At 35.1% G+C, this 72,089-nt stretch overlaps 1 protein-coding gene across 5 annotated transcripts; it reads left to right on the forward strand.

Annotated features, from left to right (window-relative positions):
* The first annotated feature begins 4,059 nt into the window (after positions 1-4,059).
* Positions 4,060-55,703, forward strand: LOC141401285 (protein SCAI). Of its 5 annotated transcripts, XM_073981385.1 has the most exons (11): positions 4,065-4,573; positions 4,715-5,233; positions 32,316-32,457; positions 39,794-39,976; positions 40,054-40,284; positions 40,353-40,475; positions 49,221-49,349; positions 49,435-49,748; positions 49,811-50,065; positions 50,132-50,329; positions 54,701-55,703. In XM_073981385.1, exons 3-11 carry the CDS (start codon positions 32,360-32,362, stop codon positions 54,943-54,945), a joined length of 1,776 nt encoding a protein of 591 aa, XP_073837486.1. In that variant the 5' UTR covers positions 4,065-4,573; positions 4,715-5,233; positions 32,316-32,359; the 3' UTR covers positions 54,946-55,703. The 5 variants fall into 5 exon arrangements, with proteins under 5 accessions (XP_073837485.1, XP_073837486.1, XP_073837483.1 ...); XM_073981384.1 differs by having other exon boundaries at positions 4,060-5,233; XM_073981382.1 differs by having other exon boundaries at positions 4,065-5,233; positions 49,206-49,349.
* Positions 55,704-72,089: the final 16,386 nt, after the last annotated feature.

Below are 72,089 nucleotides of genomic sequence, written 5' to 3' on the forward strand. Positions count from 1 at the left end.
ATTTCTTCTTCTATAACACAAAAATGGTAAAATCTACGAAAATATCATAAAGTACAATCTTGTAGAGAATTTTCACAGCTGCAAAATTTTCTCCAATCTTGTTTCTATAGGACATGCGGTTTCCAAGCAAAATCGTGAAAACCTGAAAAAAAACCCTAAAAATGTGAACTTTGATCGCGATTAATTAAAAAAGTCCTCCGGCGATTTTTTTGGTTTTTCGATTTTTCTCGTCTATGAACATTGTAATTTTAGAATCTGCAAAAACTTTCCAGGTGTACGCACATTCCATTTAAAGTTGGTTCGAGAGCACCGTGATAGTTCTAAAGAAAATGTTGTAGCTGTGAAAATTCTATAGAGGATTGGCCGTTATAATTAGTTCGTAGGTTTTACCATTTTTAAGATATAAAAGTTCGGGTCACATTTGTAGGTTTTTTTCTAGGCTTTCACGAGTTGCTTAAAAACGGTAAGTCTTATCGAAATGGGACTAGAGAAAATCTTATATTTATTCCTTTAAACTCGTATAAGGAGCATAGGGCCAGAACAAAATTATGAAATCTATTTCTATCTAATGCTAATAATTTTATATCATAAAGTACAATCTTGTAGAGAATTTTCACAGCTACAAAATTTTCTCCAATCTTGTTTCTATAGGACATGCGGTTTCCAAGCAAAATCGTGAAAACCTGAAAAAAACCCTAAAAATGTAAACTTTGATCGCGATTAATTAAAAAAGTCCTCCGGCGATTTTTTTGGTTTTTCGATTTTTCTCGTCTATGAACATTGTAATTTTAGAATCCGCAAAAACTTTCCAGGTGTACGCACATTCCATTTAAAGTTGGTTCGAGAGCACCGTGATAGTTCTAATTTTGTTTTAGGGATATATATTACCAAGCAAAAGTCGACTTTTCGATATTTTGATTTTTACTTAGAACTCAAAAATCGATCTTTCGATCTTCCGATTCTTACTTAGAACTCAAAAATTGATCTTTTGATGTTTACTTAGAAAAGAATCGTTCGATCGAGATAACTCCCAACGTTGAAATGTGCACAATGCATCGCGTTTAACACTGCTATATGGAGTAGGTTGCTTTCCTATTTTGTTTGATATATTCCGGAAAATAAATATTATTTCCAATTTTCTTTTGAAATTCGATTTTTGTAGATATTTGAGTGCAATTTAGGGCCTATTTCACTATGTCGAAAGAAAATAATTGCGAACGAAAAACGCCTAAACTTTGGTTTTCATGGCTATATTGACTTCGTGTTTGCTTTAAAACAACTACAAAATTTAAAAATCATACACGAGTTTAATTGTTTTTCTTTCGCTTTCATTTTTGTTCGACATAGTGAAACAGGCTGTTAATTATGTTTTTCTTATTCGCAGAAATTAGTTAAAATTATTCAATAAAGGTGAAAAACAATAAACCTTTGCTTGGCTTACTTTGATTAACTTTGTTCATAACTACAACAAAAAATAGCTGTGTTCCTTTACTTACCTGTGGTTACCATTTTTAACATTTGTTACCATTTTTAACCTGCAACTTAACCCCAAAAAGTGGTAAAACTGGCAGGAATTTTTAAGAGAGTGAGATAGCACATATGCCTTTCTCTTCTACCACAGGCTACCAGAAAAATTTCTACAGGTAAAAAATGGTAGAACTGATTTTTCGACATTTGTTTGACGATTATTTCACAATGAAGAAAAAATTAACGAAAAACAGAAGAAAAAGGCGAACTGTGAAATAAAAGAAGAAAATTGAATTTGTATGTTTCTTTTTGACATTGCTACCAGATATACCATTCTTTCGTCCCTTTACTTTTCTTGTAAAATTGGTCATGAGAGAGCAATTCTGACAGTTTTCTCTTTTAGCACTTTTACCATTAAAAAAAGTAAAGGAACAAAGCTAATATAATATTGTTGTCTTGCTCTTACCAATGTAATGTGTATAGCTGAGTACACATTGCCAGTTTTGAATGACAGCTTTGTTGGCGCTTGCTAGTGTGGCCGTTCATTTTTGTCATTCATCATGCAACCACAAAATGTTTTGTGGTTGTTGGACGGTTGGACAGTTATCGATAAGTGCGAAATATCGACATTCAAAACTGACAATGTGTACTGCTCTTATATTTCATTTTCGTAGTACATCAAAAAGTCAAAACAGAATTGATCTTTCGATTTCCACTACAAAAATCTAAAAATCGTAATAGAAAATCGATCTTTCGATTTTCTATGAAGTCAAAAGTCGACTACGATTTTTAGATTCTTCAAATCAAAAAATCGAGAAATCGATTAATCCCTGTCCACACTATTTCATTAAAAAATTTCATGAAATTAGGTGTTCTTAAATCGAATTCCCCACTACAGCAATTTTATGATTTTACTCTACCATGGAGGTCGATCTAGAGCATAGCCGACCAAGAAGAGCGAGCGCTTAAATTGTTTATGTGTGGGTAAAATTACACTGACAGAACAGAACAGGGTGATGATTTTCATATTGAACGGGTTTGCTCTAGATCACTGTTGGGCAGAAATGCTCGACCTCATACACAAAAGTGTAAAAAATACATGAGTCTCTCGCAATTTGCCCACCATTGCTCTAGATCAAACCCGTTCGTGGGTATTGATTTGGTTACGAAGTTTTTCGGCAAATCACACACACGCGACCCGAACGCAAAGTAAGAGAGCAAATGTTTTGATTTTTTTACTTCAGTTTTGTACTGAATGTCATGCAAGCAGGTTGATGCCGCTTTATTTGTTTTTTTTTTTTTGGGTACACTGAAAAGATTTTGCAGTTGTACAGCAAATATGTGGAGGGAAGAATTTGAAAATGATTTTTTGTTTTGTATTAATATTTTTAATGACGCAGAATGCCTCGTCTGCAATGCAACAATAAAAAATGTACATATATCCATCTTACCTTAGGCGTCATTATAATACGCATACAAAATATCATTTAATGACGGGAAATGTGCGAAAAAAATAATATGAGTTGATAATTTTCACTGTGCGGTTGAAATCGATGTTGTTTAACAATTTTTATTTTTTATCTAAATTTACCCGAATTTCGTTAATTTTATTTTATTATATTTAAGTTAAGACCCTAATGTACAAATATAAAAAGAACGAAATCGCAATCATTAATCAACTTTTAGCAAGTTTTAATAAAAGAAACTGAAGTGGATACTTTTGACTCTGATTCACTTCATATTATTTTTAATTTTAGTCATACAAAGCGAACGCGCCAACAATATATATTTTCTATTTGAAAATTTTGCCCTTTTAGGCGAAGATCATTTTTAGTATTAATTTTTTTAATTTATTAATCGAGCTTTTTTATTTTCTATAATGCAAATGAAAAAGGAAAGCCAACGATTCGAACCCACACACCCACCACTATGTTTGGCTCTGAACGCTAACACGCCGTGACAACTTTTTTCCTGTGTTTTTCATTACATACTCAATATGAAAATCATCACCCTGTTCTGTTCTGTCAGTGTAATTTTACCCACACATAAACAATTTAAGCGCTCGCTCTTCTTGGTCGGCTATGATCTAGAGACGCATAATTTCATGCATTTTTTTCAATGAAATCACTCTAGTGTGGACCGGGACTTACTCGAAAATCGACTTGCCTATCCCTAGTTTGTTTCTCTGCGAAATTTAATTTTCACCCAACCGAATCACCCTGTTATGTTTTGTTTGATATGTACAAGATGTTGGCAACGCAGTTCGGAATTCATACACAAGGGCAATAAAATGTATGGTAAATTTCTACTTGAGAATATGTTTAACATAATCTTGTTATATGTACTTTAACAAAATGTATGTGTATTCAGATTTATTTTTTTTTAATTTTTACTCAACAAGAACGTATTTCACAATAAATTGTATTCGAACTAACCTAATTGTTAGACAAACTACACAAAGAGTTACCACATCGTAACACTTTAGAGCGACACCTACACCCCATTATAACAACTAACAAAAGTGAGTAAAAAGGAAATCGATAAACCACCCCTAAGTGAAGCGAAATAAGTTAAGGGGGAGAAAAAAGACCTGAGCCAGAGAAACTCAATACATTTGACTGCACGTAGACGTAAGAACGTAACTTCAAAAAAACGAAATCACGAAAAAAATTAAAATATCACTTAGAAAAACTAGTTTAGATTATCATAAAATCCCATCAATGTGTCATTAAAGTGCCGATCTACGAAAGCTAAATAAAATTTTGGCAAAATAAGTTCGTGTTGTGTTCAGAAAACGGAAAAATATCAACCGGCAAATTAGAATAGAAATCCAATAAAAAAGCATATGCCAGGTTAAATGTAATCGCTGTCGTAGTCAAAGTTGTCGTCGTCGTCGTTGTCGATGTCGTGCAGAAGAAGAAGAAACACGGCGGAACGGTGAAACAAAAAAACCCAGTACATATATCCACGACGACTCCAGTCTGCCTGACTGCCAGTCAGCTAACCATCCAGAGTCCGAGCCTTTAACGTACGGGGGGAAGTTGGCGAAAAGTGAACAAGAAGAAGAAGAAGCAGCAGTGAAAACGTCAAAGTGAAACATAATGAAGTAATTCAATGAAAATTTTCCCCGTTAACAAAATTTTCAACCACGAAAATAAATCAAACACCGAAATACAACAAAACACAACAAAAATATCATTGGTTTCGTTATTTTGAAAGTGAAGAAGAAAAAAATTCATATTTCTAGTGCAAGAAATAGTTTAAAAAATTATCTCAAATAAGAAGTATCAAAAAAAGAGTATAACAACAAAACACAAGTAGAAAAAATATGGTTATTTTTTTAGTGTAAAGTTACAAACCAGCGGAAGTAATATTAAACGGAAAAGCCCAGCCTGATTTTTGTTTTGTTTTAACCCACAAAGAAATCTCTGTCCACAGGCACCAACGAGAAAAAAAGTCTCCAACAAATTCACGCACATCGGAAAAGAAACACAGAATCCGTACCAACAAAAAATAAATTTACAACCAAGCCTACCTTCTTACCAAGGATCAATTGGAAATTGATTTTCAAAGACAGGCATACTTCCGTTTCCGCAATGATATCAATTTACAAAATTAGCTACTACAACTAGACGAAGAAGAACAGCCCATCTTTTTTATAAAATCCGCATCCACAAAGATAAACGCAGAAACCCCAAACCCACAAAAGGAGTTTCATTGATAGAAACTACGCCAAATACACCATGGTCTACTGTGGTCTAAACAGGTAAGCAAGCGTTTTGGCCCACCCGCCCCCTGATTCGTTTGTGAAAAATTTGACAAGGCAAAGGAAATTTTGAAATATCAAACTGCAACGAATTGTCTTATCAGACGGCATAGAGGAAATGTGTTTTTTTCGGATTTTTTTGGCAATGCATTTGTGGTTCCATCTATGTCATACATAAACAGACACACAGACACACAATCACTTACATTGTTACATTTTTATAATAGTCACAATCGTTCCTTTTGACTCCTTTTGTTGTGATTTTTTTCTGCGTCACAGTGCGCATTACCGGCTGTCGAAATCAATGTTGTGTAGAGTGAGTTATTCAGCTGCTTGTGATGATGGTGGTGGTGGTGTTACTGGTTACAACTCCAACCAATCAACCATTCATCCACCACCACCACTAACACAAACAACAACTAGCGAGCACATGTCCTTTCTTCCCCTTACCCAAGGACCCGGACGTTTTTTTTGCTTCGTTCATTCCTTTTTTGTTCTTCCTTAGCCCACAAATCTTTGTTGGCGTATTTGTTTTTGTACGGCTGTGTATAGATGAATGACTGTGACTATGTCACAGCAGAGAAAGAAAGGAAGTTCAACATCTTCTGCTGTTAGCCTGGTCGATTATGATTCGGACCTATTTTAAATTTTTTTTGGCTTGGAAACAAACAAGAAGAACTAATATTTCGGGAAAGGGGAGGGGATTGAAATCAATTTTGCCAAAAGGTTAAGGAGGAATTGAAAATATATTAGGATTAAATACAGGTAATGAATGCCGGATATTTTAATAACAAATCATAATCTTTAACGAAGTATTGGGACTATGATGGCAACTACGGTGCACAGTTTGGCCATAAATGCCAAACAATTACATATTTAGTAAAGGTAATGGTAATGCCGGTTATTTTAATAACAAATCATAATCTTTTACGAAATATTGAACACTACGGTGCACAGTTTGGCCACAAATGCCAAACAAATATGATGCCCAATAAATATGAATGACAAATGAAAACAAGTAAGAACGGCGTTAAGTTGGGCCGGGCCGAACTTGTTATACCCTCCACCACAAGTTGTATTGAAGTAAAATGGAATAATTAGTTTCCTTTCGTGTATGAAGAAGACTTAATACTAAATTTCAGCAATTTCGGTAAAACAATGTGAGACACCATTCTATGGGGGCTATTTCAAAAACGTCGATCTATACCGACAAATTTCTGACGGAAAGCTTTTTGGACTCAAAGAAGACTAAATACCAAATTTCCTATATTTCGTTAAGAGAATGTGGCTAAAACTTAAAAAATACCGAAAATCAAGAAGTATGCTTCTATGGGGATATAGGAAGACGTGGACCAATACTGATAATACTCTTCTGGAATATTTTATAACTCTTGGAAGACAAAATAACGAATTTCAGCCATTTCGGTTGGATATTGACGTCACAATCTTCAGTATTACGAAAATCCGGAGGTACCGTTCTATGGGGGCTATATCGAAACGTGGACCTATACCGATGAATTTTAGTCAGAAATGGGGCAATATGAAAGCATGGACCTGTACAGACATATTTCTGGCGAACAGTTTTATATCACATTGAAGACTAAATACCAAATTTCAGCCATTTTGGTGGAATATTGAGGCCACAACGTCCAAAATACCGAAAATCGGGAGGTACCGTTCTATGAAGCATGGACCGATACCAACAATGTTCTGGGGGAAAGTTTTATACCACCAACGTAGACTAAGTAGCAAATTTCAGCCATTTCGGTGTGATAATAAAGCTAAAACTTTCAAAATACCGAAAATCGGGAGGTACCGTTCTATGGGGGCTATATGAAGGTGTAGACCGATACCGACAAAATTCTGGGGGAAAGTTTTATACCCCTAAAGAAGACAACGTACTAAATTTCAGCCTTTTGGTATGATAATGAAGCTAAACCCTTAAAAATACCGAAAATCGGGAGGTACCGTTCTATGGGGGCTATATCGAAACGTGGACCGATATATCCCATTTTCAATACCAACCATCCTGCAAGTAATAAAACCTTCTGTACCAAATTTTGACTCTCTATCTTTAAAATTGCGAGCTGTATCTTGATTTCAACAGACAGACGGACGGATGGACGGACAGACAGACGACATAGAATTTTATGCTGATCAATAATATATATACTTTATAGGGTCTCTGGCGAATATTTCGATGTGTTACAAACGGAATGACAAATTTAATTATACCCTCCATATGGTGGAGGGTTTAAAAATTATTGGCTATGCCCCACGGTGCTCCTGAACCAACTTTAAATGAAAGGTGCTTATACCTGCGAAGTTTTTGCGGATTCTGAAACTACAAAAGAAGAGAAAAATCCAAAAACAAACTAGCACCACACCTAAATATGCCTGATGCGCTAAATTAAACCACCAGCGAAACGATCGTAGCAAATTTTAGGATGTGTGTGGACTTCGCTAGATATTTCTTTTTCAATACAAAACTCCTTAGGTCATGTTAGCTCTATTAAGTCAATTAAATAAAACTCTCACAAAAACAAATTTCAGGAGGGCTTTCTAAATAAATCGCGGTCAAAATTCACATTTTAGGGGTATTTAGGTTTTCACTTTTTTTTTGAAAGCGCAAGTTCTGTCAAAATGGAACTCAAGAAAATATTTTAGCAGTGAAAATTCTCCACAAGATTGTCCTTAGTGATATTTTCGTAGGTTTTACCATTCTTGAGATATAGAAGTTCAAATTGGGACAATGAACTGACTGTATTGTCTCCTTACAAAACAATGCCATGACTGCAGTTTCCCATGTTAAACTTATATATCTCAAAAATGGTACAACCTAGGAAAAATTACAAAAGGCAATGAATCTTGTAGAGAATTTTCACAGCTATTAGATTTTTCTCTAGTCCCATTTCGATAAGACTAACCGTTTTCAAGCAAAATCGTCAAAACCTAACAAAACAAGTAAGAAAGTATCAGTCAGCTATGCTGACGGAGATATACCCTCAGTCAGTGACCAAAAAAAAAAACAACAACAACAAAACCAAACGGAAAAATTATGCCGTATATAAAATATATTGATTTTTTATCACGAGTTTGCTTTAAAATCTCTTCTTATTTTTGAAAAGTTGTAGAGTCATCTGGCACAATAGCCATTTTAGTATGTGCCTGAAGGGTTTTGGAGCTTTTGGGCCATTATTTGAGGAAGTATTGACTTACTGCGGAAAAAATGTAATAATAATAATAATTGTTCCACAAACATCCCATACGGGACCAAGGAGACTTCTCTCATATCAATGAGTGCACCCCGATTCATATTAGCTCAATGATATGGGACCTACAGTTTATCGCCGAGTCCGAACGGCGTGTCATAAGACACCACTTGTAGAGAAGTTTTACATGGCTGAAATTCTCAGGAAATATCGCCAATATTACTGAGGGGTAATTTGCTACCGTTGAAATTTTTGATGTTGCCTGGCCGGGGAATCGAACCCACGACCTTCAGCGTGCAAGTCGGGAGTGCATACCATTGCACCACGTTGGAACCCAGAAAAAAATTACCGTTGTAAATAAGACCGCTAGAATAACCTACTGAAAAAAGAATCAAAACGATGCGAGAGGAGCTCTTAAACTTCACTCTTTTTGAATTTTGTGTGGGAGGTACCCGAAGGAGTGGGTCGATATAGTCCATATTCCAACCTGATACATGACTGGATGAAATAATATGATGTGCAAAGTCTGCACCAATCAGAAACTCCCTGCGAGAATTATCTTGTGGGTTTGCCATTTTGGTTGGTGCCGTCAGGATTTCTTAGAGCTTTTAGGCCAATATCTCAGAAAGTATGGACTTGCGCAAGAAAGAAATTTAAAAGTCGTAAAGGTAGCCGCAACCTACTGAAAAAAATTCAAAACGATCCGAGAGGAGCTCTTAAACTTCAGTTTATCCGAATTTTGTGTGGGAGGTACCCGAAGGAGTGGACCATTATAGTCCATATACGAACCAGATCTATAACTGAAAGGAGTAACACGATGTGCAAACTTTTTACCAAATCGATTGCTCGTTTCAAGAGTTATCGCGCACACCATTTTACGGAAAATTTTTTAACTTTTGTGGGGAGGTACCCGTAGGAGTGGACCGATATGGCCCATCTTCGAACTTAAACTAATTTTGGACAAAATATTACGATACCCAAAATTTGGTTCGAATCGGTTTGGTTCGAAATCAGCTAAATCGACTCCAAATTGTCTGAAACGAATTTCGTCCAAACATACTTGGGGTCTAAAACCGTTATTTCGATGAGGCACATTTTCGGTCGTATCAAAGTGTATATACCCCTTCTAGCCTAAAGGCTGAGGGTATAAAAACCTAAAAACGTGACCTGAACTTCTATATCTCAAAAATGGTAAAACCTAGGAACATGTCATTAAGGTCAATCTTCAAGAGAATTTTCACAGCTACAACATTTCCTTTATCGCTATTTCGATAGGACTTGCGGTTTTCAAGCAAGATCGCTAAAACCGAAAATAAACCGAAAAATGTGAACTTTTACCGCAATGACATTGTTTTATTGTCCCAATTTGAACTTCTACATCTCAAAAATGGTAAAATGTACGAAAATATTATAAAGGTCAATCTAGTAGAGAATTTTCACAACTACAATTTCTTCTCGTATCCCATTTCGACATGACTTACGTGAAAATCTAAAAATGTGAACTTCAATTCCGATTTATTTAAAAAACGCCGGCGATTTTTTTTATTTTTCTCATCTATGAACATTGTAGTTTGAGAATCCGCAAAACCTTCCCACATGTAAGCGCCTTCCATTTAAAGTTGGTTCAGGCGTACTGTGCCCTACATAGGAACTAGCGGAACCAGTAACATCGTTTTCGTACCCAGAATATTTTGGCTTAACAGCCAACAATGTGCCTCAACAAAATGCTGGTGTTAGAATCTACACACATACACACGGTGCGCCTTAAACAACTTTAAATGAAAGGAGCTTACACCTTGGAAGTTTTTGCAGATTCTGAAACCACAATGTACATAGATGAAAAAAATCAAAAAACTAAAAAAAAATTGTCGGAGGGCTTTTCAAATAAATCGCGGTTAAAGTTCACAATTTTAGGGGGTTTTTAGGTTTTCACGATTTTACATGGATACCACAGGTCCTATGCCAATGGGACTAAAGCAAGATAACTCTCGGACGGATCTGCCGATTCGGTCCAACATTTGGAATTCGTAATATTTTGTTGTTTGCTGTTTGCTGTGCCCCGTCCACAAGAAGGGAGATAAGACTGTATGCTCTAACTATAGGGGCATAAGTCTACTCCCTATTGCCTACAAGATCGTGTCAGGGATATTGTGCGAACGACTAAAGCCAATGGTCAACAAGATTATTGGACCATACCAATGCGGCTTTAGACCTGGCAAGTCCACCATTGACCAGATATTTACCCTGCGGCAAATCCTGGAGAAGACCCAAGAGATGCAGATCGACACCTACCACCTTTTTGTCGATTATAAAGCAGCCTTCGACAGTCCGCTGCGCTCAAAGGTATTCCAAGCCATGTCTGAATTTGGTATTCCCGCAAAGCTCATCCGGCTTTCTAAAATGACTTTAACTGACACGAGGTCCTCAGTTAAAATAGGAAAGAACCTCTCCGAAGAGTTTGGTACCAAAAGAGGTTTCAGACAAGGAGACAGCCTTTCGTGTGACCTCTTCAACATCCTGCTAGAAAAGGTTATACGAGAGGCAAACGTCAAAAGAAGTGGCACAATCTACACCAACAGTCACATGTTACTTGCTTATGCTGATGATATAGACATCATGGGTCGATCAGTAAAAGAAGTAACTGATACCTTTATAAAGGTCGAAGGAGAATCTGCTAAAGTGGGTCTGGCGGTAAACGGTGAGAAGACCAAGTTGATGGTGTCGACGCGCAATGCGTCCATTGAGCTCGGACCGACTGTGGAAGTTGGTTCCTATAATATTGAGGTAGTAAAAGACTTCGTCTACCTCGGCACCTCCGTCAACACAACAAACGACATCAGTTGTGAAATAAAAAGAAGAATTGTATTGGCCAACAGATGCTACTTTGGATTAAGTAAGCAGTTTAAAAACAAAGCCACATCTCGTCAAACAAAAATAACGCTCTACAAAACACTGATACTACCCGTGCTGATGTATGGCTCCGAAGCCTGGGTACTTGCGCAAGCAGACATGGCAGTGCTTGGTGTGTTTGAGAGAAAAATTCTTCGAAAGATCTACGGACCAATCTGCGTTGACGGTGAATATCGACGTCGCATGAACCACGAGCTGTATCTGCTATACAACGACATCAATATTGTTAAACGTATCGTGATGCAGCGATTGCGTTGGCTAGGCCATATCATAAGAATGAGCGATGATGAACCCGCTAAAAAGGCGTATAAATACGGACCGCTTGGCGGTGCACGCAGAATTGGCAGGCCAAGGAATAGATAGCGCAAACAAGTGGATGATGAGATGACAAGGCGCGGTATTCCAGTGTGCAAAGCAACAAATAGAGAGGAATGGAGATCTCTTCTTAGTTCGGCCTATAGAACAAATGTTCTGTAATGGGCCAGCTAAGTAAGTAAGTAAGTAATATTTTGTTGTAATTTAGTTTAAGTTCGGTCCACTTCTACAGGTACCTCCCCCGGAAATAGGTCGGAAATTTGGTCTTCGACATATTTTATCCAAACTTAGTTTCAAAAAATGGTCCTCTCCTTAAGGTACTTTCCCTGCAAAAGTTCAACATTTTTGTTTAAGTGCAGTTTAGGGTTTCTTCGAAGACCCTTTGAAAATGTATACCGATGCTATTCGTTGTGGTCCTGTTTACAGCGATATTATGTTTTCCGAGGGCAAGTTCATGCTTCCTGGCATACTGGTCCAAAAGTTGCACGATGGCCCACTGAAATGACTAGTGGGAGCGATATCTATCGAAAAGATATGACTCCCAAAATAAGATCCGCTTTCATAATGGACTATGTCAGTCTATTCGTTCAAGTACCTCCTACGCAACACTTTTGAACTTTAATCCTAATTCACATGTTTGTCTGTAAGTTCAAATAAATAAAATTAAATAAATTCGAAGATAGACTACAACGGTCAATTCCTTTCGGATACCTTCACTAAAAAAATTGAAACATTTTCATATTCCAAATTTACTGTAAGTAGTTCTTACGGTTCTAGTTACAACGAGTTAAAACTTTCTGAGACAATGGCCTAAAATCTATAACTCTCGAAATGTGTAGCCAATTTGGTCCTATCATTTCACATTGTACTATTTCTTCCAACCGTTATCAACATGAAAGACAATCTTAATCGGTACATTCTTCCTCCACAAAGGTCCAATTGTTTACAGCAGATAACCCTTGTAGGTGCCACTGTGGTGCAATAGTAAGCACACGATCCTTGCATACTGAATGCCCGGGCTCGATTCCCAGGCAAGACAATACCACATTTTCAACAGTGGTAAAAATACCCCTCAGTATACTGTTGGCGACATTTCTGTAGTATTTCAGCCACGAACAAATTCTTTACAATTGGACACGCTGTTCAGACTCGACGATAAAATTTACATAGGTCCCACATCGTTGGCTTAATATAAATCGGGGTGCATTCGTTGAGATGAAAGAAGGTTTTCTTTGTCCCTTCTGAGATGCTTGTGGAAACATATTACAAATATCGGTCGAAACCATACATATGTTCCCACAACATCCCCGAAGGGGGTATCTTACGATATTGATAATTCAATTATCGATAATTTTGATGTTCTGGCCTGGGATTGAACCGCAGACCTTCTTAGTGCTCCTACTACTCGAGATAGAATCCCTGAAATGTTCTACACACTCTATAGCTATCAATCGCTTTGCCGTACGACCCAATTTTGGGTTATTTTAAAATATTGGGCACATTTTCGGACCGAATAGGCAGATTCGGCTACATACAGCGTCATTTAAAATTTTGTATTTCAACTATAATATTAGAAGATCCTCTGTCTATAAAAGAACTTCCCAATTTTTTCTGTTCGTAAAGAGCTTTATAAGATCTTCTTTCAATATAAGACCTAGAGGTGGTATTTATACCCTATACCACAATGTGGAATAGGGTATTATAAGTTTATTTGATGATCGTGAAATATTTAGCCGGTGAAATGGACCAAAAACATAATTTTTATCAGATTTTGTAGCTGCTCTGTAGGTCTCAATAATAGTCCGATCAATGCGTAATTTTAAATAAGGTAAGAGTATATCACAAAGGAGAAGCTTGCAATTTGAGATGGCGATCGGATAATATTTAGAGGGTTAAATGGACCAAAACTTTTGTGTGAAAATTGTGAAAATTTTTAATATACAGCTTATATCTTAATTCCTGGAAGTGAAATTCCGGACAAGTGAGATATACTTGAAAGTGGAACGCTTGACCTTTCAATTGATGCCAATTATGTTGGTGTGCATGATCAGATAACAGAGTTACAGCCTAATATATTCCGTTATTTGTAGTGTAATAATAAACTCGCTAGAAGTCGCAATTATGCATCAATAGTCACGAAATTTTGCACCGGGTAAGAGTATAGGTCGATGAAGATGCCTACAATCTTGAATGATGATCTGATATTCTTTAGCGGGTGAAATTGACCATTACTTTTGTATGAAAAATATAAAAATTTTATTTTTGGTCGATATTTTAATTTCTTGAGGACATACATATATATTTCGCAAAGTAGCCTATATATGGAAAAAAAACTACTGACCTTTCCTCTGATGTAAATTGCAATAAAGTGTTTGCTAGATAATGGGCCTACTGCCTCATATATAATGGGTTCTGTGTAGAGAACCACATTTTTATCCCATGCTACATATTGTCTCTCCAAAAGTTTATGTAACACCAGGAAATATTCGTGCTAGACCCCTTATTTGGTATGCCAAAATTGATATCTCGACGAGATAAAGCGATTTAGCGATGTGTGTCCGTCCATTAAAAATTGTAAACAAGCTTAAGGCCGCCATTATGGACCGATTGTAACGAATTTTTTAACGAGGTTGGGTTCGGGCCAGAATAGAAATGATTAGTTTTTGGTGATGATCGTGAAATGTTCAGGGGATGAAATGGACCAAAAACAAAATTTTAACCAATTTTGTAGCGGCACTGTAGGTCAAAATAATAACCCGCAAAATTTTAAACAAAGTTTGAGTTTTTGGTCATAAGTATTATACATTACATCTCTGATATTTGATAATTAAATTTTCACAATCATTGAAAAGAAGTTCCGTGGAGAGCGATTGTCCAGGGATAGTGGTATAGGGTATCCCATGGTCGGCTCCGTACGACTATAGACTTTTCTTACTTGTTCTCTCTGTAGATGACTAGCGGAAGGTCTTCTGTCTATGGAAGACCTTTGGAAGGCTTTCTGTATATAGAAGACCTTCGGAGGGCCTTCTGTCTATAAAAGACCATTGGAAGGTCTTCTCTCTATAGATGACTTGTGAAAGGTCTTCTGTCTATAAAAGACCTTTGGAAGGTTTTCTGTCTAGGGAAGACCTGTGGAAGGTATTGTATCTATAGAAGACCTTTGGAAGGTCTTCTGTCTATAGAAGGCCTTTGGAAGGTCTCCTATATATAGAAGACTTTTGAAAGGCCTTCTGTCCATAAAAGACCTTTGGAAGGTCTCCTCTCTATAGATGACTTGTGGAAGGTCTTGTGTCAATAGAAGAACTTTGGAAGGTTTTCTGTCTAGGGAAGACCTGTGGAAGATGTTCTGTCTATAGAAGACCTTTGGAAGATCTTCTGTCTATAATAGACCCTTGGAAGGTCTTCTGTTTATAGACGTCCTTTGGAAGGTCTTCTATATATAGAAGACCTTTGAAAGGCCTTCTGTCTGTAAAAGACCTTTGGAAGGTCTTCTCTCTATAGATGACTTGTAGAAGGCTTTCTGTATATAGAAGACCTTTGGAAGGTTTCTGTCTATGAAAACCTTTGGAAGATCTTCTGTCTATAATAGACCTTTGGAAGATCTTCTGTCTATAATAGATCTAAAGAACACTCTTGGAAGGTCTTCTGTTTATAGACGTCCTTCTCTCTATAGATGACTTGTGAAAGTTATTCAATATATAGAAGACCTTTGAAAGGCCTTCTGCCTATTAACGACCTTTGGAAGGTCTTGTGGAAGGTCTTCTGTCTATAGAAGACCTTTGGAAAGTTTTATATCTCTTAAATCTTTGTAAAATCTTTTGTCTATAGAAGACCCTTGGAAAGTCTTCTGTTTATAGACGTCCTTTGGGAGGTCTTCTCTCTATAGATGACTTGTGGAAGGTCTTCTATATATAGAAAACCTTTGGAAGGCCTTTTGTCTATAGAATACCCTTGAAATATCTTTTTTCTATAGAAGACCGTTGGTAGGTCTTCTGTCTACAGAAGACCTTTGAAAGACCTGTAGAAGATCTTCTTTCATTAGAAGACCTTTAAAAGGTCGTCTGTGTTTAGGATACCTCTTTAAGGCCTTTTGACAATAGAAGACCTTTAAGAGGTCTATAGAAAGCCTTAAGAAGGTATTCCTTAGACGATGATCATTAAATGGTATTTTGTCTACAAAAACCTTATCGCAGATTAGAGGCATTTTGGAAATTTTAGGCTCATTTTTCTATCCGCAAATTTGTGGCATTTGGAAGCCTATAGGCTAAGAAGGGTATATACACTTTGATACGACCACAAATGTGTGAAGTTTAAGAGCTCCTCTCGGATCGTTTTAAAATTTTTTTCAGCAGGTGGTACTTGCGGCTCCCTTTACGGCGGTGCAATTTCTTTTGGGCGCAATTCTTGAGATAATGACCTAAAAGCTCCAAGAAACCTTGACGACACCAATTAAAATGACAAATCCACAAGATTTCTCTCGCAGGGAGATTCTGATTGGTCCACACTTTGCACATCGTATTATTTCATCTTGTCATGTAACAGGTTGGAATATGGCCTACATTGGTCCCATCCTTCGGGTACCTCCCACACAAAATTTGGGAAAAGTGTACATTAATAGCTCGTCTCTGATCGTTTTGATTTTTTTTGCAAAACGTTTGGATAGTACGTAAGATAATCATCGAAGGGAGAAACCGATATTGTCAAAACGTTGAACATCATATTATTTCCTACAGCCTCGAACAATGTCCGACTATTGACTACTTAGGACCACTCTTTCGGCTTCGTCCCACACAAAGTTTGTAAAGAGTGCAGTTTAAGGAATGGTCGTTCTAGGCAACATACTCTGTATGCTATTGATTCTTTTCTTTAGGTCCCAGGCTGAGAGTACATCTGAGTCTGCACAGCTGACTGATACTTTCTTACTTGTTTTATATTTTGGATTTTAGATTCTGACTAGGAATAGAGGGAGACTCATTGCAAAAATTCAATCGATCTAATATAATGACAGATGAGGGGGTTTCATACAATCAGATACCTTGGGCTGGAGCCTGTGAACAGAGAACCATTTCTAGATAATTCATCTGCTTTCTCATTTCCCTCGATGTCAGAGTGTTCTGGTACCTAGCAGAGCGGGAAAATGTTGCTAGCTCCCCAAGGCCAATACACTTCAAGACAGCCACTGATTTCTTTAGAATACTGTTCGCTGCCTGACATTGATTCTCAAAGCTCTAGTTATAAGAATTAAATCTCAATGCCCATAGACTTATTTTCTGTTGTTGGATTTATAGGCTACACAATCAGTCCTAGAGTTCTTAAATGAATAGAATGCAATAAATCCCTTTCCGTTCGCTCTTCAATCACAATGGACAGTATCAGTAAGACAATGTCGTCATTTCTGGTGAACATTACAAGTCCTGTTTTCATTGGATTTACTCCGGGATCATTGTGGCAGTACCCAGCAAACCAATCGTACCGACATCGTAACGAAATCAGGATGCTACGTCCGATGTTGAATCCAAAATCATAACGATTTCTTAAAGAACATTTTATGAAGTGGTATGCATGTGAATTCTCATTCATTTTTCTCCACAAACCAGGAACGTGTGTCCTTGTTAAAAGGTTTAGAGTTTCAGGATCACAGTCAGTCCACGAGCCATCTAGTCGTTGTTGTTTGGTATCCACTATACTTTTCAATACCCAACCATTTTGGCCATAATTTTAAATTCTTTCAATTTGTTTTCTCTAAATTGGATAGTGGATTCGAAGTAATTTAATTGCGATATAATTTCTTTAAAATAAAACAACTCGACACATTTTATAACGCAGTGCATGCTTCATCGACCCACTTGCCTAACGATGCCCATCATCAAATGGCGGAAGCTGGACCCAAAGAGTCCTGTAATCTTTATCAACACATGTGTGTGTGAGTGTAGCATAAAACATTATATGTGTGTGCTCGTGTGTTTGTACATGGGTGCGTATGTTTACTGTTGTTGTCGTCATCATCGCTTACACATTCATGCTCGAGTAGCGCTCATTTACGACTGCAGTTTGTGTTGTAGACCATCATCACTCACTAACTTATCTCGGCGAGAGTAGCCGATGACGAGGATGTGAATGGCATATGAGTTACAAACATACATTCATCTCCCCATGTGTCTGTGTGAGTGTGTTAGTAGAAACTTTGAATATAAAAATAGTTGTAGGCTGGTTTGTTTGTTGGTTAGTTGGTTGGCTATGTTGTTTGCTTGGTTTGTAAAAATTCTTCATTGCTCCAGGCTCCATTCTACTTGTGCTTCATTGTATATACTATATGTATGTATGTGTTTTTGCCATAATGTGCAGCCCAACATTGTGTGCGTGTGTGTTTGTGCGAATATATTTGGCTTGAAATTATGTTTGTCAAGAGAAAACCAGTGAATGGAAAATAGAAGAGAAAGTTATGAAGGACACAACGAATGAATAAAATGAGAAAATTGCTCTATGCTATTTTTAGTTTGATTTCAATGGAGTTTATTTATAATTCATTAAAACAAAGAAAGTAAAAAATGAGAAAATATAAAACTAATAACAGAATTTCTTTAATGTGATGGATAAAAAATTTTAACTGATGACTAACTCCATTGCAATATTATCAACAAGGAATTTTGCAATTATTGATAGGTGCTGAAAAATATTTTAAAAAAAACCACGTTTATTAGTAGGTGCTCAAAAATATTTTTAAAAAAACCACGTTTATTAGTAGGTGCTCAAAAATATTTTTAAAAAATCCACATTTACAGAGTCGGCGAAAAAAGGGAACTGATGAAGTTGTTTGGTGACAACTGAAACTATAGTATTCCCTACCCTTCGCCCGCAACTAATCAATTTCATATGCACTTTAAAATATTTTGTTGTTATTCAAACAATTGAATTACAACAAAATATGGACTCAAGCTGAAATAAACACAAAGATGTATTTTTAAAAAATTCAAGTTTAGTAGGCGCATAGGTGCTCAAAAATATTTTTAAAAAATCCACGTTTAATAGGCGCATAGGTGCTCAAAAATATATTTAAAAAAATTCAAGTTTAGTAGGCGCATAGGTGCTCAAAAATATTTTTAAAGAATCCACGTTTAATAGGCGCATAGGTGCTCAAAAATATTTTTAAAAAAATCAAGTTTAGTAGGCGCATAGGTGCTCAAAAATATTTTTAAAAAATCCACGTTTAATAGGCGCATAGGTGCTCAAAAATATTTTAAAAAATCCATGATTAATAGGCGCATAGGTGCTCAAATATATTTTTAAAAAATTCAAGTTTAGTAGGCGCATAGGTGCTCAAAAATATTTTTAAAAAATCCAATATGAATAGGCGCATAGGTGCTCAAAAATATTTTTAAAAAATCCACGTTTATTAGTAGGTGCCCAAAAATATTTTTATAAAATCCACGTTTATTAGTAGGTGCCCAAAAATATTTTTAAAAAATCCACGTTTATTAGTAGGTGCCCAAAAATATTTTTAAAAAATCCACGTTTATTAGTAGGTGCTCAAAATTATTTTTAAAAAATCCACGTTTATTAGTAGGTGCTCAAAATTATTTTTAAAAAATCCACGTTTATTAGTAGGTGATCAAAATTATTTTTAAAAAATCCACGTTTATTAGTAGGTGCTCAAAATTATTTTTAAAAAATCCACGTTTATTAGTAGGTGCTCAAAATTATTTTTAAAAAATCCACGTTTATTAGTAGGGGCTCAAAATTATTTATAAAAAATCCACGTTTATTAGTAGGTGCTCAAAAATATTTTTAAAAAATTCACGTTTATTAGTAGGTGCTCAAAAATATTTTTAAAAAATCCACGTTTATTAGTAGGTGCTCAAAAATATTTTTAAAAAATCCACGTTTATTAGTAGGTGCTCAAAAATATTTTTAAAAAATCCACGTTTATTAGTAGGTGCTCAAAAATATTTTTAAAAAATACACGTTTATTAGTAGGTGATCAAAATTATTTTTAAAAAATCCACGTTTATTAGTAGGTGATCAAAATTATTTTTAAAAAATCCACGTTTATTAGTAGGTGCTCAAAATTATTTTTAAAAAATCCACGTTTATTAGTAGGTGCTCAAAATTATTTTTAAAAAATCCACGTTTATTAGTAGGTGCTCAAAATTATTTTTAAAAAATCCACGTTTATTAGTAGGTGCTCAAAATTATTTTTAAAAAATCCACGTTTATTAGTAGGTGATCAAAATTATTTTTAAAAAATCCACGTTTATTAGTAGGTGCTCAAAAATATTTTAAAACAATCCACGTTTATTAGTATGTGCTCAAAAATATTAAAAAAAAAATCCACTTTTATTAGTAGGTGCTCAAAAATATTTTAAACAAATCCAAGTTTATTAGTAGGTGCTCAAACATATTTTTAAAAAATGAAAACAATTACTAGTAGGCGCTCAAAAATATTTTTATTTATTATTCAACTCCTTAACAATATTAAAAAAATCCACGAATATATTTAGATCTTTAACAATATTTATAATTTGGTTCTTAAAAATACTTTTTTTTTAATTCACGATTACGTTTAGGTCGTAAAAACATTATTAAAAAACCACGATAACATATAGGTCCTAAAAACATTTTTAAAATCCACGATTATATTAAGTCCTTAAACATATTTTTAAAAAAGTCTACAATTATATTTAGTTCCTTAAAATATTTTTAAGAGAATCCACGATAATATCTATGTCCTTAAAAATGTTTTTAAAAAATCTACGATTATATTTAGGTCCTTAAAATATATTAAAAAATACAGGATTATTTATTTAAACCAGGGTTTCGGAGTCGGAGTCGGAGTCTACGAGTCGGAGTCGAGCAATTTTGCTGGAGTCGGAGTCGGAGTCGGAGTCGAAAAAAATAACTCGACTCCGACTCCGGGCAAAATTTTTTCCACGTTATAGAAATATAACATTAAATTTGAAACAAGAACTTTTTTAAAAATCATTATTTATTTTAAAAGAAAGGTATAAGAAAGTATATATGTAAATTATATATTGTTCTGAATTAAAGGACAATTCACAGGGTATTTACTATCCTTTGGAAAATTCAGGATCCCATAGCTGAAATTTCTGAGTCATCACATAATGATTTTTTTTTTGACCCCCCATCAATCATTGAGAAAATAGTTTTATATCTCTGTTTGGATATATTGTTTCTTCATTTTTATATGACATGTTTTCAGTTAAATGGAATGTGGAACCTTTCTGTCAAATATGCTGTCCTAGCTCAGATTCTTCCATGTCGTTTTTGTTCTTGAACCCAAAAAGTAACACAAAATTAAATTTTCTACAAAAATGTTCCACCGAAAATTATATGTAGGTTTCCCATATCCAAGAAATCGACATTGTCACGTTTTCATTGTCCTTTATCTGTTTTACCCGTTACTTTCTCAAAAAACAGTATGTTTATGTATTTCGGTAAATTTCGCATAATCTATTGAATTAGGCAACATAAATTTGTTGTTGGTTAACGACAGATTTATCCCACTATAACTCAGAAGTCTGACAAACGGTGAATCTTTCTTCTATGATTCATTATCCACTCAATGAGGGCTTTAGATGTAGACATTCAAATAACCGGATCTGTCCGCCAGGAGCAGATATAGTTCATGTGTATCCGAGTTTTCTACACAATCAATTGCATATACGAAATTCAATGAAATACATAATCATAGAGTTTTCATGAGAAAGGATCGGGTAAAAGTAATAAAGGACAATGAAGGGGTGATCCCTACTTATAAATTTCAGAAAAAAGTAGAAAGTATAAGTAGCATATAATATGTGGTCAAATTTCTAAGTCGATCGAAACAATATTGCCTCAGTATGAGCGTTGGATGGGAACAATTTATTTTATTGTGTATGCAGCATAAAAGCAAACTGGTTTCGTAGACGACCTCAAAACGTTGTAATATTCTTCTCTTTCAGATGAAGAAAAAATCCTGCCAAAAAGTTGCGCAGAAAATCATGAAAAATGGTTTTTATTGTTCTTTACAACTGGGGGTCTCCTTTTGAGAATAAGCACAATAAATTGTTGGCTTACATCCAGTTTGGAACTTGGTCGTTATTTGCTTATAGTTTTTATTGCATATAGTCCTTACCATTTGTATTGCCCCATCATTTTCACATATGTTGAAGGCTTAAAGATTCTCTCACGCGGGAGAATTCCGTCCAGAATATCCTCGTGCAAAAAAGGAAAACCGACAAAAACTTTCTAACTTTGCTATTTGTCAATGTAAAATTCGGCAGAAACAGTACTGATATGTTCGAATGTGAATATGTAAGGAAAAACTAACACATTAGTCTATATAGGCCAAAATATAGGAAAAAATTAAAAATTTGTGTACATTTTATTTATTTTTAGTGGTATAGGAATTCACTCTCGGAGTCGACCCGGAGTCTGAGTCGGAGTCGGAGTCGTGAAAAAAACTCACCTGGAGTCGGAGTCGGAGTCGAGCCGAAAATACCTCGACTCCGAAACCCTGATTTAAACCTTCTCAAAAAATATTTCAAAAAAAAAACTCTGGCAACCCTTAAAAGGAGTTGTGTGTAGATTGACCTACATTATGCGTTCAATGAAAATCAATGTGAAATCATTTAAACACGCATTCTCTACTTAAACACGCTTTCGCACAGACACACACGCACTACAGGCCACTACAACACACATACACCGAAGACAAGAAGAACAAAAAACGGAAATGGTTGACAAAAAGGAAATAAGGGAGAAAATATAAACAATCAACATTTTTTCCTTCGTCCTACACGCAAAGTGAATAGGCGCATTGGCGCCCATCTAACAAAGCTCAGGTAAATATGGCCAAAACAAAGGATACAAAGGACATTCATTATCTCCCCGGTATAATACAACAAAGAAACTAAAACCAACAAATAAACAATCGATGTGAAAATAACAAAAACAACTAACAAAACAAATCAACGATTGACTTTTAAGTGATGCATTTACCAACCAGTGTTGCTGTTGTCCTTATTTGCATTGACATTTGAAGGGTACCCAAATCGCCTTCTTCTGCTCATGACAGATGTATGCAACTTTTAATCGCAGTGTTGTTTTCCAAACTACTACAAGTAGCCGTCGTAATTGTGTTCGTAGTAGCAGTCATTAGCCACTCATCTCACATGAATGTTAGCCCAATGCACTGTCACGAGTGACTATTCATCCATATGTTCACAATACCATGGCAGTTTACAGTCATTTGCACAGTGTTTTCAAGAAGGAGATTTGAATGTGGGGTTTTAAACAATTTTTAGAGGACATAGAAGGTGGATTTAAAAAAAAGAAATTAAACGACATTGAAATTGGATTTTTAAACAATTTTTAGAGGACATTGAACGAGGATTTTTTTAACATTTTTTAGAGGACATTGAATGTGGATTTTTAAGGGACATTGAACGTGGATCTTCTTAACAATTTTTAGAGGACATGGAGAGTAGATATTTTTAAACAAATTTTAAGGTACATCGAACGTGAATTTTTTAAACAATTTTTAAGAAAGCATTGACGTGTACTTTTTTAAATAATTTTAGAGGGCATTGAACGTGGATTTTTAAACAATTTTTAGAGGGCATTGAACGTGGATTTTTAAACAATTTTTAGAGGGCATTGAACGTTGATTTTTAAACAATTTTTAGAGGGCATTGAACGTGGGTTTTTAAACAATTTTTAGAGGGCATTGAAGGTGGATTTTTAAACAATTTTTAGAGGGCATTGAACGTGGATTTTTAAACAATTTTTAGAGGGCATTGAACGTGGATTTTTAAACAAGTTTTAGAGGACATTGAACGTGGATATTTAAACAATTTTTAGAGGGCATTGAACGTGGATATTTAAACAATTTTTAGAGGACATTGAACGTGGATATTTAAACAATTTTTAGAGGGCATTGAACGTGGATTTTTAAACAAGTTTTAGAGGACATTGAACGTGGATTTTAAAACAAATTTTAGAGGACATTGAACGTGGATTTTTAAACAATTTTTAGAGGGCATTGAACGTGGATTTTTAAACAATTTTTAGAGGGCATTGAACGTTGATTTTTAAACAATTTTTAGAGCGCATTGAACGTGGATTTTTAAACTATTTTTAGAGGGCATTGAACGTGGATTTTTAAACAATTTTTAGAGGGCATTGAACGTGGATTTTTTTAAACAATTTTTAGATGGCGTTGAACGTGGATTTTTAATCAATTTTAGAGGGCGTTGAACGTGAATTTTTAAACAATATACAGAGGGCATTGAACGTGGCTTTTTAAAAAAAATTTAGAGGGCGTTGAACGTGGTTTTTTAAAAAATTTTAAAGGGCATTGAACGTGGATATTTAAGCTATTTTTAGAGGGCATTGAACTTGGATTTTTAAACAATTTTTATAGGGCATTGAACGTGGATTTTTAAGCAATTTTTAGAGGGCATTGAACTTGGATTTTTAACAATTTTTAGAGGGCATTGAATATGGATTTTTAAACAATTTTTAGAGGGCATTGAATGTGGATTTTTAAACAATTTTTAGAGGGCATTGAACGTGGATTTTTAAACAATTTTTAGAGGGCATTGAATGTGGATTTTTAAACAATTTTAGAGGGCATTGAACGTGGATTTTTAAACAATTTTTAGAGGCCAATGATCGTGGATTTTTTTTAACAATTTTTAGAGGTCAATGAACGTGGAATTTTTTAACAATCTTTAGAGGCCAATGATCGTGGATTTTTTTTAACAATTTTTAGAGGTTAATGAACGTGGAATTTTTTAACAATCTTTAGAGGTCAATGAACTTGGATTTTTTTAAAAAATTTTTAGAGGTCAATGAACGTGGATTTTTTAAACAATTTTTAAAAATTTTAGACGTCAATCAACGTGGATTTTTTGAGAAAAATTTTAGACGTCAATGAACGTGGATTTTTTAAACAATTTTTAGAGGTCAATGAACGTGGATTTTTTAAACAATTTTTAGAGGTCAATGAACGTGGATTTTTTTAAACAATTTTTAGAGGTCAATGAACGTGGATTTTTTAAACAATTTTTAGAGGTCAATGAACGTGGATTTTTTTAAACAATTTTTAGAGGTCAATGAACGTGGATTTTTTAAACAATTTTTAGAGGTCAATGAACGTGGATTTTTTTAAACAATTTTTAGAGGTCAATGAACGTGGATTTTTTAAACAATTTTTAGAGGTCAATGAACGTGGATTTTTTTAAACAATTTTTAGAGGTCAATGAACTTGGATTTTTTTAAACAATTTTTAGAGGTCATTGAACGTGGATTTTTTAAACAATTTTTAGAGGTCATTGAACGTGGATTTTTTAAACAATTTTTAGAGGTCATTGAACGTGGATTTTTTTAAACAATTTTTAGAGGTCATTGAACGTGGATTTTTTTAAACACTTTTTAGAGAACAATGAATCCGGGTTTTGAAACAATTTTTAGAGGTCAGTGAACGTAGATTTTTTTAAACAATTTTTAGAGGCCAATGAACGTGAATTTTTTTAAACAATTTTTAGAGGTCAATGAACGTGGTTTTTTTAAAAAATTTTTAGAGGTCAATGAACGTGGATTTTTTTTAAACAATTTTTAGAGGTCAATGAACGTGGATTTTTTTAAACAATTTTTAGAGATCAATGAACGTGGATTTTTTAAACAATTTTTATAGGTCAATGAACGTGGATTTTTTTCAATGAACGTGGATTTTTTTAAACAATTTTTAGAGGCCAATGATCGTGGATTTTTTTTAACAATTTTTAGAGGTCAATGAACGTGGAATTTTTTAACAATCTTTAGAGGCCAATGATCGTGGATTTTTTTTTAACAATTTTTAGAGGTTAATGAACGTGGAATTTTTTAACAATCTTTAGAGGTCAATGAACTTGGATTTTTTTAAAAAATTTTTAGAGGTCAATGAACGTGGATTTTTTAAACAATTTTTAAAAATTTTAGACGTCAATCAACGTGGATTTTTTGAGAAAAATTTTAGATGTCAATGAACGTGGATTTTTTAAACAATTTTTAGAGGTCAATGAACGTGGATTTTTTAAACAATTTTTAGAGGTCAATGAACGTGGATTTTTTTAAACAATTTTTAGAGGTCAATGAACGTGGATTTTTTAAACAATTTTTAGAGGTCAATGAACGTGGATTTTTTTAAACAATTTTTAGAGGTCAATGAACGTGGATTTTTTAAACAATTTTTAGAGGTCAATGAACGTGGATTTTTTTAAACAATTTTTAGAGGTCAATGAACTTGGATTTTTTTAAACAATTTTTAGAGGTCATTGAACGTGGATTTTTTAAACAATTTTTAGAGGTCATTGAACGTGGATTTTTTAAACAATTTTTAGAGGTCATTGAACGTGGATTTTTTTAAACAATTTTTAGAGGTCATTGAACGTGGATTTTTTTAAACACTTTTTAGAGAACAATGAATCCGGGTTTTGAAACAATTTTTAGAGGTCAGTGAACGTAGATTTTTTTAAACAATTTTTAGAGGCCAATGAACGTGAATTTTTTTAAACAATTTTTAGAGGTCAATGAACGTGGTTTTTTTAAAAAATTTTTAGAGGTCAATGAACGTGGATTTTTTTAAACAATTTTTAGGGGTCAATGAACGTGGATTTTTTTAAACAATTTTTAGAGGTCAATGAACGTGGATTTTTTTAAACAGTTTTTAGAGGTCAATGAACGTGGATTTTTTTAAACAGTTTTTAGAGGTCAATGGACGTGGATTTTTTTAAACAATTTTTAGAGGTCAATGAACGTGGATTTTTTTAAACAATTTTTAGAGGTAATGAACGTGGATTTTTTTAAACAATTTTTAGAGGTAATGAACGTGGATTTTTTTAAACAATTTTTAGAGGTCAATGAACATGAATTTTTTAAACAATTTTTAGAGGTCAATGAACGTGGATTTTTTTTTAACAATTTTTAGAGGTCAATGAACGTGGATTTTTTTAAACAATTTTTAGAGGTCAATGAACGTGGATTTTTTTAAACAATTTTTAGAGGTCAATGAACGTTGATTTTTTCAAACAATTTTTAGAGGTCAATGAACGTGGATTTTTTTAAACAGTTTTTAGAGAACAATGAATCCTGGTTTTGAACCAATTTTAGAGGACTTTGAACGTGGATTTGTTAAACAATTTTTAGAGGTCAGTGAACGTAGATTTTTTTAAACAATTTTTAGAGGCCAATGAACGTGGATTTTTTTAAACAATTTTTAGAGGCCAATGAACGTGGATTTTTTTAAACAATTTTTAGAGGTCAATGAACGTGGATTTTTTTAAACAATTTTTAGAGGTCAATGAACGTGGATTTTTTTAAACAATTTTTAGAGGTCAATGAACGTGGATTTTTTTAAACAATTTTTAGAGGTCAATGAACGTGGATTTTTTTAAACAATTTTTAGAGGTCAATGAACGTGGATTTTTTTAAACAATTTTTAGAGGTCAATGAACGTGGATTTTTTTAAACAATTTTTAGAGGTCAATGAACGTGGATTTTTTTAAACAATTTTTAGAGGTCAATGAACGTGGATTTTTTTAAACAATTTTTAGAGGTCAATGAACGTGGATTTTTTTAAACAATTTTTAGAGGTCAATGAACGTGGATTTTTTTAAACAATTTTTAGAGGTCTAAGAAGAGCGGCTGAAACGAAGACGGTAAACTTTAAACCCATCAGAAGATAAGGGGAAATCACTGATGTATTTATCCCTTGAAAACCATATAACAATGAATACAGAACAAAACACACGGCCCTCAATCTCCGGTAACTCGAGGGTGCTAAGAATCCCCGGAGGTAAAACCAAAAAGACACTTAATATTGGTACATGGAATATCCGAAGTTTATATGAAGCAGGTAAACTAAACAATACTATAGCTGAAATGGACAGACTCAATGTGGACATACTGGGAGTGAGTGAAACTTGGTGGCCAAACTCTGGAGATTTTGTATCTAAAAATGCGAAAATATACTTTTCAGGTAACTCGGATAGAAATCATCGGAATGGAGTTGGCATTATAGTGAAAGAACATATAGCCAAAAGTGTCATCGGATTCATTCCAAAATCTGACAGAACTATGATAATAAAAATATCAGCAAATCCAATCAACGTTAATATAATTCAAGTCTATGCACCCACAGCAGACAAAAGTAATGACGAGATTGAAACCTTCTACACTGAAGTCGAAGAACTAATTAAAATAACAAAACCGCACGAAATAACCATAATCCAAGGCGATTTCAATGCAAAGGTAGGAAGCGATATAGTTGCAGGAGTAAAAGGAAGATATGGTCTAGGAGACAGAAATGAAAGAGGTGACAGACTCATCGAATTCTGTCAGGAATTTAAAATGAAAATTACCAATACCCTGTTCACCCTACCGCCAAGAAGGTTATATACTTGGAAATCCCCCCAAGATAGAGTCGGCAATGTGGTAAGAAATCAAATAGATTTCATACTTATAAACAGGCGACACTGCTCATCTGTAAGAAAGGTTACAACATACCCTAGCGCAGATGTACCATCTGATCACAATCTTCTGATGGCAAAAATCCACATAAAACTAGCACGTCAATCAAATAAAGCACGAAATCGAAAAATTGACATCGGAAAACTCGGAAATCCTACAATAAGGTCTGACGTTTCTTCTCAAGTCAACACAGAATTAATCAATATCGACAGGAATGACGTTGAAAATATATGGAACAGTGTGAAGACCACAATCAATTCAATTGCACGTAACACGCTTGGAAACTACACAAAACCAATAAGTAAAAGCTGGATGACTGAAGAGATACTTCAACTGATGGATGAGCGTAGAAAATACAAAAATAGTAACTACGAGATGTATTGGGAAATAAACAGGGAAATTCAAAGGGAAGTGCGTATAGCCAAAAACAACCATCTTAACAGTCAATGCCAAGAAATTGAACGACTGATGACACAGCACGACGACTTTCAGTTACATAAGAAAATGAAAGAAGCAGCCGGCATATACAGAAATAATAATTCATCAGTACTTTACAATAACAATAATGAACCAGTTTTTGAAACCGCTGAGAAGAAAAACATCTGGAAAGAATATATTCAAAACTTATTCAAAGATCCTACTAGATCGGATTATGACTACCGGATATCACAGCAAATTACAGGCGAGGTAATCACAAACAACGAAGTTGAAGATGCAATAAAATCCCTCCGAGAACGAAAAGCCACGGGTCCTGATGAAATACCTGCCGAAATACTAAAAATGATAAATGATAACAATCTTGATCTGTTAACGAAACTATTTAACTATATTTATGACACCGGTAAATACCCCGAGGATTGGCTGAAGTCCACATTTATAACCATTCCAAAGAAATCTCACCCTAAAAGATGCAACGACTACCGACTTATAAGCTTGATGAGCCACGCCTTAAAAATTTTTCTGAAAATTATACATAGACGGATATACGAAAAATGCGAAAAAGAAATGGGCGAAACACAATTTGGTTTTAAAGAAGCAAAAGGAACCAGAGAAGCACTATTCTGCGTGCAAGTGTTGGTCCAAAAATGTAGAAGTGTCCATAAAGACGTTTTTATGTGCTTCATCGACTACGAGAAGGCATTTGATACCGTACAACATGACAAGCTCATTGATATTTTGGCGTCAATTGGAATAGGGGAAAAAGAAATTAGATGCATTAAAAGTCTGTATTGGCACCAAACCGCACATGTTAATATCAACGGAGAAATGACGGAAGAAATATCTATATCCAAAGGAGTAAGACAGGGTTGCACTCTGTCCCCACTACTGTTTAATATCTATTCGGAAAAAATATTCAAAGAAGCAATAAATAACGCTAAAGAAGGAATCCTCATAAATAATGCTTATATAAACAATATCAGATACGCTGACGATACTACACTAATAGCAGACAGCCTATCAGGTTTACAAAATCTTGTCACCAGACTAACTGCGTGTAGTGAAAGATATGGATTAAAATTAAACATCAAGAAGACTAAATATATGATAATAAGCAGAAAAAACAATTACGAAAACATGAATATAATAATTCACAACACTCCACTCGAGAGAGTGTCGAGCGTCAAATATCTCGGGTTCTCAATAAATGATCAGTGGGATAACTCCAAAGAAATTAAATGCCGGATAGAAATGGCAAGAGACGCCTTTCACAAATATAGAAAAGTTTTGACAAGTCATGATATTAACATCACAACAAAGACAAGGTTCATAAAAGCCTACATATGGCCAGTACTGTTATACGCAACGGAAGTATGGACTCTAAAAGCAGTAGATGTCAAGCGATTAGAAGCATTCGAAATGTGGATATATCGGAGAATTCTTAAAATCCCATGGATAGCTCACGTGTCAAATGACGAGGTTCTACGCAGATTAAACAGAACAAGAGAACTCTTCAATCATATAAAAAGGAGAAAAATTGCATATCTTGGGCATATAATGCGAAACTCAAAATACCGCATTCTACAATCAATTCTACAAGCCAATATAGAAGGAAAACGTAGCAGAGGAAGGCAAGAGATGTCCTGGCTCCAAAATATTCAACAATGGACAGAATTCCGAAATGCAGAAAATTTAATAAGTGTCGCAAGAAATAGAGAATTATTTTCTTATTTTGTCAATGATATATAAAATATTATACATGAAATGTAATATGGTCGCTAACATTCGAATATCGAATATGCAATAAAGAAGAAGAGGTCAATGAACGTGGATTTTTTTAAACAATTTTTAGAGGTCAATGAACGTGGATTTTTTTAAACAATTTTTAGAGGTCAATGAACGTGGATTTTTTTAAACAATTTTTAGAGGTCAATGAACGTGGATTTTTTTAAACAATTTTTAGAGGTCAATGAACGTGGATTTTTAAACAATTTTAGAGGTCAATGAACGTGGATTTTTAAACAATTTTAGAGGTCAATGAACGTGGATTTTTTAAACAATTTTTAGAGGTTATTGAACATGAATTTTTTTAAACAATTTTTAGAGGTTATTGAACATGAATTTTTTTAAACAATTCCCACTTTTACCGATACATTATGGCTGATACAAACCCTGGCAGCAAGAAGGAAATTATGTTATTCTACATAAGCTCCATCACCACATAAACATTTTGGCTTGTGTCAGATTGAATGCTTCTTATGTCAAGATTTTGAAGTCTAGTACTACTAACTAGCAACTTTTTCCCAATCGTGAATTAAATCATCATCATGCCACTGTCGTATCATACGTCTTTAAAACTAAGCCCAAATACATTCTCTTTCCCTATATTCTCTCTTATTGCTCTTAGAATATACATTTGGACTGTCCATCATGTCACCCAAAAGCTAAAAATACATCACAAAAATTTTTATTTATTTTTTTATTTTATTTTATTTATTTTTATTTATTTTTATTTATTTTTTTTTTTTTTTTTTTTGAGACACTGTGTTTAACAGCATCAAATACACAGTTCATAGAATTCATGGGGCCATCGTAAAAAGCTTAAATCATTGTTAGGGGAAATCTGATATGGGGTTGTCCTATGATGTCATCTTCAACGTAGTCGTCATCATCTTATGCATCATCATTGTCATACAACGCACAAGTTACAAATGGACGGACAGACGTACACAGAGACAGACAAAGAAATTATTGAATTTCATATTGTTGTTGGAAGTGATGATGATGGGACGGGGATGGGATGAAATGTGGGGGTTGGGAGGCTCAGTACCACTACTACTACAAAGCATTCAATCAGACCAGGCGGTGGTGATGTGGTGAATGGTTTTTGAATGAAAATCAGTTTCATTTTATTTTGCAATTTTTGTTATTGTTGTACTTTTTCTGTGTCTGTCATCCACATTCAGTTAAACAATAAAGGCGCGTTTAGTTGTTTGATAGTACTGATGAATATTGTATATCGTTTGGGGGACAGACAATTCAAAAAAGAACAAGAACTGTGAATAGTCATTCAGTCAGTCCATCAGCATCACTACTAGCCATTGTTGCCATTAACAAACAAGTGATACTATACGAAAGAACAAAGAAAACAACAACACCAACAACTTAAAAGAGCCTTCTTTGCCAGTTCATATTGTGTGGAAACTGAGATTGTTTTGGTAACAACACTAAGTGACAAACATACAGATAACCGAACCAAAAAGGACAGACGAACGAACGTACCGACGGACATCAATTGGCCAACATCAATTAACACAAAATCTAGGACTACTCAAATGAGATGAGAAATAACAGCACAACATTGAAATTTACATATCGAGATAGTTATCCTGCCGTTACCATCTCCCCTCCTAACATTGCCATTAAATATTGAACATCCATCCGCTGTGTTCGAGAAACCCACTGACATTGTTGCTCTTTATTTTTCTCATTTCTTTTTTTTAATTATCAATTTTAATTAATCTGTTTTTTTTTTTTCATTGCTCTGAGATGTTTTCAATATATCCTTTGCCTTTGTCCCCTCGATGAACTTCATTGTTGGCTTTCACTATTTTCTCATTCTGAATAGCCATTCATTCATTCAATTTATTTATGACTATTTTTCTCTCTCTGTATTGGTTTTATTTGGTCATTTACAGTTCTTTAACGACAGCAACATAACACAACTGAATCGAAGAACGGTATGGTGAAAATGGAATCCACAGAAGAACAGGATAGAAAGTTGGTATTGGAGTTTATACATTTGCTGGAAAAGTCTAAACAATTGTTCAATGGTTTAAGGTAAGTACGAACTGCTGACTCATATTTTTTGTTTTCATCTTCCATTTCGAATGAAAATGAAAGTGAAAATATTGAATGATTTTGATGACAAGTAGAACGCCATTAAATTCGGCCAGTCCAATTTTTTTATTTCCATCATTATGAAGACAAAAGAGCTTTTAAAATTTCATAAAACGGCGACAAAGATATGTCTTACATATAACACGAAATTTTCGCAAATATCATAGAACTTAAAACATTAAATAGCAGTATGTTCTGGTCAAATTAAAAAAATATAAGTATGTATATTAGGGTGACGCAAAAAAAAACACAAAATTCCATTTTTTTTATTACCTACCCCCACGCCCCACATTTCTTTCATTTGATCCAAAATCCATATATATGAACTTTTATGGCGATCGGTTAATGTTAACCCGTGCCTAAATAGCGATCTTGGTTTTCATAGTAATTTCTATGGCACATTTTCACCAAAATTATCTAAATACCACCACCGATCGATGAAAAAACTTTTACAGTTCATTATTGCGGCTAAAAACGATTTCTATAAAAATTATGAAAACCGAATCGGATTTTGATATAGCTCCAATATGCATATTTGGCCGATTTAGCGTGTTTTGGGCCCTTAATCTTCAAAATACCCAACTTCTAGAGGTACCGTTCTATGGGGGCTATATGAAGGTGTGCACCTTTACAGACAAATTTATAGGAGAAAGTTTTGTACCCCAAATGAAGACTAAATACCAAATTTCAGTCATTTAGGTGGAATATTCAGGCCACAACTTTCAAAATACAGAAAATCGGGAGGTACCGTTCTATGGGGGATATATGAAGGCGTGGACCTATGTACACAAATGTATGGCAGAAAGTTTTGTACCCCAAATGACGACTAAACCCCAAATTTCAGCAATTTCGTAAAAAAATGTATCTAACCTTCAGAATACCGAGATTTGGGGGGTACTGTTCTATGGCAGCTATATGAAGGCTTGGACCTATGCACACAAAATTGTGGGCGAAAGTTGTATACCCCCAACAAAGACTATGTACCAAATTTCAGCCATTTCGGTGGAATATTGAGGCCACAACTTTCAAAATACCGAAAATTGGGAGGTACTGTTCTATGGGGGCTATATGAAGGCGTGGACCTATACAGACTAAATTCTGGGCGAAAGTTATATACACCCAACGAAGAATAAGTACCAAATTTTAACCATGGCAGAAACTTGGTACTTAGTCTTCGTAAGCTGTAAAAAACTTTCGCCCAGAATTTAGTCTGTATAGGTCCTTATATAGTTAGCCGGCCCATTACAGAACATTTGTTCCATAGACCGAACTAAGAAAAAATCTCATATTCTCTCTGTTTCGTGCTTGGCTTTTTGGAATACCGCGCCTTGTCATATCTCTTCATCCACTTGTTTGCGCCATCTATTTATTGCCCTGCCAATTCTGCGTGCACCGCCATGTGGCTCGAATTTATACGCCTTTTTAGCGTTTTAGGTTCATCATCGCTATTTCTTATTATATGGTCTAGCCAACGCAATTGCTGCATCTCGATACGTTTAACTATATTGATGTCGTTGTATAGCAGATACAGCTCGTGGTTCATACGACGTCGATATTCACCGTCAACGCAGATCGGTCCGTAGATCTTTCGAAGAATTTTTCTCTCAAACACGCCAAGCACGGCCTTATCTGCTTGCGCAACCATACATCAGCACGGGTAGTATCAGTGTTTTGTAAAGCGTTATTTTTGTTTGACGAGTTGTGGCTTTGTTTTTAAAGTGTTTACTTAAGCCAAAGTAGCATCTGTTGGCCAATACAATTCTTCTTTTTATACCCTCAGCATTTATGCTAACGAGGGTATATACACTTTCATACGGGCAAAATGTGCCTCATCGAAATAACGGTTTTAGACCCCAAGTATGTTTGGACGAAATGTGTTTCAAACAATTTGGAGTCGATTGAGCAATGTGCGTCCGTCTGTCTGTCTGGCTGGGTGGAGCGCACGATAACTCTCAAACGGATGAACCAATTCGGTTCAAATTTTGGCTTTCGTAATATTTTGCCCAAACTTAGTTTAAGTTCGAAGATGGGCTATATCGGTTCACTCCATCGGGTACCTCCCACACAAAATTTCGAAAAAGTTCAGTTTAGGGTCACCTCTCGAATCGCTTTGATTTTTGTTGTAGCAACTTTTATTCACCTCCCCCATACGACTGTACAAGTTTCATCAGGGGCAAGTCCATACTTCCTATGACACCGTGTGAGGTGGTTGGAGCGTAAGATAACTCTAGAATGGATCTGCCGATTCGGTCCAAAAATTCGACCTTAGTAATAGTTTGTCCAAACATAGTTTAACTTGGAAGATAGGCCATATCGGTCCACTCTTTCAGATACCTCACCTACAAAAGTTCAAAAATGTTCGGAAAATTTGTTTATACGGTAAATCTTGAAGGGAGTGGCCGAATTGGTCCATACTTTACACATCCTAATATATCTACTAGATATAGATCAAGTTCAAATATGGACTATATTTGTCCACTTCATCCGGTACCACCCACACAAAATTTCGGATAAGTTCACTTTTAGACCTGCTATCGAATCACTTTGATTTTTGTTAAAGCAACTTGCATTCGCTGCCTCAATTACGATGGTAAACGTTTTTTCTGGGTTAAGTCCATACTTCTTGAGCAAACATCCCGCAGGGTGTAAAAACCCCCTATAGCACCATATGTAATGGCTGGAGATCCACTTCCATAATGGTCCATTTGGGAACAAATTGTTTCAATATATAGAGGCTGAGGGTATATCTCAGATGTCGTTTGTTGTTTTTACGGCGGTGCCGAGGTATACGAAATCTTTTACTACCTCAAAATTATAGGAACCAACTTAAGCAGTCCGATCTCAATGGACGCATTGCGCGTCGACACGATCAACATGGTCTTCTCGCCGTTTACCGCCAGACCCACTTTAGCAGATTCTCCTTAAACCTTTATAAAAGTATCGGTTAATTCTTTTACTGATCGTCCCATGATGTCTATATCATCAGCATAAGCAAGTAACATGTGGCTATTGGTGTAGATTGTGTCACTTCTTTTGACGTTTGCCTCTCGTATAACCTTTTCTAGCAGGATGTTGAAAAGATCACACGAAAGGCTGTCTCCTTACCTGAACCCTCTTTTGGTACAAAACTCTTCGGAGAGGTTCTTTCCTATTTTTAACTGAGGACCTCGTGTCAGTTAAAGTCATTTTACAAAGCCGAATGAGCTTTGCAGAGATACCAAATTCAGACATTGCTTGGAATACCTTTGAACGTAGCGGGCTGTCGAAGGCTGCTTTAATGGACAAAAAAGTGGTAGGTGTCGATCTGCATCTCTTGGGTTTTTTCCAGGATTTGCCGCAGGATAAATATCTGGTCAATGGTGGACTTGCCAGGTCTAAAGCCGCATTGGTATGGTCCAATTATTTCGTTGACCATGGGCTTTAGTCGTTCGCACAATATCCTTGACACTATCTTGTAGGCGATATGGAGAAGACTTATGCCCCTATAGTTGGAGCATAAAGTCTTATCTCCTTTCTTATGGACGGGACACAGGATGCTCAGGTTCCAATCGTCGTGTACGCGTTCTTCCTGCCATATGGAGCTAACTAGCTGATTCATACACCTTATCAGCGTGTCGCCTCCGGTTTTAAACAGTTCGGCTGGTAGGCCATCAGCTCATGCTGCCTTAATATTCTTCAACCGGTTTATTGCTGTCTTTACCTCATCTTGGCCTGGTGGTATACATTCAATACCATCTTCTTGGATTGGATCTGTGGTATCTTCGTCGACTTCGCTACTATTGGATACCAACAGTTTGGAAAAATGCTCTTTCCATATCCTTAGAACACTATCTGTATCAGTTACCAGATTACCTTGCTGGTCTCTACAGGAGGATGTGCCAGTTCCAAAGCCATCAGTTTGATGTTTCACTCTTTGGTAGAATTTTCGCACTTCATTCTGTCTCCTGTACATCTCGATTTGTTCACACTCCCGCTTTTCCATCTCTCTATTTTTTTTTTTTTTTTTGCCTGCGGAAAAGACGTTTCTCCTTTTTTCCGATACCCCTCTCGTGCGCTACGCGTTGCTACTGATTGTAAAGTAGCTCTATATGCCGCATTTTTATCATCGGTAGCACCACGACACTCCTGGTCATACCATGAATTCCTTTGTGGAGGTGTCTGGAATCCAAGTATGGATTTTGCGGCTGTTTGCATGGAGTGAGCAATATGTTGCCATTGTCATGATATGCTATCGGGACAAGGAGTGCTTTGATTAAGCAGTTGGGCCAGTTGAGTGGAATATGATGTGGCTATCTGTTGTGATTGCAGCCTACCGATGTCCAACTTCCGTGTTGTGTCTATTCGCACTTTGTTTGCTACGTTTAATCTGGTACGTACCTTTGCTGCAACAAGGTAGGGTCTATGTTTTCACCTCGGAACGATCGTACATCCTACACGCTTGATGCATGTCTTCCATCTATCACAACGTGACTTTGATCTGGCGACAGCCAGGTGCCCTTATGAATATCGAGATTCTTAAACTGCTAACTACCATGTTTCTTGCAGCTGCAAAGTCTATCAGCCTCATAACATTGTCAGATGTTTCACTGTGGAGACTGAATTTCCCGACTGTTGGGCCAAAGATATTCTCCTTTGCAATTTTGGCATTAAAATCGCCTAGTATAATTTTAATGTCATGGTCAGGGCAACGGTCATAAGTTTCTTCTAAGCGCTCGTAAAATATATATTTGGTCTGTTCGTCCTTTTCTTCAGTGGGAGCATGATCGCAAATAAAGCTGATGTTGAAGAATGTTGCTTTTAATCGAATTGTAGCGAGTCTTTCATTCACTGGGGTGAAGCTGGAGACCAGATGTTTATACCTCCGACCAACTACAAATCCGCAACCAAACTCATGCTTTGTGTCATTGCAGCTATAATACAATCCGTCACCTTTAAGTGTTGTTTGTTGTGACGCCTTTCCCGTTCCATCGTATTTCCTGTACAAACTGCACGTTCTCTATAAAGAGTGCGAACAATGCAGGTGCAGATTCGCAGATCATGGTCCTTAAAACGTTTGCGGGGGTCGTCAACTTTTGAGGGATTTGTTTTTCTTTTCTTTCGTGTATTCATAGTAGGCTGTTTTTTCTAGGGTAGGGTTACTAACCCGACGCCCAAACCCAAGTTTTTAACGTTCTTATGGGTGAACGCGCGGCACATGTTAGCTCACTACCTTCAACGGGTGTTAAGGACGGTGCCCCAGGTGACACCACGGGGAGGTAAGTGTCCACTTGAGATGAAAGAGGGACCAAGATAAATCCTGGGCTTCGCCATGGTTAAACCGGTCAGGACCGTTCCTTGTTATCTTCCATCCCCTACGTCACCCGATCATCAAATATATATTCCAAAAATTATGAACAAATCCTGTTTTGGTACAGCCCCCATATAACGGTACCTCCCGATTTCTGTATTTTGAGGACTCTAGCTACAAGTTTTAACCGAACTAGCTGTAATTTGACATTTGATCTTCTTTAACGCCACAAACCTTCTCCACCAAAAATCGTTAACATAGGTCAATGTTTTGGTATAGCCCCCATATAACGGTACCTCCCGATTTTCGGTATTTTAAGGATTCTAGCTACAAATTTTAACCGAACTAGCAGTAATTTGACACTTGAAGTTCTTTAAGGCCACGAAACTTCTCCACTAAAACTCTCTCTATTGAGAGTCCAGGTTCAGATTCGCAGATAATGGTCCTTAAAACGTTTTCGGAGTCGTCATCTTAAAAGGGGTTGCTTATCTTTCTTTCTTGTTCTGTCAGAGTATATAATTTTTATAGCGGTATATTACTAACCCGACGTCCATGTCTTTATCACTCTTATGTGTTCCGTGTTAGGTGTTAAAGGTTCACATGAAATGAAAGTGGGCCAAAGATAAGTCGTGGACTTTGCCATGTTACGGTTGCCTAGAATATTTCACCACCAACGTTACCCAAAGGTAGTATGGTTTACCTTTCTTATATCCAACCAAACTGAAAATATTCGAAGCATGTGAAACCTACTATCCAACATACTCACACCTTAAGAAAAAGTTTATATTGTATATTACCAGACCCTTCCGGTGGAATCCCCCATGAATCAGGCAATCAATGTATAAGTTGGACGCTGGTAGATGTTCTATGCTCCCAAGTCGATCAATGGGAAAAATAATATTCCAATATTCCCTATAGTGACATCTGATGGATATAACTCCTATTTATATCTGAGGGATATTACTCCAATTTCCAGTTTCTGCTATCTATCTTACCATCCACATCTTTCTCCTCGTTGCACTAGATGCGTATACAAAATATCACACGTTAAATTCTATGATGTTACTCATACGTTTTGGAACTAGTACAGTGAACTAGGAACTAGATTATCCAACTCCACAAAACATGGACCCATGTACACGATTTTTGGTGGAGATGTTCTGTGACCCCTTTGAACCTTACATGTGAAATTATAGGTAGGAAGGTACAGTTATATGGGGGCTATACCAAAATGTTGACCTATGTTGAAATTTTTAGTGGATATGTTTTGACACCATTGGGAAACTCATATGTTAAATTGCAGGTAATTCGGTCTAAAAATGTAGCTAAAATCAGCAAAATTCTAAAAATCAGGAGTTACTGTTATATTGGGACCATATTAAAGCATGGACCTATGTTTATAATTTTTTGTGGAGACGTTTTGTGACCACTGGAAACCTCAAATATTAAATTACAGGTAGTTCGGTCCAAAACTGTAGCTAAAATCCGCAAAATACCGAAAATCGGGAGGTACCGTTATATGGGGGCTAAACCAACACATGGACCTATGTTGACAATTTTTTTGTGAAGACGTTTTGTGACCACTGGGAACCTCAAATATTAAATTATAGGTAGTTCGGTGCAATTTTATTCGTTGTAATTTTATCCGTTTGACAATGCCATTGCTGACGTATAGCTTATACAGCTTAGGGTTCCTTTGACGTCCACACAGATTGGATCATATATTCGAAACATTTTTATCTACAGCTGCAAACTTTGCTCCAATGAGGGAAGATTTTCTTTTGCGATGGGATTTTTGAAGCTCAATTTCCATATTGTAACAAATCGCACCTTCGCAGCTAAATTCATCGGACAAATTGTGTTATGTATGTGAACACTAGGCCATAACTTGTGGAATATGAACCTAACTAGTTGTCTCGACGTTTCAATCTCCTCTGGAAACTATGTATACGAATTCCTTATAATTGAATTTCCGTCTCCCTCTTTCAGAGATTTACCACAATATGGACATCGACAATGGCAGGCCTATTTTGGACGAACGTTCGATGTCTATACGAAATTATGGAAATTCCAGCAACAGCATCGCATGGTACTGGATTCGAAATATGGTTTAAAACGGTGGCAAATTGGTGAAATTGCAAGTAAAATTGGACAGCTTTACTACCATTACTAGTGAGTAAATCGCACAGTATTTTCATCACCCTAATATTCATTTTGTTTTTCTTTCTTTTCTCATCTACTACTCACAGTTTAAGAACCAGTGAAACGAATTACCTGAATGAAGCGTATCAATTTTATGCAGCTATTAGAGGTAGAGCCTATTATTCGCGAGCGATTAAAGAAGATCGTCCCGATTTGATGGTGAAAAAGCTGCGCTATTATGCACGTTTTATTGTGGTTTGTTTGTTATTGAAGAAAATGAAATTGGTGCGAGAATTGGTTACCGAATTGGAGAAACAAATACAGGAATATACCACCACGTAAGGGCATACTTATAACGGTTATTATCATTTGGGTTTTCAAATAATTTCGTTGTTGCATTTTCCAGTTATGAACCTGAAGACCATTTAGAATGGTCATTAGTTTTGGAAGAGATTAAGGGTTTTATAAAAGCTGAAGCAGCTGTGGCCGTTCTTCATGCGGATTCCAATCCCATCGTACTATCACACAGGTACTTTTATCCGAAGCCACTAAGGCACATTTACCCAATATTTTGCCCGTGCTTTCTTTGGGAAGGAAAAATTGAATGAAAAAATACCAAGAAAAAAATTAGTAGAGAGATTGATTTATTCTTTCGATTCAAAACAATTTTGAGTTTTTATTTTCCTATATTATTTTTTTATTTTATTTTCTTAACTCCAAATCAAAAAATATTTTAACAAAAAAAGCAAATTAACTCGAAATTTATAATTTTGGGAGGTATACAAGTTATGTTTAAGTTTTTTGGTTGTTTTTTTTTTATTTTAAAAAGTAGCCCCCTTTAAGGCAATATTTTTTTTCTTTGAAATTATTTCTTAACTCTTATATAAAGTAGTATTGTATGCAAACTTTTTTAAAATGGCAGTATTTATTATAATATTGTGCTTATCACAGAAGACTTGAAACAACACTCCAATCACAATTCCATTCATTTACTTTCCATTCTATCTTCAACTAACAAATTACTATCACTATCATCATTGATTGGCACTTCCATTCTTCAATCATTCCACTCCACTCCACATTACTCCATTCCATTCTCATCTCACTCATATCCACCCACACACATTACCAATCAATTTTTCTAACACCTAAACACAACACACTTACATACATATCAGGCAATTATTATTTAATTTTGATAAAAAATATATGGAAAAGATGCGAATGTTAAAATAGGCAACGTCAGAACAGAATGAGTGAAATAGATCAAAAATCGATACTAGTCGACTTTAATCACAATCTAAAGTTCAAATAGTCCAGTTTTCAGTTAAAGGTAAAAATCGAAGGATCGAAATGTTAACTATTGACTTCGATTACGTATCCCTAGTAGAAACCAACGCAAACCCCCAAAGACATGTCCTTATCTGCCCTTCATCCCCGGGTTGTTACCTGCGAGCTACCATGTGCCGCGCTTACAGCCATAAGAACGATAAACAAAAACAGCGGGTTCTTACGTACCGGATTGACCCGGAACTACACAACATCATTGTTCCGGCCAGCGGCTGCCACCTCAGTGTACATATGTTTGTATATATTTCGTTTTTATGTGTTAGGAGCAGCATATCCCGGAATGCCTGCTCCGAATTCTTTTGGTCCGTGCTGGGACGGAGGAAACCCCAGGACCAATATATTTGTGCTCGGTTTGTCACATCCGCATCTTCACCCACATCCATCCTTTTTGCAATTTAATTGCAATGAACTCAGAGGTAAGATCGAGGAAATAGTATATTTCATGAGTCGGAGGAATATCAAGGTCGCTGCGGTGCAAGAAACCAAGCTCAACAACAACTGTATCTTACAACGTTGCGATGATTACAACATGCTAAGGAAGGATCGCACCAGACATATCTCGCTTGAGCCTGTCTCAAATAACCCGTACATGGAATGTATGGGGGTAGCAGTCAGGTGTGGAACTGCCGAGATAGAGTTACTGAACGTATACACCCCGCCGAGAAATAAATGTATCTCAGATTACGTGCCTAACATTAGCCCGTTTTTTGAAGGTCATAATCGTCTGGTCCTGGGGGATTTTAATACGCATCATGAGATGTGGCATTTGGCCCTCGGAAACGACCAGCGCTGGCTTAGCAAATTGACAGCTCTACGTTCTGCACCATCAATGAGGACGCCTCTACCAGAATTAGATGAGAGTATCACAGCTCGCCAGACATAACCATCGTGGCACCTGGTATGACAAATGACGTTACCTGGCAACCCTTGGATCAGACCATCTCCCCACAATTGTCTTAATTAGCAGACCACCCGATTTCATTACCTCTGAACGCCGCACATTCGTCAATCATAAGAAAGCTGATTGGCAGGATTTCAGAAAGTTCACCCATCACCGCTTTAGAGAACTGCCTAAACCTTCTTTTGTTCGGGTAGCGGAAAGGCCGTTCCGATACATAATCACTGCTGCAGCAGCTCGCCATTTACCTGCTGGTCGTAAAGTATCTTCTCTGATGTCATTTGTGGATGAACACCTTTTCCCATGCGAGGAATATGCTCATATCCGACATTAATTCTACGGTCACTCTATTCACCACATTGACGACAGAGGTGATGGTCATGGTCAAAATTCCTACCACAAACTACCTCAAAATTCTAGGGGTCACATTCCACAGCATGTTCATGTCGTCCGCGTTGCCACAGCTATCTGCGACAAGCTGAGATGTCCCTAGCAGATAAAGAAACCTTGTTGACCACATATAACGCGATAAGTCGGTATGTGGCAAGCTATGCTACGCCAGTTTGGCCAGCGAATATAAGTGCCACACAATGGCAAAATGTTCAAACCTGCTTGAATCATGCCTAAGGTGCCTCCTCATGTATTCAGTGCACCATCTAGTATAGTTGGGCAATATTGTTCAATTGAACGATCTGGCAGAAGCGCCGGGATTAGCAAATGAGTGATGAGCTTCGTTGAACCAACCCCAATGACGCCAGAGTCAGGGAGCTGACACTGGAAGTTAACAGGCTGATCGGCGAGCACAAGCGGAACAAGTGGTTAAATCATCTGAAGAGTTGCAACATTGGAGCCGGTATAGGTGAATTGTGGGCAACGGTTAAATCACTCTCGAACCCTGGAAAAAGGGAAGATAGGACCTCAGCCACGTTTGTCGACGTTACGTTGACTGACCCGAAGAGATCCGCAAGTTATTTCAATCGACAGTTTGTCGAGCACCCCGAGAGTGACAGGGCGAAAAGAAGAGTATTACGTCGCATCAGATCTCTTCCTGCCTAGGAGGAACCACCACAGTTTGCAATGGCTGATGTTGCCAATGTCATCAGGAACGCTAAATCATCCAAAGCGTTGGGCCCTGATGGAATCTCCATGTAATGCTGAAGCAGCTGGATGAGCTGGGAGTGGAGTATCCCACTAAAGTTCCCAACTTGTCGCTATTCACCATCATTGTTCCCAAGTCTGGAAAATGGGTAGGGTGGTCCCACTACGGAAGCCCGGCAAGGATGCCAGCAGAAGTGAATCGTACAAGCCAGTATCAGAAATAGCTATCAAGTTGCCGATCATCAGCATGGGTTCCGTAAGCAGCACAGCACGACAACTGCGCTGTACGCCATTACCACACATATTTGTCAAGGACTCAACCAGAGACGGCCGTGCGATAGAACAGTGATGGTGGCGCTTGACTTATCAAAAGCCTTTGATACAGTCAGGCACTCCACGCTGTTTGAGGACATTGAGTTCCCAAAGCTGGGGTGATATCTCCGGAACTGTTCAACCTCTACCTCTCCTGTATTCCCCCCACTCCAGACGGCATCGAGATCATAACGTATGAGGATGATTGCACGATCCTGGCATCAGGTACATATCCTGATGACATCTGAACTGAACAAATATTTAACAATCTTACCACCTTTTTCCATTGAAGGAATCAACAGCCACTCTGTTCACCATATGGACAGCGCAGTTTGGAAAAGAATTGAATGTCGTGGTCGTGTGGCGCCAGTTTGGTCCCCGGGATTATGTGATACGAATTGGAAAAAATTCAAACCTGCCAGAATGCCGCCCTGAGAACAGCAACAGGGTGCCTCCTCAAGTCTTCAGGGGACCATCTACATGAGGAGGCAAAGATTCTTCCAGTAAAGCAACACAATGAGATGCTTTCGTTACAGTACCTGCTCAGGTGTTACCGTGAGAGCCATCCTTATGTGCTCCGCCCATTCAAGCAGATCATGGAGAATCTGCATGATCTAGAAGCAGAGGCCCAGCGTTACAAGAGAGAACCCCAAGATCAACAAGCTTTTCAAGCGGGTTTGAATAGCATTTATATGGACGCAGTTGCGTTTGAATGAGGTCCTCGGAACACACCCTCCTTGTATCGCAGCAGATGAGCGTCAGCTGCCACAACAAAGCCGAGTATTTTTGGCTTAACTACGCTCGAGATGGTGCTTCCGTCTGAACTCCTGTAGGGCACGGATCGACAACACTGTGCAAAACATCTGCCCAGAGTGCCGCACAGGCCCGCACAACACACGACAGCTTTTCAACTGCCTCCCTCCCAAACCTACTCAACTTACTCTAGTGGACTGCAACCCGATTCATATTAGCTCAATGATATGGTACCTACTGTTTATTGCCGAGTCCGAACGGCGTGTCTTAAGACACCACTTCTAGAAAAGTTTTACATGGCTGAAATACTCAGGAAATGTCGCCAACATCACTGAGGGGTATTTTGCCACCGTTGAAATTTTTTATGTTGCCGAACCCACGACCTTCAGCGTGCAAGGCGGTTGTGCATACCATTGCACTACCGTGGCACCCAACAGATAGCCATAGTATATTTCACTCACTTTCTCCAATTGCTTAATGAAAGCACTCCTCGTTCCGAAAACATAACAGAGGAATGACAAAGTTTTGTCCACTCCATGGAGACCGAAGAGAAAAAACCAGCTACTCTGTTATCGGTTGCAACGCGTAGCTCACGAGAGAAGAGAGGTTTCGGGAGAGAAATGAAATTGTGGGACTGTGAAAATCGAGATGTATAGTAGCCAGAATAAAGTCCGAAAGTTCTACCAAAGAGTGAATCACCAAACTGATGCTTTTGTTGGTAACAGATACCGATAGTATGGACAGAAAATTATTCCAAACTTTTGGTATCCTATGCTAATGAAGACAACGAAGATACCACAGATGCAATCCCATAAGATGGTATTGACTGAATACCGCCCGGTTAGCATGAGGTAAAGACAACAATAAACCGACTGAAGATTAATAAGACCGTAGGAGCCGATAGTTTACCAGGCGGCCTCTTCGGCTATACGTCGATAAAGCGTATGCAACACCTTGGTAGCACCATCTGGCAGTAGGAACGAGTATCCCATGATTAAAACGTGAGCATCCTTTGTCACGTCCTCAAAAAAGGAGAAAAGACTGAGCGCTCAAATTTTGGTGGTATAAGCTACACCATATTACCTAAACGGTGTGTCCAGAATGTTGTGTGAACGAATGAAGTAATTAGGCCATACCTGTACTACTTTAGACGTGGCAAATCCACCATCAGGGCAAATGCTCAGGTCCTCAGTTTACATCTGCATATTTAAACGTATAGGGTTATAACGATTCCGTTGGCTGGGTCATGTCATCAAGAGTGAGCGATGATGAGACCACTAAAAGGGAGACGTAGAAATACGGGCCGCAAGGTTTCAGGGATATGGGATCGGCGAATAGCCAAATGGGGGTTAATGTTAGCTGAGCAGTTTAATAAGTGTGGCGTTTCGTGCGGTCTATTCTATGTTGGTCTAATAAAAATTGAGGCTGCTGCACCAGCCTCAGCTTTAATGCTACTTTCACACGAGCAAAATGTACCTTATCGAAATAATGGTTTTAGACCCCAAGTATATTTGGATGAAGTCCGTTTCAGACAGGTTGGAGTCGGCTGGAGCACACGATAACTCTCGAACGGAAGAATCGATTTGGTCCAAAATTTGTCCCTCGTAATATTTTGCCCAAACTTAGTTTAAGTTCGTAAATGAGCCATATCGATCTACTCCTTCAGGTACCTCCCCCACAAAAGTTCAAAAATGTTCGGAAAAATAATTATGCACACGATAACTCTTGAAGATCGTAACCGATTTGCTGCATACCTTGCACACCGTAATATTTCCACCAGTCATAGGTTAAGTTTGAATATGGACTATACCAGTCCACTCCTTCGGGTACCTCCCACACAATATTTCGAAAAAGTACAGTTTAAGACCTCCTCTAGGATAGTTTTGAGTTTTGTTGTCACAACATGTATTCGCTGCCCCCCATTACGACGGTACAAGTTTTTTTCAGGGGCAAGTCCATGCTTTCTGAGAAAGTGACTCGAAAACTGCAAAAAGCTGTTAAGGCACCATGTGTAATGGATGCATTCGATCCAAATGGCAGTCGTAATATTTTGCAAAAACTTAAACCAGGTTCTAAGATGGGTCACTCCTTTGTGTACCTCCCCCACAACAGTTCAACACTTTTTGCTAAAATGGTGCTCAAGATAACTCTTGAAGGCAGTAACCTATTTGGTCCATACTTTGCACATCGTATCGTGATATTTTTACAAGACATTGATCATGTTATAATATGGACTATATTTGTCAACTCCTACCTCTCTCACAAGATTTCGAAAAAGTGCAGTGTAGGACCACTTCTCGAATCGTTTTGTTTATTCTTGCAAAAGGTTGCACTCAAGGCCTCTATAACGATGGTACAAGTTTTTTGAGTGGCAAATCCATACTTCTTGATAAAATGGCCCGAAAGCTGTTAAGAACCCCTACGGCCAGCAAGTGTAGTGGCTGGTGCGCACGACAAATCTCGAACCGTATACTGCGTTGGTCCACACGGATATTGGATAAAATTCGAAGGTGATGCTTATAGGTCCACTTTTTCCGGTACCTCCCCCACAAAAAAGTTCGAAAATATTCACTAAAATGGTACACGCGATATCTCATAAACGGAGCAACCGATTGGATCTCGAAATATTGTGTTCAAACTTAGTTTATGTTCAAAAGTTGGTCCTATCGGTCCACCCCTTAGGGATACCAACCACACAAATGTTCACAATGTTTCTTTAATTGCGGCTAAGGGTCTGTTCGAGGACCCTTTGAAAATGTTTACCGAAGTTACTCCTATTGTCCCTGTTTACAATGTACAAGTCCATGTTTCCCGATATAATGGTCTAAAGGCCTAAATTATATGGTGACAAAATGAAACGACTGGTGGGCGCGATATCTTTCGAGACGAATAACAGCCAAAATAAGACCCACTTCCAAAATGGACTACGTCGGTCCATTCCTTTAGGTACATCCACTTCAAAACTTTTGAGCTTTAATCGAAATCTATATGTTTACCGACAAGTTCATACGCCCAAAATTCTGCAAACCACCTAATTACATACGTTTTTTTTAAGAAGTGTTTCAGTTCACTCAGGCTGAGGCCATAGCCGACTGATACTTTTTTACTTGTTCTATTAGTGGTCGCTCTAAAAGGACGGTATTCACATTGTATTCTCTAATTGCTTCTGTGATTGCATCAGTATCTAAATCTGCTTGACGGGCCTTGCCTGTTGATCTAACTTTTGACCTCTTTCTCTCTAGATCTTGAAGATCTTCTCTGACGTGTGTGGGTGGGATGCCTGTCCATAACATGATCTATGGTTATCTCTGCAAAACCCAAGCAGATATTGCATCGTCAACATTCTATTCTGTCGACGCACTGGCAAGACCTTAGACCAGTATAGGGGACCATCACAAGTGAAAACTAAACATTGTGCTTGTATTGTGTTAAACAACGACAAATGCCTCAACCGATCGAAGGCACACTATGTGTACGTGTGCTTCTGTTCGTGTTTTCTATGCTCATGAGCAAAGGTTGTGTGTAGGAATGCGCGTCGCCGCCTTAGACTCCTCGTGTGAATGATCCACCGAATACATAACGCGGCACTCGGTGGCTTACCACATAGGGCAACAATATGCCTTTATCTGTTTCTCAAGTGCTGGCGGCTGGGGACTGAAGTACCCTGTTCCTACTTCTAATATTTTTTCAGATAGCTGTGGCATGCACAGACGACTTGTAGAAGCCAACGAAAATATTTTGTCTCATCGATTTGCACCCTCAGTAGAAGCTTCACCATAGCAGTTCATGTGCTAACAATGTGGTTTTTGACTTAGTGTCGGATAATTTCGTATTACTCGAAATGATAAACGCTGTAAAATCAATGAAATTGATAAATGTTGTGAAATCTCCTATTCCACAGCGACCGGTTCTTTGTACCGTATTGACTCAAAAAATAATAAGCGTCGACTAAGGGCTGCAACCCCATCATCTACATGTTCGTGATCAGCAGTCATTTTAATTGGGGACCCAGGGTTTTTGGTAGACAAGGAATATTGTTGATGGAACACACATTCTGCAATATAGGGTATTGTATATATCTAACAATATATATTGTTGGAGTAACCATATGTTTTGTGTCATTATGATATTTGATACGAAGTGTTTGGTTTTTCCAATAATACATATTTTTACATATGTACATATTTACACTATCCCAAATTTGATCTCAGATAACATACATATGCTTCAACAATATTCCTTCTCTGCGTGTTAGTAAATGATGATCCCATGTAATGACTTCTGACATCATTTTGACATTTCAAATAGTTAAGAGAGCAAAGGTGCTTTACAAGCTAATGTTTCCCCTTGGACTCATCTTAAAAATCTTCCATTCGTATTTATTCTATTAGAAAAAAATATTTTACCACACTTACCAACTTCGCATCTTTTCCAATAACATCAACAAGCAAAAAATAAGAAAAAAAATACATAATAATACAAAAAATCAAAACTAACAAAAAAATTCTTGCACGTTCAGTATTTCATTTTTGTTCAAAAAAATTACAAAAAAAAAAAGAATAAATAATTAAATTCAAATATTGCGCAAGTTATGAAAGGTGTATGTTTGTGTGTGTTCGGTGCGATATTCAATGTAGCAGATCACCTACACAACCACCAATCAATTCAGGGGTGTAGGAACTCTACCACACTGAATATCTCCAACAAACGCTTCCACCTAAAACGATGAAAATGCAAAAAAAAATCACAAGTGTCTCATTAGCATCACATCAAATCAATTCTTCTGTGAAAGCACGGGCCTTAGCAAGAGCTTTTTTAGTATGGTTAACTTCACCCATTGATGAGTAGTGGTTCCGGTTCTAGGTTGTCACCGCTAACAACGCCGCCATGCGAAAGATCACCGCACATGACGCTGAGCCTGCAAGAGATACTAATTGTGGGGTCGGCATGTGAACAGGCCAAGTTTTCTGAATTGACAATGGATATGTTTAGGTAAGTTCTCGTCGAAAAATACCCACAAAATAGAGAAAATAATATTACCCTACGAATTAATCTTGTGTCCTTTTCTCCTTTCCAGAATGTTACAAACACTAGAACGGGAACCAACAGAAACAACACATCCTATGAGTGTTTCACATGGCATGCATGGACACGATGCCAGTCCTGCGGCCAGTCGTATACCACCATATGGTGTTCCAGGTTCCAAGGGCTATTTAGAAAATAGTCGACATTATCGTGACAATCCTCATAAGTATTTATTGTATAAGCCTTCGATTAGTCAACTTCTGGTGTTCTTAGCTAGCGGTTTTAAAGAATTGCCTCCGGGAGGCGCCTTACTCTTATACATGTCGGCCGATGGCTGTTTTTCAACCACAAAACATCCCGAAGATTGTAAGTGTAAACTCAAGAGTAAACTCTAGAAAATAAAAAAAAAATAATTTATTTTCTTTCAGATGGCTACGAATTAGGTGGCTTGGCCACAAGTGTTAAACGTGATGGTGTTGATGGCGGCGGTTTGGCGTGTCGAGGGAAATCGTATAAGGAAACCCATTGTCTGTATCCCGGTGATCTATATCCCTTTACCCGACGACCCATGTTCATCATTATCGATTCGGATAATTCATTTGTTTTTCAACACATACCCCGTTATTTTGGCCAACCATTGGTTGTCCTAATGTCACCTCAGGATGTACCACCAGCTTTCCAAGGTAAAAATGGTAAAAGAAAATAAGAATTTATTTTATTAACATTGTAATTGTTTAAACCTCTTTTAGCTGAAGTCCAACACCATGGCTCTTTGTTTACTTTGTTCCTGCACTCCCCACTCACCGCTTTGTGTTACATCTGCAATGTTGGCGATGTGCCCATACATCATTGGGAGCGTTGCCAATCGTATGTGGATCATTTTATAACAGAAGCTTCCCGTTTAGTAACACGCTGTCGCATAGATGAAATTGACCAAGGATATATAGGTAAGCATTTTACTAAATGGAGAGTACCACAATAGGTAGTGGGAAATGTACCCAAGAAAGCAGACCGATAAAGCCCATCACCGAAAAGTTTTATTTTAATTCGTGAGTCAGAAAAAGTATTATTTAAAAATCAACGAGCCCTAAAAAGTCTTCATTAAAAAATCAGTTCTAATCCATTCTAATCTACTCTTTAAAAATCAAAATAAAAATTATTCTTAAAACATTATTCGAAAAAATTAAAAAATTCGAGAGCCTCTTAAAAAATCCACGAGCATAACAAAATATTATTAAAAAATGAGCGAGTTCTAAAAAAATATTCTTAAAAAATCTGCGAGCCCTAAAAAATATTCTTAAAAAAACAAACATATTCTTAAAAACAGAAAGGCCCTTAAATAATTGAAAAATGTTCTTAAAAAACCACGACCCTTTAAAAATATTCTTAAAAAATCTGCGAGCCTTGAAAAATATTTTTAATAAATTCACGACCATTGAAAATATTTTTAAAAAATCCAGGAGCTATGAAAAATATTTTTAAAAAATCCACGATCCTTAAAAAATATTTTTAAAAAATCCAGGAGCTATGAAAAATATTTTTAAAAAATCCACGAGCCTTAAAAAATATTTTTAAAAAATCCAGGAGCTATGAAAAATATTTTCAAAAAATCCAGGAGCTATGAAAAATTTTTTTAAAAAATCCAGGAGCTATGAAAAAAAATTTTAAAAAATCCACGAGCTTAAAAAAATATTTTTAAAAAATCCAGGAGCTATGAAAATGTTTTTAAAAAATCCACGAACCTTGAAAAAAAAAATATTTTTAAAAAATCCACGAGCCTTGAAAATTTTTTTTAAAAAATCCACGAGCCTTGAAAAATGTTTTTAAAAAATCCACGAGCCTTGAAAATATTTTTAAAAAATCCACGAGCCTTGAAAATTATTTTTAAAAAATCCAAGAGCGTTGAAAAGTATTTTTAAAAAATTTACGAGCCTTGAAAAATATTTTTAAAAAATTTACGAGCCTTGAAAAATATTTTTAAAAAATTTACGAGCCTTGAAAAATATTTTTAAAAAATTTACGAGCCTTGAAAAATATTTTTAAAAAATCCACGAGCCTTGAAAAATATTTTTAAAAAATCCACGAGCCTTGAAAAATATTTTTAAAAAATCCACGAGCCTTGAAAAATATTTTTAAAAAATCCACGAGCCTTGAAAAATATTTTTAAAAAATCCACGAGCTTTGAAAAATATTTTTAAAAAAAATCCACGAGCCTTGAAAAATATTTTTAAAAAATCCACGAGCCTTGTAAAATATTTTTAAAAAATCCACGAGCCTTGAAAGATATTTTTAAAAAATCCACGAACCTTGAAAAATATTTTTAAAAAATCCACGAGCCTTGAAAAATATTTTTAAAAAATCCACGAGCCTTGAAAAATATTTTTAAAAAAATCCACGAGCCTTGAAAAATATTTCTTTAAAATCCACGAGCCTTGAAAAATATTTTTAAAAAATCCACGAGCCTTGAAAAATATTTTTAAAAAATCCACGAGCCTTGAAAAATATTTTTAAAAAATCCACGAGCCTTGAAAAATATTTTTAAAAAATCCACGAGCCTTGAAAAATATTTTTAAAAAATCCACGAGCCTTGAAAAATAATTTTAAAAAATCCACGAGCCTTGAAAAATATTTTTAAAAAATCCACGAGCCTTAAAAAATATTTTTAAAAAATCCACGAGCCTTGAAAAATATTTTTAAAAAATCCACGAGCCTTGAAAAATATTTTTAAAAAATCCACGAGCCTTGAAAAATATTTTTAAAAAATCCACGAGCCTTGAAAAATATTTTTAAAAAATCCACGAGCCTTGAAAAATATTTTTAAAAAATCCACGAGCCTTGAACAATATTTTCAAAAAATTCACGAGCCTTGAAAAATATTTTTAAAAAATCCACGAGCCTTGAAAAATATTTTTAAAAAATCCACGAGCCTTGAAAAATGTTTTTAAAAAATCCACGAGCCTTGAAAAATATTTTTAAAAAATCCACGAGCCTTGAAAAATATTTTTAAAAAATCCACGAGCTTTGAAAAATATTTTTAAAAAATCCACGAGCCTTGACAAATATTTTTAAAAAATCCACGATATATGAAAAATATTTTTAAAAAATCCACGAGCCTTAAAAAATATTTTTAAAAAATCCACGAGCCTTAAAAAATATTTTTAAAAAATCCACGAGCCTTGAAAAATATTTTTAAAAAATCCTTAAGCCTTAAAAAATATTTTTAAAAAATCCACGAGCCTTGAAAAATATTTTTAAAAAATTCAGGAGCCATGAACAATTTTTTTAAAAAATCCACTAGCCTGAAAAAATATTTTTAAAAAATCCAGGAGCTATGAAAAATATTTTCAAAAAATCCAGGAGCTATGAAAAATATTTTTAAAAAATCCACGAGCCTTGACAAATATTTTTAAAAAATCCACGATATATGAAAAATATTTTTAAAAAATCCACGAGCCTTAAAAAATATTTTTAAAAAAGAGCCAAGAGCCCCGAAATTTTGTTTTAAAAATCCACGAGGCTTGAAAAATATTCTTAAAAAATCCACGAGCCTTGAAAATGATTTTTAAAAAATCCAAGAGCCTTGAAAAGTATTCATAAAAAAATCCACGAGCCCTTAATATTATTCTTAAAAAAACCAAGAGCCTTGAAAAATATTCTTAAAAATTCCACGAGCCGTGAAAATGATTTTTAAAAAATCCAAGAGCCTTGAAAATTTTTCTTAAAAAAATCCGAGTACCCTGAATAAAATTCTTTAAAAATACACGAGCCTTGAAAACTTTTATTTTAAAATTTCCACGTGCTTTCAAATTTTTTTTAAAAGTCCATGAGCCCTGGAAAATATTTAAGAAAATCCACGAACCTTGAAAAATGTTTTTACAAAATCCACGAGTCTTGAAAATATTTTTTTGAAAAATCTACGAACTTTGAAAAATATTTTTTTGAAAAATCTACGAACTTTGAAAAATATTTTTTTGAAAAATCTACGAACTTTGAAAAATATTTTTTTGAAAAATCTACGAGCCTTGAAAAATATTTTTAAAAAATCCACGAGCCTTAAAAATAAATTTTAAAAAATCCACGAGCCTTGAAAAATATTTTTAAAAAATCCACGAGCCTTGAAAAATATTTTTAAAAAATCCACGAGCCTTGAAAAATATTTTTAAAAAATCCACGAGCCTTTAAAAATATTTTTAAAAAAATCCACGAGTCTTGAAAAATATTTTTAAAAAAATCCACGAGCCTTGAAAAATATTTTTAAAAAATCCACGAGCGTTGAAAAATATTTTTAAAAAATCCAGGAGCTATTGAAAAAAATTTTAAAAAATCCAAGAGCCTGGAAAAATATTTTTAAAAAATCCAGGAGCTATGAAAAATATTTTTAAAAAATCCAGGAGCTATAAAAAATATTTTTAAAAAATCCACGAGCCTTGAAAAATATTTTTAAAAAATCCAGGAGCTATGAAAAATATTTTTAAAAAATCCAGGAGCTATGAAAAATATTTTTAAAAAATCCACGAGCCTTGAAAAATATTTTTAAAAAATCCACGAGCTCTGAAAAATATTTTTAAAAAATCCACGAGCCTGGCAAAATATTTTTAAAAAATCCAGGAGCTATTGAAAAAAATTTTAAAAAATCCAAGAGCCTGGAAAAATATTTTTAAAAAATCCACGAGCCTTGAAAAATATTTTTAAAAAATCCAGGAGCTATGAAAAATATTTTTAAAAAATCCACGAGCCTTGAAAAATATTTTTAAAAAATCCAGGAGCTATGAAAAATATTTTTAAAAAATCCAGGAGCTATGAAAAATATTTTTAAAAAATCCATAAGCCTTGAAAAATATTTTTAAAAAATCCACGAGCCTTGAAAAATATTTTTAAAAAATCCACGAGCCTCGAAAAATATTTTTAAAAAATCCAGGAGCTATAAAATATATTTTTAAAAAATCCACGAGCCTTGAAAAATATTTTTAAAAAATCCACGAGCCTTGAAAAATATTTTTAAAAAATCCACGAGCCTTGAAAAATTATATTAAAAAATCCACGAGCCTTGAAAAATTATTTTAAAAAATCCACGCGCCTTGAAAAATATTCTTAAAAAAATCTGAAAAAATCCACGAGAGTCAATAAAATTCTTTAAAATCCCACGATCCTAAAAAATATTCTTAAGAAAATCAACTAGCTTTGAAAAATACTCTTAAAAAAATCCATGACTCTTGAAAAATCCATAAAAAATCCACGAGCTTTAAAAAATATTCCTAAAAAATCCAAAAGCAATTAAAAAATAGCTAATACTTCTCACTCTCTTACTTTATTTCCAGATTCATCATATGTTCAATTCTTTGGTGATGACTTTTTACGTACCCTCATACTACGCTTTGTGTTCTGTGATGTTGTATTGAGACTGCATCGTGGTTTCCGGGGACGCCACATGAGACCACGTTGTGAACCACCATTGCCATCCAATGAACTGTTAGAGCATCCAACATTGTCGCATATAATATTTCAGCTGGCAACAGCGCTCGATGTGCGTGGGCACTTTTCCGATGGACCCGAATGCGACTGATGATCTACTGAGTATTTCCTTAAGCTAAGTCTAGTCATAATTTTAAGCATTTCTTTGCAACAATTTATTATTAAGATTCTAATAATAATTAAAATAATACTTCAAATTATAACAAATATGGAAAATAACAAGCAACAAAAACCGAGAACCATAACAACAATTGCAATAACAACAATAATATTATTAATAAAATGCCTAAAGCAAATATTTGTGAAGCAAAAATTCTATGAAAATTTTCTCGTTAAACGATTCCTGTTCTTAAACCGCTAAAACTAATGAAAATCCTGGAAATGTGAAGAAACCCCCCTTGAATTATACATACACACTTACAAAAGGTAAAACTATGGAACATGATATGATAAATATGCTGAGCTTTTAAAGAAAACCTGCAAATCTGGTTAAAAACACACACTGACACCGACAAGCCCCTGCTTTCCTCCCTCTTCAGAGTTCGCCATTACCACTCCTGACATTCCAAATATACTGTGGGGAATTATCATGGACCCAACATAGATCCATAGAAATTTCCAGCCCTACCCCCCACACTCTATCTATCTCTGTAATTCCTAACCTTCCCCCCCATTCTAACTAACTATGCAAATATATAATAACAAGAACAAAAAACCCGAAATAAATAATTATATAAATCTTAAAACTTATCTGAACCGAAACAACAAGAACAACAAAAAAGATAATTTAGCTCATTTTCTACTCAAGCGATTAAAAGGAAAAAATAAATAAAAAATATATTTTTAAAATATGAAACAAAATAAGAAGAGAACACAACACGGAAGTGACTGATTTAGCAAAAATCTCGAAAAGAAAAATAAAATAATACACAAAAAAAGAGAGATAAAAAGAATTAATTGATAATATGCCGGTTACTGATACAATTCCGTAGTTGTCCTACCAAACCAAATATACTCATTTTATAATGTATACATACAACATAACATATATATTTTTGCCTACAAAACTAAAACAAAAACCAACAAAATAAAATACATTTAAAAAATAATTTAATAATTACAATATAAAATAAATAATACTAATAAATAATTTAATACCAAATAATGACAATTTTATACGATGATTGTAGTCTAGACACCAACCATTCTAATGTACATACATACATATTGCATGTGTATATGTTAGTCTATAATAAACAAGAAAAAAAGGATACACTAGACACTTTTAAACACATCCATGACACACACTCATAGTTACACGATTTAAAACACAATATTCACAAGTTTTTGGTAATTTTTTTAGAAAATTAGTCTCCAAATCGAGTAGACTTGTGCGCATAGTTCAGATGTTTTTCCACAAATTTGCCTTCAAATTTTCAAGTTGATAAATATACCAAACTTATTTCAAGCCATTTCTGTATTTACTTAATTAAGTGATCGGGAAATGTTTTATAAGAAGGAATATAGAATATACTTTTAATCTGCTTTACTAAGTTTTAAGGCAACAAATCTACACGAATGAGTTTTTAAATGATCCCTTCTGCAAAATAATGCACCGCGAAGCAGGGAAGCACAGTGTCTCGACCGTGGCCAAAAATGGTAAAAACTAAATACTTCGTTGAACAAATTTATTGATGGGGAGTGATAGAAACATTTTAATTAAGAAGAATCTGAATTTTGATACTGATACGTGAAGTAGTTTTTGCTATATGAGGATTTAAATCCGACAATTTTAGTTAATACGTATTTATGTGTTTTTTTCTAAAATTAATAAATTATATTATGCGTTAATATTTAAAATTTAAAAGTAACGGCCGCTGCAAAAATGGTTCCTAAGTTCTCTTGGGATGTAATAAATTGGCTACACTTTTGTTTGCATGTAAATATTAATCATATGATGTTTACATTTACCCAAACATGTATTACTAAGTTCAATAATTTTCTGAAGCAAATTTTAAATTGAGTGGAGTGAAAAAAAACTTGTATAAAAAGGTATATCGATATTTTTTGCTGTATGAGTAGTAAAAAGTGAGTACTTCAAATATATAATGGTCCCAGCTGCAGAGGTTTGCAGACGAATGTGTCATTTCTCTTTTTCAGCGACCACCTCACTGAGAGGACACCCCCTTTTTTAACAAATCGTTTTGTGGTGTTGGCTATAGCGCGAAAACGAATGAACCGATCATTATATATTTTTCTGGGCTTATTAAGTACTAAACATTTGCATGAATGCGAAAAAAAGCCATTCATGAGACACTCACACATAAAACCAACCCTTATTCATTCAATCCACTAGCAGCGAGAAGCAGTGAGTGAGTACAAAAAGAGAGATGATGAATGCATTCATGCAGATGTTTATTAAGTACCTAATAATCTTGCGTTAAAACGAGAGAATTTTAAAAATATCAATTTTTAAAAAAATTGTGAACACCGAAAATCAAATTTCAAAGGAAATTTCTCATATATAAAGACAAGAGTTTGATATATTCAATATGCTCACAAACAATATGAAGACTAAACACTAAATTTCAGTCATAACGGGTGGATATTGAGGCAACAACACTCAAAATACCGAAAATGAGAAGGCACGGTTCTATGGGGACTATAGGAAGACGAGGACCTATACCGACATATTTCTGGTGGAAGGTTATAAGTCCCCCAACGGAGACTTAATACCAATTTTCAACCATTTCGGTGTGATAATCAGGCTAAAACCTCCAAAATACCGAAAATTGGGAGGTACCGTCATATGGGGGCTATATGAAGGCGTGCACCTATGTAGACAAACTTCAAGGTAAAGGTATAATGCCCCCTACGAAGATTAAATACCAAATTTTAGCAATTTCGGTGTAATAATAAAGCTAAAATCTTCAAAATACCGATAATCGGGAGGTACCGTTGTATGGGGGCTATATCAATCATAAAGTGCTAAAATTTGCTAAAAATAGCTTACCCATCTGAATTTTTTCCTGTCAGTAACAAATTTGTAGCTAAAACATCCCAAAACGTAATTAATACTGAAACATTGGTTATATGGTATTAAAATTTGTATTGTATATTGTACCCCCAGCCTTAATGGTCTTAGACAATCATATGTTTTGACGAAATCCGCTTCAAACAATTTGGAGTCGATTTAGACCAGTTCCTCCGTCTGTCTGGCTCGAGCGCATTATAACTCTCGAACAGATCAACATATTTGGTTCAAATTTTGGATCTCGCAATATTTTGTCCAAACTTTAAGTTATATCAGTCCACTCCTTTGCGTACTTCCCCCACAAGACTTCAAAATGTTTCCCTAAAATCTTGCTCACAATAACTCTCAAAGGTCCCTTCTGCAAAATAATGCACCGCGAAGCAGGGAAGCACAGTGTCTCGACCGTGGCCAAAAATGGTAAAAACTAAATACTTCGTTGAACAAATTTATTGATGGGGAGTGATAGAAACATTTTAATTAAGAAGAATCTGAATTTTGATACTGATACGTGAAGTAGTTTTTGCTATATGAGGATTTAAATCCGACAATTTTAGTTAATACGTATTTATGTGTTTTTTTCTAAAATTAATAAATTATATTATGCGTTAATATTTAAAATTTAAAAGTAACGGCCGCTGCAAAAATGGTTCCTAAGTTCTCTTGGGATGTAATAAACTTGGCTAAACTTTTGTTTGCATGTAAATATTAATCATATGGTGTTTACATTTACCCAAACATGTATTACTAAGTTTATTAATTTTCTGAAGCAAATTTTAAATTGAGTGGAGTGGGAAAAAATGGTATAAAAAGGTATATCGATATTTTTTGCTGTATGAGTAGTAAAAAGTGAGTACTTCAAATATATAATGGTCCCAGCTGCAGAGGTTTGCAGACGAATGTGTCATTTCTCTTTTTCAGCGACCACCTCACTGAGAGGATACCCCCTTTTTTAAACAAATCAATAATAGGTACGTGTACCAAAATTGATGCACTTACGACAACTCCTTCTATTTTTGGCCACAGTTAATATTAACTCGCGACATTGTGGGACGTACGCAGGGGGTGGGGCCCTGGGGGCCCGGGTCCCTCACGAAATGGTTTGGTCCGACAAAATTTTTTGAGCTATTTTTACAAATTATTACGTTTTTTTTTTCTCTAAAATAATTTTTGTTTTTGGAAATTGCAAATGAAAACTTATTGTTCTGAAGGTTTTGCACTGAAAATGTACTTTATAAGCAAGTTGTCTAAGAAATATTTAAAATTTTTGGTTTGAATACTCTTTTTAAAAGAAACTTCTGAATTACTTCTTTATGCCATGTCAGTGTTTTGGAATTGTATAATGAATATAATAGTATTGAGGCTTTAAACTCATTCTGTATTCCAAAAAGATTACAAGTTCAGTATTGTGCGGATTAAAAGTACATGAAATTAAATGTCTATTGGACAAAATGTACGACATATCAAGAGTTTTCCGTGGAGTATATCTCGATAGCCAATTAGAAAATTGTTTCACTGCCTTAATAATATAAATATTTACTGCCAATATAAATAGCACCTTGTTGCTATATAGTAGGAGAAAATAATGGAGAACAATTTATTGTTGTGCATCATAAAGTGCTAAAATTTGCTAAAAATAGCTTACCCATCTGAATTTTTTCCTATCAGTAACAAATTGGTTGTATGGTATTAAAATTTGTATTGTATATTGTACCTCCAGCCTTAATGGTCTTAGACAATCATATGTTTTGACGAAATCCGCTTCAAACAATTTGGAGTCGATTTAGACCAGTTCCTCCGTCTGTCTGGCTCGAGCGCATTATAACTCTCGAACAGATCAACATATTTGGTTCAAATTTTGGATCTCGCAATATTTTGTCCAAACTTTAAGTTATCAGTCCACTCCTTTGCGTACTTCCCCCACAAGACTTCAAAATGTTTTCCTAAAATCATGCTCACAATAACTCTCAAAGGTCCAAATCGACTTTATCGATACACAGATAAGGTTCGAATATGGATTATATCGATTCACTCCTTTAGGTACTTCCAACACAAAATTTCAATTATACGATTTGACCTGAACTTTGAATACCTTAAAATTACTTCCAGACCAGATAATATATCAAGTACCGGGGTCTATTTGGGACAACATCTTCAGATAGATCCCTCACAAAAGTTCAACATAATTGTAGTTTAAGGGCTGTTCGAGGAGCACATTTTGAACAATCGTACTCTTGCGGTCTTGTTAACAGCGATATTATATTTTTCGTGGGTAAGCCCATGGTTTTGCCAGGAAGGATCCAAAAGCTCTAAATCTTACGGTGATCAAGTAAAATGACGGTTTGACACCATAACTATTAAAAGGAATGCTTCCAAAATGAGGTCCACTTCCAAAATGGACTATATCAGTCGCTTCTTTCAGGTATCTTCTGTACAAAAGTGCAAAACTTTTGCGCTTTTATCGAAGTCAAAATTATGAACACAACATAAGCGATATTTTGGTCGGAAAGTATATACGTGCAAAAAGGACCACGAAATTCTGAAACTCCCTGACTACACAATTTTTAGGAAAAAGATTTTGGTTATGTGTACCTTATTCGATCTCTCTATAGACTCACACAAGCTGAGGGTATATCTACGTTGGCAAACTCGACTGATACTTTTTTACTTGTTTGTTAGAAAACAAAAGTGATTGGTTTTTGGCGTAGTCCTTGGAAAGTTTTTAATGCCATCCAGTAAATAAATACAATTAAGGTAGAAATAGGCGTGAACACAGCAACGATTGAGGTATCAGATGGAGTTTTTCCGACTTAAGAGATATTTTTTGAGCATGTTATTGCGTAGTCTCAAACAGTACTGCGAGTTTGATTTGGAGTCTATGAGTCGTAGTTTGTACCGCTCGATTCATGATACATTTTTTTTCTTTTTTAGTGTGTGGTATCTGGATATGAGCTTTAAAGAAGAAAAGGCGTTAAGTTCGGGCCGAACTGTTTATATCCTCCAAACACTGTATATCTCTATTCGATATATTCGCGAATGCAATCCCTGTATTCAAACGGAGATATGTTTTCACCATTTTTTGCATAGAGGTTCTCCCACCAAAAGATTTCCCAAATCCATATTTTTAGTAATTATTCTAATAGCCGCGAATTTTAGAAAATATTCGAAATCAATTCTCTGCGTGATTTAGAACACAAAATGCCAAATAAGAGCTAATGTGGTGGAAAATTCTACGATACACCAAAACGTAAACCTATATGGGTAATATTCATTTGAAAGATTTTTTAGTTATTGTTTCAATTCTGGTGGAGAATTTGGTTAAAAACTTTTGTATGGGGACTATATCGAACGTGGTCTCAATTCTAAAAATCCAACTCTGTTCCAAATTTCAATCCTGTATTAATATGGCATATACATAAAATCAACTAAAAACTTTTAAAATAGCTTTACGTAACGCTACACAACATTTTTAACATTCATGATTTTTGGTCATGTTGGGTAAAAATATTGGAAGGTGTGAGCGTGGGGACCCCTAAAACGAACATTTTCCCCATTTTTCAGAAATACGAAATTTTTGCAAATTTCTGGAGAAAGAAGCAGCTATTTCTCGGAAACTATAGGTATTGTGCTCGTTTATATTTATTCTCCGAAATCCACTGGATTTCACCAAAACCTGAAATACAACCCGTTGTTTACACTTATTTTTTGTTGATTTCAAACATATCCAATAATCAAGGTAGATGCATATGTGCATCATGTGGAACATAAATTTTCAAAACAAGTATCTGCAAATTTAATTTGTCCTTAAAAATATACGACAATATCGGCACCATGAATGCCCGAAGACGTAACCCACAAAACTAAAACTTTACAGGAGAAGCAAAAAATATCGTCACCATGAATGCCCGAAGACGAAACCCACAAAACTAAAACTTTACAGGAGAAGCAAAAAACGTTATAAAATGAAAACGGTGTTATAAAATATCGAACATTTTTAGAATCGTCTTTTAAGACATAGAAGAAATATATTTTTGGAAAAAAATTAATTTTTTTCAGAATTTCAGAAGCTGTGTGGGTTACGACTTTTGGTATTGTATTTTTTCTGAAATGCCAAAAGACGTAACCTACAGTTTATTGGGCATACACTTAAAGAAACTAGTAGAAAAGAAAAATGATAATCAAATTAGAACTGACTTATTGGCCTACGCGGTTAAGCGGATTTTAAACTAGCAATCTGAGGTTGTTGAGTTCAATTCCCAGTCTTAACGGTGATATTTCAATGGACCAAAATTAGGTAAACTGTCCATTCCAACCAGCACTAGGATTACTTATAATTTCAAATGTATTAGACGATATTTAAAACATCAGATCCCGAATATTATATTTATTGTGGTATTTTAGTCAATTTATCAACAAAATAAAGTTAATATAAATTAAGTGATGTGATGAATTTTAGGACTGAGCATATTTTTGGCTTCTGATTAAATTCCAATCGAAGCATATGACATATGCAAAATACATAAATTTTTGCATATGCAAAATTTATGCATTTTACATATTATCTTATGCAACAAATATTTCAATAATAGGTACAAAAATGTTTGTGTGTACAATTTTTCTGTTTAAAATTCTTTTCAGACAGATCAATAAAATAGAGAAATGTGTAACCATAGCCTCAACCTTAAAAATAGCAAAAATTGGGGGGTATTGTTCTATGGGGCCTATATGAAGGCCTGGGGCCTAATTCTCGCATCCGTTATCAAGCGAGTTTTAGTTCGAAGACAAATTACGAACGATCGAAATTTTTTGACTCCTTATACGATCGAAATTATTTAAAAAAGTTATCGATACATACGGTTATCGAACGTGAAACATATGGTAATCACAAGATATTATAAACAAACAAGTTGTTGTGCGGCAAGTTCCTCGTAAAATAAAATGAAAACATGAAAATTGTATAAAATAATAGAAAATTCTGAAAAATTAAATGTAATAGTGACCCGAAATAAATTCCACTATGTAAAATATAAGAATCGTATTCTGACATTGGAAATTAATTTTTAAGAAACAGTCCCTTTTTGTCTCGTTTTGTTTACTCATTTTGTTGAAAAAGTCTTTAGTATGTGATTTTGATTAGTTTTATTGCAAAATGTTTCATTAAAGTTCTTTCTGTGCCACAAAAATAATCATTTCGACAGCAGATGTGTGGCGGGCAAAAACTAGCAAGATTCCACTCGAAAGTTTATGCGACAACGGATGCCGTAATACAAATACTGAAAATAACGATCGAAATAACTCGATCACGTATGCGAGAATTAGGCCACGGAACCTAAACCGACAAATTTTAGATGGAAAGTTGTTTACCACCAAGGAAGACTTAATACCAAATTTCAGCCATTTTGGCGGGATATTGAGGCCACAACCTTCTAAATACCAGAAATCCGGTGGTACCGTTCTATGGGGGCTATGTGAAGACGTGAACCTATACCGAGAAATTTCAGGTGGAAAGTTTTATACACCCAACAAAGACTAAATACAGTCGGACCTCGATTATCCGTCATGGTCGGGTCCGGAGGCATTACGGATAATCGATTTTCCCGGATAATGGAGGCAATGCTTTTACGCAGTTTTTGAACATATTTTTTTTAAGTAAAAATGACATAATATTGTACAATAATATGAAATCCACCAAATTTTAAAGGATACATAATATCATCATCATCATCAGATTCATCTGAATGGACTGTGTCCCATGGTTTTTGTGATACCATAAATACACAAATTGTATAATACGGGAGAATTTCCAGTTTTTGTTTGTTTAATCAGATTAATTGGAAAGTGTGTTTTTACTCCCGGGGAATGAAGTTTATAACGAAAAATAGAAGAAATGGAAAAAAGTCCAACATTTCTTTTCTATCACGGATAATGGAGGTTCCCGGATAATCGATTCACGGATAATCGAGGTTCAACTGTACCAAATTTCAGTCATTTCGGTAGGATATTAAGGCTACAACTTTCAAAATACCGAAAATCGGGAGGTACCGTTCTATGGGGGCTATGTGAAGACGTGAACCTATACCCAGAAATTTCAGGTGGAAAGTTTTATACCCCCAACGAAGACTACATACCAAATTTCAGTCGTTTCGGTAGGATATTGAGGCTAGAACTTTCAAAATACCTAAAATCGGGAGGTACCGTTCTATGGGGGCTATATGAAGACGTGGACCCATGCGGACAAATTTTAGATGTAAAGTTTCATACCCGTAACGAAGACTTAATACCACATTTCAGCCATTTCGGTGGTATTTTTAGACCCCAAATCCTTGTATATAAATTTGCATATGGTTTTGCATATGCTCATTTTATGCAAATATAAAAAAATATGTCAAAATATGCACGATATGCAAAAATTTCTAGGCCTAATTCGTTTTATTTTGTGATAAAACGTGTTTCTGTCTAATCAGATTTTCTCTACGACCATCCTAACCATATGTGCATTTGCATAGGATTCCGCTGTCTAGTGATGTGTAACAATTTAAAAGTAAATTTTAATTCTCATAAGGAATGTTGCCATAAATGTAATGACAATCACTTGGAGTTAAGTGTTTTAAGTCTAGCAGGTGCTGAAATTTCTTTTTTGAAACTTTTAGCCTCTGTGCGTACATCTAAGGAGGACCCACTGCCCCAAAATCTGCGGATTAAACGCCAATGTTTTCAGTTTATTGTCTATTTACATATCGCTCATTTACTCGAAGAGTGACACATCTCCAAAAATACAGTTTAGAAAAAACGCGTTTTAATTTGCTGATTGAAATTTGACTTCTCCATTTAAAAAGATTATTACACAAAAACTAAAATAACTACTTGGACCATATTTTGCAAACAGCTAGCCAGATACCAGTGCTAAATTTCTGATTTCTGAGATCAAGCATGATTTGAAGTGTTCTAGTGCTTAATAAACTACAAAAACTTTTGTGTTGAGTTATGCGAAACTCGTAGTAAATGAGCTGTAACTCGTCGAGTTTTAGAGGTATCAGTATGAAAATTTGACACAAGATAAATTAGAAGTCGTAGAAAAAAGAAAATGCTAACTCAAAAAACGCATTTTTTGAGATATGCCACTCTTTGAGTAAATGAGCGATATGTAAACAATACAGAAAAGTTGCGTTTATCTCTGGACCTATTTAAATATCATTAAAATCAGTTGAATTTATCCAATCTGAAGCCATTCTATATGTTATACCACGGTTGATAAGAACATTTTTCGGCAAACTTGCACTATAATCGTAGTTGTCTTTAAAAAACATCTTTGTGTTAGACCGACAAGAATTTTGGGCATATACACGTTTTCGGGTCAACGTCTCATAAGACTTGTAACGTACATTAGTTTTTGTTACCATTTGTCTTGTATAGCCTTCAAAATAACCACTTACTTTTGTCCGTTTACTTTATATTGTTTTCATGTTTTTTGTTGTTCTTGGGAGGTTTATTTAAATCAGGGCATAGGTAGGTCTTCAAACATCATCTTCAATAAGACACGTCAATCACCTTTTTATTAAAACATTCGACATTTTACCAAACCTGGGTTTTGGCTATGACATGCGTATAAGAGTAAAAGTCAAAAATTCCCACAAATCTGAATTTTGGTGCAAAAAATTATTCGGGTTACAAAAACCGTCTAAAGTAAAAGTTGTAGATTTAAAAACTAGCAACTAGAATGGTCTTTATAATTTTTAAAACGGAATCATCATTCATGAGATATCGTCATCTGAGAGTAAAATTAAACATATGGAGAAATAAGCCGCATAAGAGGCGAACGGGTTGAAATAACCACGCCATGTGATAGGTATTTTTATAAGCTTCCAAACGACACACACAGTAGAACCGGGTCTAACCCGGTTTTTGAATCTGGACTTTCGGACCAAATAACCGGATAACCGGATCCGCCCCCAAAGGAAATTATACATTTCCGTAATCAGCTCAATATACCCTCCCTCTGGCATTATAATTGCTGCAAAATCAAAGACTAAATTGTTTGTACTGCTGTTTAATATTCAAAAAATGTGGGTTACGCTTTTTGTGTTTTATGAAAATTACATTATGCTGTTACGTCTTTTGGCATTTCTTGAATAGGATCGCTATTTTTAAACGTAGAACTTTGAAATTTTGCCAGAGCATGTATTTTAGCTTTATGTATCATATTCCATCAAAAAACGAATTTCGATTTTCATGTAGGTTACGACTTCCGGCATTTATGGTGACGATATATTCTTGATCAGGTTAAAATTCTAAAACGATCTAGCCATGTCCGTCTATTGTAATCACTCTAGCGTGCGCAACAATTGAGCTAGAGCGGTATTTTTTTGCACCCGAGTGTCTTTTTCCATAGGCAGGTCAAGTTCGAAGATGGACACAAAATATCTCCACTAAAAACCGTCAACATAGGTCCATTTTTTGGTATAGCCCCCATATAACGGTACCTCCCGATTTTCGGTATTTTGAGGATTTTAGCTAAAATTTTTTACCGAACTACTTACCTGCAGTTTGACAGTTGAGGTTCCAATAATCACAAAACATCTCCACCAAAAACTGTCACCATAGGTCCATGTTTTGGTATAGCCCCTATATAACGATACCTCCCGATTTTTGGTATTTTGAGGATTTTAGCTAAAATTTTCCACCGAACTACCTGTAATTTGACTGTTGACGTTCCTAGTGATCACAAAACATCTCCACTAAAAGTTGGCAGCATAGGTCCATGTTTTGGTATAGCCCCCATATAACGGTACCTCCCAATTTTCGGTGGGGATTTTAGCTACAATTTTTGACCGAACTACCTGTAGTTCCTTGTGATCACAAAATGTCTCCAATAAAAACTGTCCATGTTTTGGTAAAGCCCCCATATAACAGTACCTCCCGATTTTCGGTAGTTTGAGGATTTTAGCTACAATTTCTAACCGAACTACCTGTAATTTAACATTTGACGTTACCAGTAGTCACAAAATATCTCCTCCAAAAACTGTAAACATAGGTCTACGTTTTGGAACAGCCCCCATATTTCGGTATTTTGAGGATTGTAGCTACATTTTGCGACCGAACTACCTTTAATTTGACGTTTGAGGTTCCCAGTGGTCGAAAAACTGTCAACATAGGTCCATGTTTTGGTAGAGCCCTCATGTAACGGTAAGTCCCGATTTTCGGTTTTTTGGATTTTAGCTAAAATTGTTGAGCCAAGTATCTGCAATTATACAGTTGATGTTCCCAGTTGTCACAAAACTTCTTCACAAAAAACATAGGTCCACACTTTGATATAGTCCCAATATAAGGTTCCCGACCGATTGAATATATTTTGTATGTTTTTCTACCTTATTTACGTATCAGTGGTCACAAAATATCTCCGCCTAAAATTGCGGACAGGAAAGAAAATAATTATTCCGTTTTAGTTCAGAATATTTTATGGTCGAGGGTATAAAAATTTCGGCCCGTCCGAACTTAACGCTTTTTTACTTGTTATCTTCTTAAGCAGTGAAAATATTTTTGCAAAAAAATCGCGCGAATTTCTTCAAAAATATTTTCGCTTTTCCTTTTTCAAAAAGTATTTGAATATTTTTACAAAAACTTTTTATCTTCTAAAATAGTAAAAATATTTTTTGATAAAAATTCGCCCTATTTGTTCAAAAATATTTTCGACTACGGCGCTTTTCGTTTTTCAGAAAGTATTTGAGTATTTATACAAAAACATTTTATTTTCCCGCAGGCAAAATTTTTCATTTAAAATAGAATTGAAGGAAATTTTTGAATATAGTTCGATATGTATAGTAGTCAATACAAATTTATTTTATAAAATAAATTAAATTAAATTAATTTTCTTAAAAAAATTAAATCAATTATAAATTATATTATAAAATGAAAAATGTATATGAACTTAAAGTTATTTTTTAATTTGCTTATACATTTGAAATAAAAATTGTATTTAAATAAAAATCACTTAAATTTTAAAAATGGAGATAAAAACGGAGTTATGTCACGGCACCGTATGTGGAGAACATTTTTCGCTTCTCAAAATCCTTTCTACATGCAAACTCTCATCATTACGATTTATTCCAACCTGGTAATGATGAGAAAATGTATAAAAAACAAATTTGCAATCTCAACTCAGACATTCAATCCTATAATTTACTTGTATAATTATTTAAAACTAAAAAAACTAGCATTTAAATATGGCAACTGTGTAAGGCACTGTAAATAATGCCGGATTTCACTGTTTCATAATGGAAAATTGAATTAAAGGTTCTGAAGTAAAATGCATATTTTAATTCCAACAATACTTTCAATGTACAAAATTAAATCTTGTGGAGTTTCAAATATTTATAATATTTGTTTCATTTCCAGCAATATTTAAGAGAACGATTTCCATATAATTATTTTATTAATTTTAATTTATTATTAATTTTAACCCTTTCAATATTTTCTTCCATATAAACCCAGCTACACATGTTTATATATAGACACAAATAAAAACCCATACAAAAACAACACAAAACATCATATTTATATATACATATTAAAATTTATATGAAATAAAATAATAAAATTGAAACAAATAAATTATAATAAAATAAAATGCCGACATAAAACAAAAACAATGTTATAGGATAAACAAAAAATAAAAAAAAAAAAACTAAAAAATAGCCAACAAAATACATTGTATGTAAGACATTTTTTCCAAATACAAAGAGTTTCTATTTCTATTTGAATTAGATTGATTCCTTTTTTAATAATAAAAAAATAATAATTCAAATAACTCTCATTTAGTTCAAAATTAAAATTTTTATTCACAAAACTTAAACTAAAATAGAATAACTAAAATTACAAAAAACCAAAAAAATAAACAAATTTTATAATTTTTACTATTCAACATTCAACATTTATTTACGCTTTCGGCTTTTTGAAAATACCAAACAAAAAATATATTAATTCTCTCATTCCAAGACAAAAATAGGTTCGGTTTGAAATGAATACAAAGGTAATAAACAAATTCTATCAATCAACCATAACAAAGAAATAAATTAAAACAAAAAATAAAAAAATTGTAGTAAATACCAAATGAAATTAACATACATACAAACATATATACCAACATACATGCATACATATATCATCCTCACCAATGCGCCCCCATCAATTCACTGCTGCATCACCACCACCTATATACATAGAAATGCATATACATATATACAAACAAACACCTACATATATAGAAACATGGCATATATACTTGTGATCCATTAATTCACAACAAAAAACAATCACCCATACATATGTATAATCAACATAAGTAACTGCATGTAAAGATCAGAGATCAAGAAGCGAAACAACAACAAACCAGTGTGTAAAAGAAACGTACGAATTAGCAAAAATATTTAGTAAAAAAAAAGCAAAGAACAAACAAAATATACGAAAAGAAATCACCGATTATATAGAGACACCTAATGATACACAAAAAAAAACATACAAACAAATGATGATAGCGAAAGGAAATGAAAGTCAGCGGAAGTACACATTTATATAGTACATACATACATACAAACACACACAATCACTACAACATTTCCATACATATTCTCACACACACATACTCTCATTTATACACATCATTAACCACCACCATACATACAAAATACAACAAATAAACAAAACATAGCAATGCATTTAAATTATACAAACAAACAGAAATTAAAAATAAAAATAATTAAAACAAAATAATAATAATAATAACTACAATACATTATAATATATATAAATAAATACAAATTAATAATAAAAATAACAACAAAGCAAGAAAAGTAAATATGAATGAGAAAAGGTAACAAAAAATAAAGAAAAGCACATGTTCGGAAATGAATACAAGATGTGAAGTTTTATTTATGGGGAACGACTGGAACAATGTGAATTATAGACGGTGTAGTTCGGAATACAAATGATTAAATTCGAATTAAAAACAAAATTATTACTCTTTCGAGGAGTAGACTCCTAATTTTTCAATGTACCTCTTAGGTCATAACAGCTCAACTCGTAAGAGAATTAATTAATTAAATGAAATCACTATAAATGACCTTCGCCTTAATAAGGCAAATACAAAATAATTTAAATTGTGGTTCAAAACAATTTTTTAATTCGAAAATCCAAATATGTATAACAAGTAAACTGGGCATAACATTTTTCCATGCAGACCTTTTTATACCCTCCAGCACAAAACGTGGACCTATAACAACATTTTGTGGTGGGGAGTTTTTTAGCCACTAGGAGCCTTAAATATCAAATTGAAAACTAATTCGTCATGAAATTCTTAAGGTACCATCTAAAACCTTTGTCGACAATGTTTGATGAACGAGTTTTGTAGCCATTGATAACATTAACATTAAATGTCGAATATGTAAAATTAATAATAACAAGTAAAAAAGTATCAGTCAGCTTTGCCGACAGAGATATACCGTCAGCTTATGTGAATTGAAACTTTTGGACCAGTATACCAGGAAGCATGGACTCGTCCACGGAAAATATAACATCGCTGTAAACAGTACCACAACGAACAGCAGCGGTATACATTTCCAAAGGAGGTACCGTAAGGAGAGGATGGATATAGGTCATTTAAAAGTTGAACTAAACATGGACAACATATTAGGAGATCCAAAGTTTGGACCAAATTGGTTGCCCCGTTCAAGGGATATCGTTAGGGTTTTTGGTTTTCCCGGTTTTTATCATTCCCGGGAAACGGAAACTAAAAAAACGCCATTCCCGGAAATCCAGGATTTCCCTGTAAATTTTAAAATACGAGAGTGGATCAATGCCGATATGGTCCATCTTCGAACTTAAAACTAAGTTTGAAAAAATCTCGAATGCCAAATTTTTGACCTGATCGGTGGCTTCGTTCGAAAGTTATCGTGCGCACCAGCCAGCAAGCCGGACCCTCTTTAGCCCAATGGCTGAGAGTATAAAAATGGGACTTTAAAATAAAAAATATTCTTTCGCACTTTGGTGCGGCTCTTATAACTTTTTCCCTGAAACACTTTTGTAGATTAAAGTTATTTCCAAATATTTTGTAATTTATTGATTCTGTAAAATCTAATCGAATTCTGATTCTATGGTATAAAAGTGACGGGCATAGTTTATTCATTAATTCAATATTAGTTGTGATAAATGTAAAAAGATATTTCCCGATTTCCTGGGATATATGATTTTGTTTTCCGGGAAAATCCCGTAACCAAAAAACCGTGAATTCCCGGGAATTCCCGTTGCGAGATTTCCCTACCCAAAACCCTAGATATCGTGCATTCCATTTTAGTGATATTTTTAAATATGGGGGGAGGGAGAGTACCGGAAGTCGTGGACAGGTATTGCTAATCTTCGTGCGCTCTCCAGCCACTACCCAGCAAAAAAAGTCCTCCCAAAATCATGGGTTTTGTAAGGGATTTTTGGCAGCCGTAACTACTCGCAAACCACCTTTCTTCCCCATTATTTTTACAAGGGCATGTCGCACTCAGTTTGTAGTTATTTTATGACCACTAGAATAACTAGTTATTCTGTGGCCACTAGAAGTTGAAAAGTAAGTTGAAAAAAATGCTATTTTTAGAACAGTTGATGTGGAGATTATTTTTATTTCAACACACTTCTTACTTTCATTTTACTTTATTTTAATTCGCTGTCTGCCCGAATTGAACCCACGAACCCTCTGATTTCTGGCCGAAGACACTACACACTGTGCCACGCACACGAACATTAAGGGTTGCTTAAGAACTTAAATGTGCAGTGCACATGTCCACCACGAACTGTTATTTTTTAATAAAAAAAACTCGCGTGCCGACAGTGAGCGTTGAACACACAACCCTAGGATTTATAGTCGGACACACACTCACTGTGCCACCGTCCTCATTACTTAGTGAGGAGCAAAGTAAGTAGGTTTGCCTTGTAATTTTTTTTAAAAAGTATCCCATTACTTTTCAGATTACTTGTAATGGGAAAAGAAGTTTGTTTACATTACTTTGTAATGGGTTACGTAATGACTACCGGATCCAAATTTTTGCTGGGTACATATGGTGCGATGGGGTTTTTACACCTTTCGGGCTATTTTCTCGAGAAGTATGGAGTTGCCCCTGAAAAAACTTTTACCGTCGTAATGGAGGCAGCGAATGCAAGTCGCTTCA

The sequence above is a fragment of the Musca autumnalis genome, unplaced genomic scaffold, assembly GCF_047663935.1.
Source record: "Musca autumnalis isolate F117 unplaced genomic scaffold, ASM4766393v1 scaffold_4, whole genome shotgun sequence".
NCBI classification, from domain to species: domain Eukaryota; kingdom Metazoa; phylum Arthropoda; class Insecta; order Diptera; family Muscidae; genus Musca; species Musca autumnalis.

Coding starts and splice junctions, on each gene's coding strand:
- LOC141401285 (XM_073981382.1), top strand. CDS start 32,360: ATGGTGAAAATGGAATCCACAGAAGAACAGGATAGAAAGTTGGTATTG. Junction 40,476..49,205: donor CCCATCGTACTATCACACAG/GTACTTTTATCC, acceptor ATTGATGAGTAG/TGGTTCCGGTTCTAGGTTGT. Junction 50,066..50,131: donor TGTACCACCAGCTTTCCAAG/GTAAAAATGGTA, acceptor AACCTCTTTTAG/CTGAAGTCCAACACCATGGC.